The sequence below is a fragment of the Homo sapiens genome, chromosome 8, assembly GCF_000001405.40.
Source record: "Homo sapiens chromosome 8, GRCh38.p14 Primary Assembly".
NCBI classification, from domain to species: domain Eukaryota; kingdom Metazoa; phylum Chordata; class Mammalia; order Primates; family Hominidae; genus Homo; species Homo sapiens.
Genome location: NC_000008.11, coordinates 126,425,342 through 126,497,430, shown reverse-complemented (window position 1 = coordinate 126,497,430; position 72,089 = coordinate 126,425,342). Strand labels below are relative to the sequence as shown.

Genomic DNA, 72,089 nt, shown 5'->3' with positions numbered 1-72,089 from the left:
GGTAACTTGGCTCTAAGAAGTGGTGATGAGGCTTTTCTCTTCCCCCAGTCACTGCAGAGGACACGCTTCTCTACCCTTCTGTCTCAGAAACGAGATCTGTCTCCAACTCACTCAGTCGTTTGTTTTCTGGGATTTGGAGCAGAATTAATTAGCTTGGAAAAACACTAGGACAATGCTAAGTATTATTAATGACACAACAGTTCCTTCCTGCAGGGGATGGGTGGTTCCTGGTTCACTTGGCAGCTCTTAAAGATGGACCCAGTTTTTTCCATCTTTAATCTAACAAGCTCTGCTCCAGGCCGTGGGACACTCTGTCCCCAGCCACTTCCAGTCAGGGTTGTTGCCAGGAACTCAATTGTATCATAATGGGGTTGGGTTCCAGGCTCCTGCCCAGTCTGTGGCAGATGAAGTCGAAGGACTTAGGCATGTCTCCTTAACGTGAGAGAGAGCACCTAAAGGATGCAATATGGAAGTAAAAGTAATGGGAATTAAGCAAGTTGTGTTCCAGGAAATATGCTTGGCACTTTTACACGTAATCTCACTTAATTTAATCCTCATCATAGCCCCATAAGGTAGATATTGCCTTCCCTAGTATACAGATAAAGAAATGAGCTGGGCATGGTGGCTCACGCCTGTAATCCCCAGCACTTTGGGAGCCTGAGGCGGGCAGATCATGAGGTCAGGAGTTTGAGACCAGCCTGGCCAATGTAGTGAAACCCCATCTCTATTAAAAATACAAAAATTAGTCTGGCATGGTGGCTCGTGCCTGTAATCCCAGCTACTTGGGAGGCTGAGGCAGGAGAATCACTTGAACCTGGGAGATGGAGGCTGCAGTGAGCCGAGATCATGCCACTGCCCTCCAGCCTGGTCAACAGGGCGAAACTCTGTCTCAGAAAAAAAAAAAAAAGGACACTCATAAAGGATAAGTGCATTCTCCAAGGGCACATTACTAATAACTACCAGAGACAAGATTTATACCTAGCTTAGTTTGACTTTGAAATCATTACTGCTTCATTCCCTATAATGAGTTGGGGTACCAAAAAAAAAAAAAAAAAAGGCCGGGCGTGGTGGCTCACGCCTGTAATCCCATCAGTTTGGGAGGCCAAGGTGGGCAGATCACTTGAGGTCAGGAGTTCAAAACCAGCCTGGCCAACATGGCAAAACCCTGTCTCTGCTAAAAATAGAAAAATTAGTTGGGTGTGGTGGCGGGTGCCTGCAATCCCAGCTACTAGGGAGGCTGAGGCAGGAGAATTGCTTGAATGCAGGAGGCAGAGGTTGCAGTGAGCCGAGATCTCCGAGACCGTGCCACTGCACTCCAGCCTGGGTGACAGAGCAAGACTCCATCTCAAAAAAAAGAATAACAATAAACAAAATAAAAAATAAAAAGAAATCACAACTGCTCATCCAGCAGGTGACCTGTCATGTAGCACTGATATGCATACTCTGCATGGACTTGATGGCACAGACCTGCTTTACCACAGGTCCCAAATCACAATAGGGTTTGTCCCTATCCCTACCCCGAACTCTGTTCCCTCCGTAAGTCTTCTCTGGGCTTAGTACTTGGCCCCATCATGGATCTGACAGCCCATGCCAAACTCATTCAGTTTCTTCCTCTTTTTTGTCCAATCTCCACTGGGATCTCCTCCTCATTTGGATTTCTACAGCAAATGAAAGACCATTTGAGTTAATGATTAGAGTTAGCACGTGTTGGGATCAAATACCACTCTGTCATTTGATAACTTTGTGCATTGGGAAATATATTTAGCAATTCTGTGCCTCTGTTTCTTTATCTCTAAATTGGAAATAATGATATTTAACTCACATGGTTGCTGTTCCCTAGAACCTTTCCTCTTTACTCACCTCTCCAGCCACGGCAGGCATCAGCTCCTTCAAGGAGCCTTACATGACTTATTGCATTAAGTCAGGGGCTCTCCCTCTGTGCTCTGATAATGCCCTATGTATTTATTATTATTATTATTTTAATAAAGATGAGGTCTCAGTACTCGCTATGTTGTCCAGGCTGGTCTCAAATTCCTGGGCCTTAGTGATCCTCCCACCTCAGCCTCCCAGAATGCTGGGATTACTGGAGTCAACCACTGGCCTCTTGAATTAATTACTGACCTCTTGAATTGTACTCACCACATTATGATATAAGAACCTATTACACTTGACTAGACTGTAAGCTTTTAAAACAGAGACTATGTATGGTTGACCTGTGGTTTCCCCAATAACCAACATGGGTCTTGGCATATGGTGACCCTTCAATTAAAACTTGTTGGAAATTGAATGAATAAATGAAGTGATCCTTGAGCTGAGTTTTAAAAAATGAGTAGGTGCTCATCAAGCAGATAGAAGACCAAGGGGTGGAAGGACAGCCATCCAAATAGAAGGGGCTACACGAGCGAAGATTTGCAACCTGGAGCATTCAGGGATTGTTGGGGGAGCTGAGAGCCTCTGGCAATGGCTAAGACACAGGGTGCAAGTCAGGGAAGCAGAGCAGCTTGAGCAGACGGCCCTTCAGCTTCTAGGATCAGCATTTCAGAAGCCTTTAGTCTCAGGCTCCATTGAGGCTTGAAGGAAACAAAATATTGGTTCAGCTCTGAGAGTGTTTTGTTGTTTTGGTTTGTTCCAGTTGAATCACTTTAGATAATGCATTGATTTGGTCACACTTTGAAGCCATCCAGTATGGCATATTTGAAAAAAAGAAAAACAAAAATGAAAACAAAATACTTTTGATTCAAGTCACAGTTCAGGAAAAAGACTTTGGTTCCTTAATTCAAAAAAGCATTTAAAACCATTTTGGTATTTCTGAAATTGTCATCCATCATTAAAACTATTTTATCTGTGTCTCAGGGGCAGGGTCACACTATCTTTTTCTTCACATATTTCTGGGTCCCCTCGAATGTGAATCTCTTCCCCCTTGGAAGTATTAGGAAGGTGATGTCTAATTTTTCTCCCTCTCACTGCTTCTTAAGGAACCTTTATGAGTTCAGGGTTTTTTTTCAAATCTTGACCAATTGAAAACTTTGACCAGGGGTCATGAAATCAATAAAGGTTGAGATCTACATAAAATAAAATACAGACACTATTGTAACTATTGTTGCTAAAACAATTTTAATTTGATCATGTGTGTATACGTGTGTGTATGTGTCTTTGTGTTTGTGTGTCTGTGCATTGGGCCATGGATATAAAACACGTCTCCTGCCTTTCTGGCTGCTCTAGAGAATAAAATGACCAACCAAAAAACATATCTCTTCTTGTGGGTTGATATTGTTTGGCTCTGTGTCCCCACCCAAATCTCATCTCAGATTGTAATACTGGCCAGGCACAGTGGCTCATGCCTGTAATCTCGGCACTTTGGGAGGCTGAGGCAGGTGGAGCACCTGAGGTCAGGAGTTTGAGACCAGCCTGGGCAACATGGCGAAACCCCATCTCTACTAAAAATACAAAAATTAGCTGTGCATAGTGGCATATGCCTGTAATCCCAGCTACTCGGAAGGCTGAGGCACAAGAATCACTTGAACCCGGGAGATGAAGGTTGCAGTGAGCCAAGATCATGGCACTGTACTCCAGCCTGGGTGACAGACCGAGATGCCATCTCAAAAAAAAAAAAAAAAATTGTAATCTCCATAATCCCCACGTGTTGAGGACCTGCCTGGTGGGAGGTGATTAGATCATGACAGTGGTTTCCCCTGTGCTGTTCTCATGATAGTGAGTTAGTTCTCACGAGATTTGATGGTTTTATAAGTGTTTGAAATTTCCCCCAACACACACTCACTCTCTCCTGCCACCATGTAAAATGTGCCTGCTTCCCCTTCTGCCATGTTTGTAAGTTTCCAGAGGCCTCCCCAGCCATGCAGAACTGTGAGTCAATTAAACCTCTTCCCTTTATAAATTACCCAATCTCGGGTAGTATCTTTATAGCAGTGTGAAAATAGACTAATACAGGGGTCTTGGTCAAAACATTAAGAACTTCTGCACTAGTTGGTGTATATTAACTGGGTTGGACCTTCACTGGCCACTGCTCCTGCACTGTCTGCCTGTCTTCATTTCTTCAGGCCACTTGGCTGCTTAGTTAGTGTGATGTTTCTTCCATTTGCTTCATCTTAAACAAAGTAGGCACACCTGGATCCAGGACCTCTTCTAGGGGAAGATCCAGAGGCCTATGGTTTCTCAGCTCCTCTGTTAGGGTTGGACCACACTGAAGTTCTCTATGCTGCAGACTGAGGAGTGAGTTCCTGGCAGGACAGCTGCAAAGAATTGAGCAGTTTGTGTGCTGACAAAAGCACCCAGTCACTCATAAGGACGAGCAGGGGGTGAAAAGCAGCCCTTACTTGGTGTGCCAAGCCATGAGCCTATGTGGCTGCCTTCACCCAGAAATGACATCTTGTCTACTGCATCCAAAGGTTCCAGATAGGTTGGTCGTAAGCCTGTTGCTCTGCGGATTCCACTTAAGGTAGTAGGGAGATCTAGATCTGGAGGAAGTGTGTAAAGCTTTCTTTTTGGCAGCAGATCCCAGCCGTAGCTCTATAGCCCAACCTCATCCATGAGGTTGATTTTTTATTTCCTAGCTGACACTAGTAATTTTTCTCAATGGGCTTACTAACTAAGAAGAAGAAAGCAGGAAGGCTGTAATTATAACCTCTGAGAAACTACAACATCTGTGTGCACACTTAATGAAGGGTTAGTTCCCCACTCTCCCATCTCTTTCTGGAAGTCTTTTATTAAAGCAATGTGTGTCTTAACAGTGGTGATGTCTTGCAGTCAGACATGTAAGACATGGTATTTGGGCTTTGTTTAGTTCCACATATTGCTGTGGGTTTTTCCAGTTTGGACTTGCTTTTTCCTATTGTTCTCAACTGGTGCCTCAACTCAGAGCTGGAGCCTCTGTGTTTGTGAGAAACTTTTTTTCCATCTCTTCCTTTCTTTCCTTTAAACCTATTTTCTTCTTTTTCCTCCTCTTTCTCTTCTCTCCTCCCTTAGTCCCTTTCTTCCCTTCTCAAGTATTTATTGAGTATAAACTTTGTGTAATCCATATTCTTATTCCAGGAAGATTATAGTATACCCTGTAATAAACATATAGAAACAACAAAAAGTGAATGCAAAGAAAGGCATTTTTATAAATCTGGTCTCTTGAATCCAGCCCATGCCTTTTTCCATTTTACAGAGGGAGTTTGTTGTAATTATAATAGAAAGGAGACAAGCTGGGAATTGAATACACATGCATTGGGATGTATTTTCTACCATTATACATTGATTTACCTTTTGAGCCTCAGTTCTTTAATCAGTAAATGGAAATAAATTGGAAAGACTCACTGGGGATTGATTTATTTTTCCTCTTCCAAGTGAAAAGGACAAATGAAGCCATCGGAAGAAGTTATCTAGTACTTTCAGAAAAGGTGGAGGTGAAAGGTCACCCTTTGGCTGATCTGCAGGGTCTTTGGTAGGCATGCAGATGTATGTCAGATGGCTATACCCAAAGGAAAAGGTGAAAATGAAATTATATTTTCATTTAAATCACTCCACATGGACTGTGGCCAACTGCTCCTTGGGACAGGCAGAGTTCTGGGGAAGAGGTAGACCAATTTGTTCAAGGGGCCCAGGTGGTATGCTGAGGAAGAAGGACTAATGCCTTCCCCAATCCCTTCTACAAAAATTCCAAGTTAGAAAGAGTTTGTTGGTGAGCAAAGAGGCCACAGCCTTCTGTGAGGTAGGTGAAGGCAATGGGGCAACTAACAGTAAGTTTTGCTATTGGTTTTCTAGGGCTGTTGTAACAAATGACCACAAACTTGGTGGCTTAAAACAGCAGACATTTATTTCTCATAGTTCTAGAGGCTAGGAGCATGAAGTCAAGGTGTTAACAGGGCCACACTTTCTCTCAAGGATCTAGGAGAGCATCCCTCCCTGCCTCTTCCTAGCTTTTGGTGCATGCTGGCAGGCTTTGGCATTACTTGGATGCTGGAATCACACCCCACAGACTCAGAGCCCTCCTGGATCTGCCTTGTATCTGGGAATGTCTTCTGTTTGGTTGCTGAAAGCACTGGTAACCAAGCAATAATGCCCGAGGTTTGGGCCTGTTGGATATGGGTTTCTCATGTAATCCTGGGAAGTGGCCCATTGTCCTTGGGGCAAGAACTGTGGATGCTCTGGAAGCCAAGAGCTCCAACCCAACACTGCATTTTGAATTTGACCCATTCCAAACCTTCTATTTAGCTACCAACACTCTTTCCTCCTTTGCCCCCTATTTCCCATCACAGATATTGTGCCCAGATAGACATGGAAATAGTGACTGTAGGTCCTACTCCAACTTTCTCTGCTAGATAATATAAAAAACAATAGTGACCGGGGATGGTGGCTCATGCCTGTAATCCCAGCACTTTGGGAAGCTGAGACAGGTGGATCACAAGGTCAGGAGATCGAGACCATCCTGGCCAACATGCTGAAACCCTGTCTCTACTAAAAATACAAAAATTAGCCAGGTGTGGTGGTGTGCGCCTGTAGTCCCAGCTACTTGGGAGGCTGAGACAGGAGAATCGCTTGAACCCCGGAGGTGGAGGTCGCAGTGAACCAAGATTGCGCCACTGCACTCCAGCCTGGGGGCGACAGAGCTACACCAGTCTCAAAAAAAAAAGAAAAGAAAAGAAGAAAAGAAAAGAAACAGCTACGATATCAATAGCAAACACATTAGCAAACCTTACTGTGGGCCAAATATTGTTCAGAGTGTTTATGTGTACTAACTCATTTAATTCTCCTACAGCCACTTTGAGATAGGTGCTATTGAAATCCTCACTTTTCAGTTAAAAGAACTGTGATTAAAGGGTGTGGAGCTGGGCTCTGTGGAGCACAGATAGGGAAGGCAATGCAAACAACTAAGCTTCAGTCCCCACCATTCCCTGCCAGGGGCTGCTGCTCTTCAGTGCAAAATCCCCTCCAGGCAGGGCGGCCTGTGGTGTGGCAGGAGAAGCACTGTGGAGACATAAACATTTAGATTATTATGTACTCTGACTGTATCCAAGTCAGCAAAGGATATAGTCATCTGCAACACCGATGATCCTCCTCTTTCAGGGACCTCTGTACCTAACCCGATCCTTCTCCACCTGAAATTCTCCCAGACCTTCTCCCAGTGGGATCTTACTAGGTCACACGCTCATGGGATTTTTCTGGTTATAACATCATGATTCTGAGGAAGGGGTGATCAAGGTAACCAGAACTGGTGCATACTCAGTCTTCACGGAGACTGCTTCTCCAATGAATTAGATTCTGTGTTCTTGCCTTGCACCCTTCTTGTGATTGCATGAGTGGAATGTTTTCTTATGTTCTGTAGTTTTCTTCTCCCTGTTTTGTGTATTTCTCGCAGACTTTTTCTGGAACTCACTAAAAACTTAGTTTTTCTGTTATCTAAGCTTGAAAGCTTCCTAATTGCAATAAAATAGGCCCTTTTGAGTCACGCTTCCCCTCAATGTTAAGTACCTGGGACTCCTGCAAGCATGAAAAGGGGAAGAGTTAGTGCCTTGGAAGGAATAGACCAGATATTCCTCCTATTCCACTGCAGACTCAGAAGAGACTTGGGGATGTTATTTATAGTTCAAACAGCAAAGAGAGACACTCCAGTTAAAAAAGATAATCATCACCTCTTATTTTCCTAATGATTAAACAGACAGTGCTTTTAATGTTCCTGAGTTCTGTCATATCACCCTGTGCTTTAATATCTAAATAAACTATCTCAAGTCCCTATTCTACATAGTTGAGAGAAGTCCAGTGTTCCTCCCAAGATTTCTAATGAGGGAAGCACTTATAAAGTCTCCTGTCAACATTCTGACTTTATTATTTATTTATTTATTTATTTATTTATTTTATGGCTTTTTTTTTTTTTTTTTTTTTTTGGGGACACAGTTTTACTCTTGTCGCCCAGGCTGGAGTGCAGTGGTGTGATCCCGGCTCACTGCAACCTCTGCCTCCCGGGTTCAAGCGATTCTCCTGCCTCAGCCTCCTGAGTAGTCGGGATTACAGGTGCCTGCACCAGACCTGGCTAATTTTTTGTATTTTTAGTAGAGATGGGGTTTCATCATGTTGGCCAGGCTGGTCTCGAACTCCTGACCTCAGGTGATCCATGTGCCTCGGCCTCCCAAAGTGCTGGGACTACAGGCATGAGCCACTGTGCCTGATCGACATTCTGACTTTAAATCCTAGCTTTCCATCATCTTTTAATTTTTGCCTTTTCCATTCTTCAAATACCCCCACCATAAGGCTGTTCTTGTCTTTAATTGACTTATTTTTTTAAAAAAAATAAGATCCGGCAATTACAACAAAAAAGACATATCCATTAAAGTTTGTATCAGATACCATTCTTCATAAATTTCCTTGGCCATTCCCAAGGATGAGCTGTTTTACAGCCTCGTTCTCCTTAGGTCCCAGTCTGGTAGCAGTTCCTAGGAAGTGGTTCCTCCCTGCAGTGATTCTCTCCTGTTTCTTCTTCAATTCCAAAATCTCAACCAAAGACACTCAGACCCTGGGCTGTGGCTGAGGAGTTGGTGTGGGATAAAAAGTCCCTTTATATGAAGATGGTGGATAGGAGGCAGGACTAGCTCCCAGCTCCCGCATGGACAGACAACCAGCATGTGGAGACTTACATTATAAACTTTTGCTCTAAGAACTACCACAGCAACATACCAGGAAAGCTGAGAGAATCCACAGACCCTTTGAAGGAACTGAATCACTGCTGTAGGGTCCATGAGATGCCAAAACCTTTGAGTCCACTTGCTTTCTCAGTGGGGAGCCTGGTGGTCTGGAGCAAGTTCTCAGCCCTGGTCACCACCTGCCTGGAAATAGGCTTGGTGCTGCTGGGAGGGCATGGTGGGAGTGAGACCAGTTTTTAGGACTGTGAGCTACATGGAAGCTGGGTGAGGCCTGTGACTGCTGGCTTTCCCCCCACTTCCCTGGCATGCTGTGTGACTCAGCAGAGGTAGCCATAATCCCCCTGAGAACATAACTCCATTGACCTAAGAACAACACCCTCATCCCCACAGCAGCCACAGCAAGCCCCGCCCAAGGAGAGGCTGAGCTCAGCCATGCCCCCAGCTGGTAGTCTTTCTCGACTCATCCTGGTAGCTAAAGACACAGGACGTAATCTCTTGGAAGCTCTATAGCCCCACCCCCTGCATGATCCTCCCTATGCAACCACAGCTGATGTGCTCTTGAAAGCACCACCTCTGGCTGGAGGCCAATCAACACAAAACCAGCATGCTAAACAAAAATACAACCATCCCTAGGGGAAAGGGGAGAACACCATATCAAGGGAGCATCCCATGGGACAAAAGAATCTGAACAGCAGCCCTTGAGTCCTGAATCTTCCATCTGACATAGTCTACCCAAATGAGAAGGAACCAGAAAAACAATCCTGGTAATACAATTGTATTAGTCCATTTTCATGCTGCTGATAAAGACATAATTGAGGTCAGCGTGGTGGCTCACACCTGTAATCCCAGCACTTTGGGAGGCCGAGGTGGGAGGATCACCTGAGGTCAGGAGTTTGAGACCAGTCTGACCAACATGGAGAAACCCCATCTCTACTAAAAATACAAAATTAGCCAGATGTGGTGGTGCATGCCTATAATCCCAGCTACTCGGGAGGCTGAGGCAGGAGAATCGCTCGAACCTGGAAGGCAGAGGTTGCAGTGAGCCGAGATCGTGCCATTGCACTCCAGCCTGGGCAACAAGTGCAAAACTCAGTCTCAAAAAAAGAAAAAAAAGGCATAACTGAGACCGGGGAATTTACAAAAGAAAGGTTTAATTGGACTTACAGTTCCAGTTGTTCCAATTGGCTGTTCCACGTGGCTGGGGAAGCCTCACAATCATGGTGGAAGGCAAGGAGGAGAAAGTCCCATCTAACGTGGATGGCAGCAGGCAAAGAGAGGATGAGGAAGACGCAAAAGCAGAAACCTCTAATAAAACCATTAGATCTTGTGAGACTTATTCACTGCCACAAGAAAAGTATGGGGGAACCACCCCCATGATTCAATTATCTCCCACTGGGTCCCTCCCATAACACGTGGGAATTATGGGAGTACAATTCAAGAAGAGATTTGGTGGGGGACACAGCTGAACCATATCAATGACAAAACAAGGTCTTTTAACACCCCAAAAGATCACACTAGCTCACCAGCAATGGATTCAAACCAAGACGAAATCTCTGAATTGCCAGAAAAAGAATTTCAGTCGATTGTTAAGCTAATCAAGAAGGAACCAGAGAAAAGTAATGTTCAACTTAAAGAAATCAAAAACGTGATACAGGATATGAAAAGAAAATTCTTCAGTGAAATAGGTAGCATACATAAAAAACAATCACAACTTCTGGAAATCAAGGACACACTTAGAGAAACACAAAATGCACTGGAAAGTCTCAGCAATAGAATTAAACAAGCAGAAGAAAGAACATTAGAGCTCAAAGACAAGGCTTTCGATTTAACCCAATCCACCAAAGACAAAAGAATTTTAAAAAATGAACAAAACCTCCAAGAAGTTTGGGGCTATGCTGAATGTCCAAACCTATGAATAATCTGTGTTCCTGAGGAAGAAGAGAAATTTAAAAATTTGGAAAACATATTTGAGGGAATAATTGAGGAAAACTTCCCCAGCCTTGCTAGAGATCTAGACATCCAAATATAAGAAGCTCAAAGAACACCTGGGAAACTCATCACAGAAAGATCATCACCTAGGCACATAGTCATCAGACTATCTAAAGTCAAGACAAAGGAAAGAATCTTAAGAGCTGTGAGGCAAAAGCACCAGGTAACCTATAAAGGAAAACCTATCAGTTTCACAGCAGATTTCTCAGCAGAAACCCTACAAGCTAGAAGGGATTGAGTTTTTTTTTTTTTTTTTTTTTTTTAGCCTCCTTAAACAAAACAATTATCAGCAGAGAATTTTGTATCTGGTGAAACTAAACTTCATAAATGAAGCAAAGGTACAGTCTTTTCCAGACAAACAAATGCTGAGAGAATTCACCACTACCAAGCCAGCACTACAAGAACTGCTAAAGGAGCTCTAAATCTTGAAACAAATCCTTGAAATACACCAAAACAGAACCTCCTTAAAGTGTCAGTCCCACAGCACCTATATAATAATAACACAATGAAAAAAAGAAGGTATTCAGCCAACAAATAGCACGATGAATGGCCTAAATGCTCCACTTAAAAGATACAGAATGGCAGAATGGATAAGAATTCACCAACCAAGTTTCTGCTGTCTTCAGGAGACTCATCTAATACATGAAGACTCACATAAACTTAAGGTAAAGGGTTGGAAAAAGATATTCCATGTAAATGGATACCAAAAGCGAGCAGGAATAGCTATTCTTGTATCAGACAAAACAGACTTTAAAGCAAAAGCAGTTAAAAAAGACAAAGCAGGATATTTTATAATGATAAAAGGATTAGTCCAGCAGGAAAATATCACAATCCTAAATATATATGCACCTAACACTGGAGCTCCCAAATTTATAAAATAATTACTACTAGACCTCAGAAAGGAGATAGATGGCAACACTGTAATAGTGGGGGATTTTAATACTCTACTGACAGCACTAGACAGGTCGTCATGACAGAAAGTCAACAAAACAACAATGGACTTAAACTATACCCTACAGCAAATGGACTTAACAGATATTTAGAGAACATTCTACCCAACAACTGCAGAATATACATTCTATTCATCAGCACATGGAGCATTCTCCAAGACAGGTTATATGATAGGCCACAAAACCTCAGCACATTTAAGAAGATGGAGATTTTATCAAGTACTCTCTCAGATCATAGTGGAATAAAATTGGAAATCAACTCTAAAAGGAATCCTCAAAACCATGAAATTACATGGAAATTAAATAACCTGCTCCTGAATGATCACTGGGTCAACACTGAAATCAAGATAGAAATTTAAAAATACAGCCAAGCGCAGTGGCTTATGCCTGTAATCCCAGCACTTTGGGAGGCCAAGGCAGGTGGATCACAAGGTCAGCCATTCGAGACCAGCCTGGCCAACATAGTGAAACCCTGTCTCTACTAAAAATACAAAAAATTAGCTGGGCGTGGTGGCACATGCCTGTAATCCCAGCTACTAGGGAGGCTGAGGCAGGAGAATTGCTTGAACCTGGGAGGCGGAGGTTGCAGTGAGCTGAGATCATGCCACTGTACTCCAGCTCGGGCAAGAGTGCGAGACTCTGTCTCAAAAAAAAAAAAAACCAAAAAACTTTTAACTGAACAACAATAGTGACACCACCTATCAAAACCTCTGGGATATAGAAAATGCAGAGCTAGGAGGAAAGTTCATAGCCTCAAATGCCTACATCAAAAAGTCTGAAAGGGCACAGACAGACAATCTAAGGTCACACCTCACAGAACTGGAGAAACAAGAAGAATCCAAGCCCAAACTCCGCAGAAGAAAAGAAATACTGAAGATCAGAGCAGAACTAAATGAAATTGAAAGAAATACACAAAAATACAAAAGATAAATGAAACAAAAAGCTTGTGCTTTGAAACATAAATGAAATTGATAGGTCATTAGTGAGATTAACTAAGAAGAGAAGAGAGAAGACCCAAATAAGCTCAATTAGAAACAAAGCGGGAAATATTACTACTGATACCACACAAATACCAAAGATTATTCAAGGCTATTATGAACACCTTTATGGACACAAACTAGAAAAACTAGAGGAGTTGGATAAATTTCTGGAAATATACAATCCTCCTAGATTAAACCAGGAAGATGCAGAAACTCTGAACAGACCAATAACAGGCAGTGAGATTGAAATAGCAATAAAAAAATTGCCAACAAAAAAAGTACAGGACCAGACCAACTCACAGCTGAATTATATCAGACATTCAAAGAAGAATTGGTACCAATCTTATTGACACTATTCCACAGGATAGAGAAAAAGGGAATCCTCCCTAAATAATTCTATGAAGCCAGTATCACCCCAATACCAAAACCAGGGAAGGACATAACAAAAAAAGAGAACTACAGACCAATATCCCTGATGAACACGGTTTCATCCCTGGTATAAAACCAACTTGATCATGGTGGATTATCTTTTGGATATGCTGTTGGATTTGGTTAACTGGTATTTTGTTGAGGATTTTTGCATCACAGAACTGGGAAAAAAAAACAACCCTAAAATTCACATGGAACCAAAAAAAGAGAGCCTGCTTAGCCAAAGCAAGACTAAACAAAAAGAACAAATCTGGAGGCATCACATCACCTGATTTCAAACTATACTATAAGCCCATAGTCACCAAAACAGTATGGTACTGGTATAAAATTGGCACATAGACCAGTGGAACAGAATAGAAAACCCAGAAATAACCCAAATACTTAACAGCCAGCTAATCTTCAACAAAGCAAATAAAAACATAAAGTGGAGAAAGGCCACCCTATTCAACAAATGGTGCTGGGATAATTGGCTAGCCACATGTAGAAGAAGGGAACTGTAGCCTCATCTCTATCCTTATACAAAAATCGACTCAAGATGGATCAAAGACTTAATTCTAAGACCTGAAACCATAAAAATTCTAGACAACCCACAGAGTGGGAGAAAATCTTCACAGTATATACATCTGACAAGGGACTAATATCCAGAATCCACAAAGAACCCAAGCAAATCAGCAAGAACAACAACAATAAAAAAAAACAAAAAACAAAAAACAATCCCATTGAAAAGTGGGCTAAGGATATGAATAGATAATTCTGAAAAGAAGATATAAAATGGTGAACAAACATATGGAAAAATGCTCAACATCACTAATTATTGGGGAAATGCAAATTAAAATCACAATGCATACCTCCTCACTCCTGCAAGAATGCCCATAATCAAAACATCAAAAAATAATCGATGTTGGCATGGATGTAATGAAAAGGGAACACTTTTCCACTGTTGATATGAATGTAAACTAGTATAATCACTGTGGAAAACAGTGTGAAAATTCATTAAAAAACTAAAAGTAGATCTACCATTTGATCCAGCAATCCCACTACTAAGTACCCAGAGGAAAAGAAGTCATTATACAAAAATGATACTTGCACATGCTTATTCCTAGAAGCACAATTTACAATTTCAAAAATATGAAACGAGCCCACATGCCCATCAATTGAGTGGATAAAGAAAATGTGTGAGAGAGATATATATACACGTGGATGTACACATGTACATGTGTACATACACACGTGGATGTATATATGTACATGTGTACATACACACGTGGATGTATATATGTACATGTGTACATACACACGTGGATGTATATATGTACATGTGTATATATACACACACACACCACGGAATACTACTCAGCCATAAAAAGGAATTAAGTAATGGCATTCACAACAACCTGAATGGAATCGAAGACTATTATTTTATTTGAAGTAACTCAGGAATAGAAAACCAAGCATCATATTTTCTCATTCATAATTAGGAGCTAAGCTATGAGGACTCAAAGCCATAACAATGATACAATGGACTTTGGGAACTCAGGGGAAATGGTGGGATGCGGGTGAGAGATAAAAGACTATACATTGAGTACAGTGTACACTGCTTGGGTGACGAGTGCACCAAAAATCTCAGATATTACCACTAAAGAACTTACTCATGTAACCAAACACCACCTGTTCCCCAAAAACCTATGGAAAGAGAACATAAATAAAAAACCAACATTGTGATGGGTGCACCAAAATCTCACAAATCAACACTAAAGAACTTACTCATGTAACCAAACATCACCTGTTCCCCAAAAACCTATAGAAATAAAAAAAAAGAAATTTAAGTCAACATTTAAAAAAAGCCCCTTTATTTTTCAGGGCACTTTCTCTCCCCTCTGTTTCAACTTCCTCCCCCCACCCCGACCCCACTGCAGATCACCACTGAAGTTTGTCTTTTTTTTTTTTTTTTTTTTACTTTTATTATCATTATACTTTAAGTTTTAGGGTACATGTGCACAACGCGCAGGTTTGTTACATACGTATACATGTGCCATGTTGGTGTGCTGCACCCATTAACTTGTCATTTAGCATTAGGTATATCTCCTAATGCTATCCCTCCCCGCTCCCCCCAGTTTTGTCTTTTTTAACAAAAAGGGCATAGGAATGTTTTCCTAAATTTATGAACTATTCATCCTACATACTCACTTTTAGAAACGCAGAAACCTTGAAAAAATTTTTTTAATTCTCCTAGTCTTAAAAAAGATTCAAAATGGAATTCTCTCTATTTGCAGCATCTGCTAATAAAAGGGGTAGGAAGTTGATGAAAAGAATTTATTCTCTGCCGTCCAGAGAAAACTCTAGAGACCAAGGCCTTTTAGTGTTTCTATTTTTTTCTATTTCAGATAAAGAGCATGGTGCTGGATTGCTGGAGGTCAATAAATGCCGGCCTCCCTGTGTCCTACTTACCCCCTCCAGCTCCCTGCAAACATAAGGAGTGCGGAGTTAGGGGGCCCTGGTGTTAAGGCTCTGTTCAATCACGATACTCACCAAAGCTGATTCACTCCTAAGGATGGAGCCCACTGCCCTGCCAGAAAACTTCAGGAGAAACTTGGACATTTTTGCAACTGTCTGTGGTATCTGTCATCAGGCTGACACTTATTGCAAAAATCTCACCCATGGCCGTTAGCGTCAGCAATTCTGTGAAGCTTATGGTGGGGGTAATTTGTGCTTCTTTCTGGCTACCCTGCCTTCTAAATCCCCAGCACATCCTCTCCATTTTTTGAGACCATCATTTCACTGGAAGGACCTGCGTCATCGATCACCGTCCTCCAGATTCAGCAGGTTTTAAGGAGCCCAGCAGTCAAGTGCTCTGCCCGGGAGAGGAGACGTGGGAAGCCAACCCTAATTCACCTTAATGGGATGGTCACAGAAAGCAAAGTCTGGTTGGCTCCACTCTTTCTAAAATTTACTTCTTTTTCTTCTTATTATTTAGAGACAAGGGTATTGCCCTGTTACCCAGGCTGGAGTGCAGTGGCACAATCATAGTACACTGCAGCCTCAAACTCCCAGGCTCAAGCGATCCTCCTGCCTCAGCCTCCTAAGTAGCTGAGCCTTACAGGCATGTACCACCACACCCGGCCATTTTAATTTTTACATACTTTTGTAGAGATGGCATCTGGCTATGTTGCCCAGGCTGGTCTAGAACTCCTGGCCTCAAATGATCCTCCTGCCTCGGCCTCTCAAAGTGTTGGGATTACAGGCGAGAGCCATTAAGCCTGGTAGTTTTTATTTTTATTAAAGTGATCTGTGAACATGTTTTAAGGAGTCAAGTCGTTCTACAAGGCTTATTAAAACAAACTCAAAAAGCTGTCTTCCATTGTCTCATTCCCTAAGCCCCCGGAGACCATTTAAAGCTTTGCAGACATATACATATATATTCTTTCATGTTCCTAAATACTACTTTTTCATTTTTTAGTTACAGGTTTTATTTATTTGCTATCCACCATAGAAAATAAGGATTTATTTTCTCTCTCCTACAACAACACTACACACATACAGTTTTTCCATTCCTGTCGCCCTAACAGGTTTTATCTAATTATGGTGAGACAAATATTCAGTGTTTACATTATTCAAAATATGTGTTTATTCATATACATATATTTAAATATTTACAGGTAAATCATTTTAAATATGTGTATTTACAGGTAAATCATGTAGTTCATTAGTATTGCGCTTCCTTTCTTGCACAGATTTTCATTTTTGCTGAAGTTAATAATTGCCTTTCCTTGTTTATTTCCTTTGCTGTACATCTCACTAAGTAATCTCCAAAGTCTCTCTGCTTGTCCATATGTCTTCTCATCTTATTCTGACACATGAAGGGGCCTCTTAATTTCATCTTCTTTAAGAAGACCATCTCAGAGCCTTCTTTATCCCAGGACACAGTCATCCTTCTTCCTACTTTTCACCTTCTTCCTAGATCCTCACATTCTCTGATATTAGATCCCTTAGTCTATTGCAACTCTTAAATCTCTTTCTTGTTTTTTGCCTTTGTTGTTACAGAACTCATCCTCAATTAAATTTTAAAGAAAAGCATGCATGAGAGTTAACATTTTTGAAATACTGTGTGTCTGAAAACATCTTACTGCACATTGTTTTGGTCTAAGTGTTTGTGTTCCCCCCAAATTTGTATGTTAAAATAGAATCCCTAATGTGATGGGGTTAGCAGATGGGACCTTTGGGGGGTGATTAGGTCATGAGGATGCAGCCCTTATAAATGGGATTAGTGCCCTTAGAAAAGAGATCCCAGGCCTGGGCACCATGACTCAAGCCTGTAATCCCAGCAGTTTGAGAGCCTGAGGCAGACAGATCACTTGACCTCAGGAGTTCGAGACCAGTCTGGGCAACATGGTGAGACTCTGTCTCTACTAAAAATACAAAAAAATAGCTGGGAGTGGTGGTGCTTGCCCATAGTCCCAGCTACTCAGGAGGCTGAAGTGGGAGGATCGCTTGAGCCCAGGGGCAGAGGCTGTAGTGAGCCAAGATCACGCCACTACACTTCAGCCTGGGTCATGGAGTGAGATGGGGTCTCAAAAAAAAGAGACCCCCAGAAAGCTGCCTTGGGAGGACACAGCTAGAAGGTGCCATTTCTGGACCAGAAAATGGGTCTTCACCAGACACTGAATTTGCTAGTACCTTGATCTTGGACTTCCCAGCATCAGAACTGTGAGAAATAAATTTCTGTTGTTAATAAGATACCCAGTTTATGATATTTTGTTATAACCTAAGTAGACTAAGGCATACATCCATTCTAAATTAGACTTACACAGTGTAGAAAACACTAGGAATCATTTCATTTTCTCAGAATTTTGAGGGCATTTCCTTCTAGTCTGTCTTGTTAAATGGTCCAAAGCCATTTTGGTTCTTGATCTTTTATGGAGAAACTGCTCTTCACCCTCTCAGGAAATTTGTAGCATCTTTTTTCTTTGCTTTGCTTTTTCTTTATTTGGGTGGTTTGTGCATTTAAAAAAAAACCATTTACAAAATATTAATGAGTGATTAATTAAGTCCTGATTAGGCAGCCCTTTTACTCTGGAAACATATGCCTTCAATTCTGGGAAGATTTCTTGAATTATTTAATTGATATTGTTACCCTCATTTTCTGAATTCTCTCTTTATGCAGGTGCTATCATTAGCATGCTGGATCTTCAGGACTCAAATCAAAATGTTTTGGTTTGTTTGTTTTACTTTTTCTCATTTTATCTCTTTTTTTCCTTTTTTGCTCCACATACTAGGAAATTGACCCAACTTTATCTTCAAACTCTTTGGTTGAGATTCTTGATAATAACTATTACTGGTCTCATCATTTTGATTTCCAACAGCTTTTTATGTTTCTCTGACATTTTTCCTCTTTTGATACATGAATAAAATATCTTGATAAATATAATGTTTTGTGCAGCTTCTTTGTTTTACCTTCTATTTTTCACGTTAAAGACTTCCTTCTGATGCTAGGTGATACTTGGGTGTCTCATAATTAAGTGTGTGGTTCTCCAAAGATGATTGGAACCCTGAGTGCATGCATTGGGCCCCTTGACTGTGGGCTTCACTGTTGGAAGTGCTGCTTTGTCCATTTCGTTGGGAAACTGCTATACTGGCAGACCTATACTTACACCTATATTTAGGTCTTTTTTGCTTGGTGTCTCTGTGGATTGGTTTCCTTGAAAGCAGACACTGAAACAAAATTGGAGTGCAAGATGATTTTTAGGAATCAACACTGTACATTAAGGCCCAGGGGTAGGAAGAATTGGGCAAAGCAAGAAGTCAAACTGTAGACGGGGGCGGTGGCTCACGCCTGCAATCTGAGAACTTTGGGAGGAGGCAGAGGCAGGTGGATTACTTGAAGTCAGGAGTTCAAGACCAGCCTGGCCAACATGATGAAACCACATCTCTACTAAAATTATAAAAATCAGCTGGGCGTGTTGGTGGGCGCCTGTAATCCCAGCTACTTGGGAGGCTGAGGCAGGAGAATCGCTTGAACCCGGCAGGCAGAGGTTCCATGAGCTCAGATCGTGCCATTACACTCCAGCCTGGGCGACAGAGTGAGACTCCATCTCTAAATAAATAAATAAATAAATGTCCAACTGCAATGCAGGCCACCCCGGCAGGGACCTCTGGAGGGAGGTTTGTCCATCAGAGTGTTCCATCTTGAGCTGAACTGGCCTTGTCTATGCCCACCTCTATCAGTCGTTGGATGTGGGCCATCCCAGGGAGGGCATGACCTTGGGCAAGGGCGCTGTCTGCAGCTGAACCAGACATGTGAAGGAACTGATGGGGATCCCCTAAAATGTGCAATCAGTTGGTCCTAGAAGAGGGATCTGGGCAGTGCCTCTCTGTGTTTACCATAGAGCTAGTCAGATTCCCCAAGAAGGCTCTTCCAGACTCTTGCATTTCTGCAGGATATTAACTTGTTCTAAGGGTCAAACAGGGAGTGTTAGGAGGGAGGAGCAGTGGGGAGGGAGTTATCTCAAATTAGTTTATAAAGTTTCTCATTATATCATCTTTTTCAGTATGAATGTCCCATCTTTATCTGTGCCTGGTATTCCACAGGGCAAAGACCCTTTATTTTATCCCGTTCTAGGAACAAACCTCCAGGCTGTGATTTACAGAGAAAAAAATGTGGGGTTTAACTCCTTAATCCTACTTAAAAACAAACAAACAAACACAAATCCTCCTGTTGTTAGCTGCTCCCCGGCATCCTCCCCTACCACAATCTTCCTGTCCCCAGAGGTACATAGTTCTACCAATTTCTGACTCTTTTGGAATGTGTGTGGCCCAAGTCAGCTTGCCCAACTGGGTCTCCCACTGCAGGCTTGGGATCAGTGTGCGTGCAGTTACTATGTCATATCAATCATCTGCCTGCTTTGCAGCTTCAACGATTTTGCTGCTATTATGTCCTCTCCTGTTCTCATTGTCCTTGAGGGCTTATACTTAAAATAATCCCTTTACTCTCTTTTTCCTTAGTTTGGATCGTTGAAGAGATAAATGCATGTATATTGCCATCTTTAACTTGATTTTGTTTTTAAAGAGACACAGTATGTAATTTTTCTTCCCAACTAATTGTAGAACTTCCTCAGCACAAATTAGAAAAGCAGCATGGAAGTGTAAAATCAGCAAGGCTTCATAGCTTGCGGCTTTTTCACCTGACTAACAAGATCTTTATCCATCTGAGCTACACTTAATTGTCAAACGGGGATCTGAGTAGCTTTCAGAAAGTTATATGAGATCAAGTGTATAAATTACCGGGCTTGGAGTAAACAGATATTAAATTTAGTTCTTAGTTCTCTTTAAAGTCAGAGATGAATGTAGTTTCTAATTAAAACATGATGAGGTCGAATAAAACACTTGAAATTCGGCTGCGGGTGGGCTTGCTTACGATCTCCATGTGTGGTTCCACAGCCTCTTATTCCCTGGATAGAGCGGAGTGGCGGAACAGGCTGCCAGAATCATCGCAAAGCAAGAGACAGCAGAGCTCCCGTTTGCCAGCTCCCCACCTTTGGTTTACCAAGAGGGCTCTGATTTCTTGGCATTTTCTTTTTTTTTTTTTCCGTCTCACAGCTCATTTATTTTTATTCCCATTCTTGGCCTGCGTATCAGGCTAATAAGAGACATAGCATGCACAAAAATCCACAATTGTTATAAACCGCAGTAGCTTTACTTCCAAGGTTCAACGGTGGCTGTAAGAAGTGAAGACTAAATTACAGTTGGGTGGCTCCATGGTATGCATTACTTGTTTATGTCTTCACCTTTAAGTCTGAGAATGTGACATTCTTTGGGTTGTGCTGAACGAACTTTCTTGGGAAGATTTCTTGGGAAAATCAGGCCTGGCTGACTTTCCAGTCTCATTTTCACGCATTGTTGCTCCCCAGTGCCTCATTTTGCCCCTAATTTCCCCACAGTGGAAAAACACACACCCAAAGAAACAGAAACACATACCCTACACCAGGGTCTCTCAATGTTTGCTCCCTACTCTACCAGCATCAGAAATATCAGGCTTGCATATTAAAAATTCTGGCCGGGCAAGGTGGCTCACATCTGTAATCCCAGCACTTTGGGAGGCCAAGGCGGGTGGATCACCTAAGGTCAGGAGATCGAGACCAGCCTGACCAACATGGTGAAACTCTGTCTCTATCGAAAATACAAAAAAATTAGCTGGGCATGATGGTGGAAGCCTGTAATCCTGGCTACTTACTTGGGAGGCTGAGGCAGGAGAATCACTTGAACTTGGGAGGCGGAGGTTGCAGTGAGCCGAGCCGAGACCGCACCACTGCACTCCAGCCTGAGCAACAAGAACGAAACTCTGTCTCAAAATAAATAATTAGATTAATTAATTAATTAAATAAACTAAAATAATGCAGATTCCTGACATTTATTCAAGAAGAAGTAATTAAACTTTTTTAAATATTAAAAACATTTTATTAGGGAGTTAATTGTACTATATGTATTTCAGGAGTTATATCCAGGAAGTACATTTAATTAAAAAAATAGATTTAGGGGGTACAAGTGCAGTTTCATTACATGAATATATTGTGGAGTGGTGAAGTCTGGGCTATTAGTATAACCATCACCCAAATAGTGTACGTTGTATCCATTAGGTAAGAAGTAATCAAACACCTTGTGCCACAGACCCCATTGGCCTTTGAATCTCTTCTCACACCGTGTTTTTAGATGCATGAAATTAAATACATAGGATCACAAACAAAACTAATTATACAGTTTTCTATCTATAAAACTATATATTAATTTTCTGATGCAGCAATATATGTGCTTATTTACTAACACATAAGATTTAGTATCAAGTTGAATAGCTTCTATTATTTAGCATAAATGTTATTTTGAGAAATCTACAAGAGTAATGTGACATCAAAATACTTGTGCTTTCTATTAGTGACATCCCAGATACTACTGATGCTACCTAGTTTGTTACCTGTTTTCAAAATGCTAAATTTCAGTTACAGTTTAGTTAATGAAAATAAATATGTAAATTGTGTTCCATCCAGGTTCAGGCACCTGCTGAGTTCTAATTAAGTAAACTATTAAAGTCCACTGGAGGCCATGGTTTTGGATTAGTCTCCTGTACCAGGCCACAGCAGACCAGACCAAACCAAAATGGACTCCCTCATGCTAAGTGCCACATAATCCAACTGAAACTGAAAGGAAACAGGTAAATCCTCAAACAGGATATTCACAGCAATCAATCAGAAAGACCCTATTGTACCTGAGTCAGTGTAAAAAGAAAGTTCCCTCTGCTTTAATCCTTACAAAAAAAGTAGTTTGTAGTAACCTGATCTTAAACAATCTACTTTTTTATTAATCTCTTTCCTTGTTCCCACTTTACAGAAACCAACCATTCTGCATTGCCCAGTGAAATATTCATTCTATTTTATAGAATGAAGTGTTGCCTGATTCTAATATTGCAAATAAAAGCCAATTAAATCTTTAAACTAAATTGGTTGCAATTTTGTCTTTTGGTGACACCAAGTTAAAAAATGAAACAAAACAAAAAGTGTTCTAAATCTATTGAATTTGTCTCGGGGACAAGGCTAATAATCTGCATTTCGACAAGCTTCCAGAACAGAACCACCGATCAATGCTATGTTTCCAAAACAGGACACAGTGCCAACCCTCTGTGTACCTGTAAGCCCTGCCCTAGGCACCAACTGGCCTTCTCACAAACACTAGTGGATGCTATTCAGCTAGCTAAAGTCTTACAGTGTCTTCCCTGACAATTTTCTTTATCACTCCACCCTATCCTCTGGCAGATTTAGTTGCTTTTTTATCTGGGCTCCGTGGACTTCTGGAATGTACTCATTGCTATGTTTAAGTGTCACTCAGTTCTGTAAGAGAAGGGTGGAACAGTGTGTGATAAAATGTTAGTATCAGCAGGAAAAACTCAAAAAGCATGTGAAGTCCTGGATAATACATTTCACATTCCTGTTGTTATAACCCAACCAATAGAGAATCCTAAAAATGATCAGCATTTTGGAAGGGCTTTTTAAGATCATTTATCTTGTCTCTGAGCTCCATTTTATGAGCTTGAGTTTTTTGTCCTGGGATTCCCAAGCACACTCCCCACTCAGCTTCATCATCTGCAGAGTGGGCTCCTCGGCCCGTTCCCACTTACCTTTTGTTCTCTCAAATCCATACCCCGAGCCCGTGAAAGTTCTTACTCAAGTTGTCTTCAAGCAAAGGCCTCTCTTCATTGTTAATTATTCTCTTATCTGCAGCTGGTAGCAGCCTAGTTGGGGCTTTAGAGTTTGAGGATAGAGGGAAAGGAGAAGCAGCTGACTTCACAGTGCTCTGGTCTCCAACTGGATTATATTTTAAAAAATAAATAAATCAGATCTTTATTCCACAGACTTCTTCCTGCAAACAGTTCTGTACCTCATGCTAAAGAGGGTCTATTGCCCTCTCTAGTTTTGGTTACATTATCAAAGTCATCAGGCACCAGGAGAGGCAGGGAGTGGGCGGAATGGATGAGAGAGAAAACTTCATCAAATCACATATAATTACTTTTTCAGGTGCTTATCTATCCCTTGAGACCTGATTTTTCAACAGCAGAGCCCTCTGTTTAAAAGCAAGTGATTTTTTTCTGTTGGACAAGTTAACCCCTTTAAGTTAAAGTTCTGTCATTCAATTATAATACTAAGTATGTTGTAGGAGTATATTACATAGAGCAGTTCACTCAGTATTACGTGCATAGTAAATGCTCAATAAAGGAGAACTTTATTATTATTTCTGTCTTATGTCCAACACACAGCAGAGTGCTGGCATATAATAGGTGCTCAGTAAACTCTTAAGGGCTTTTAGTGCAAGAAAGAAAGAAAAAACGTTGTCACAGGTGATCAATGACTATCTGGGCTGGTGGTGTGGGGGTAAAATAATTTACCAAGACAGCTGTAGATAAAGAAAGGCAGATTTGGCCGGGCGCGGTGGCTCATGCCTGTAATCCCAGCACTTTGGGAGGCCAAGGCAGGTGGATCACTTGAGGTCAGGAGTTCGAGACCATCCTGGCCAGCGTGGCGAAACCCCATCTCTACTAAAAATACAAAAATTAGCTGGGCGTGGTGTTGCATGCCTGTAATCCCGGCTACTTAGGAGGCTGAGACAGGAGAATTGCTTGAACCTGGGAGGCGGAGGTTGCAGTGAGCCGAGATCACACCACCGCACTCCAGCCTGGGTGACAGAGCAAGACTTCATCTCAAAAACAATAAATAATAATAATAAGAAGAAGAAGAAAGGCAGATTTATTAGAGAAAGTAGGAAAACACGCTGTGAGGAGGCAACTGGAAGGCCAGCAGGCGCTGACTGCAAGGAAACAAAGGTTCGCTGCACATTTTTTAGAATAGTGCTCATGCTGTCTATTGAGGAGGGCTTTGTGCAGTATGGATAATGCCAAGGTTGCTGTGAGCTAGCTTGCAGGTGTTTGCTGATAGTTACGCCCAGGAAGATTGAGGGTTATTTACGCAGGAGGCGTATGTGTCCTGGACCATGAAGAAAGGCAGACTTGCATCTTATCAGCTCTCTCTTTTTGCTTCTCCCTGCTCCCACCAACCTGACTTCCTTTCCCTAATTAGGACTCCACAAACCTGAGAGTCAGAAAACCGTGGTCCAAGTCCTGCCTCTGCCACTAACTTGCTTTGTGACCTTGTGCGACATTCTCTATTTTCCAGAGTGAATGGTCTCCTATATCCACTAAACGGACTGGATTATCTAATTTCAAAAGCAGTGGTTCCAAAGTTTCAGAGTCAACCGGGGATGATAATAATAATGATGATGATGATGATGTGAAGCAATAGAATTTTAGATCTCCATTCTAAAATTTCACAAGGAAATTTATATTTTAATTTTTGACTGTGATTTTCACCATTAAATTAGGCTGAGAACTACTATCCTAGAGTTCTTGTATCTCTATCTCTCATAGATTATATTTTAGAAGAGTACAATGAGTTATGCAAATCGCTCTAATAGGAAAATAAAATATAAAATCTTCCCAATACACTGAATTTTTCTATCATGAAAGCAGCTTTCATTCCTGCAGGCTCTACACCCTCATTTCTTCAGTAAGTACTTGTTTTGTGCCCACTATGCCAGGACCTATGGAAGAACCAGGGATCCCAAAGGAAACAGAACAAGAAGCCTTTCCTTAGAGGGGCTTGGAAGCTGGGGAAGGAGGGAAGACAAGAAAACCAGTGATCTTAGTACAAACATCCCTGTCATGATGAGGGGAAATCCAGGATGCAGTGGTACCCAGGAGGAGCTAAGAACTCAGTCTTGGGTAAAAGACTTGAAAGCAGTAATATCTAGCTGTGCCTTCTCTGTTTTTTTGTTTTTTTGTTTTTTGTTTTTCCAGTACAAAGGGAAGCCCTCCTTGAAATATCAAGGCTTCTTAATAGCAAATACACTAAGCTGAGCCACAACCTGCAGATTGATTAAACATACAAAACTCCCCTCTGTGCAATAGTAAAATATAATTAAAGCCTCCATGCTATTAAATGAGAGAAAGAAACACCACTTTTCCTCCCGCTAAATAGCAGCTGAATCGAATTCTTAAGCATCTACCAAGTGTTCATTGTATACTCAAGCTAAACTTTCTTTTGGCTTCCAGAGGGGTGGGAGTTTGCGCTGCAGTTACCAGTTTCATCACTGGGCAGTTTGGAGGGAGTAGGGGTCTTTTGCTTGATGATATCATTAAGATTTCCCTAGTGTGGACAGAAAAGTTATTAACTTGCCAACGACAGATACTTAAATGCCATCAAAAAGTTTTGAATTTCTCATAATTTTCCTTAATGGTACAAAAATCGTCTCGGGACTCCAGTTCTGAGATTTCATTTTCAAAGAACCCTGTGCTGGAAGTTTCAAATTACCTAATTACCATATTTATTGCCAGAATCTGTTTTCTAATCCCTGATGACTTTGTCAGGTATATTTATGTGCTGTTTCTTTTCTTCTTTGGCGACGGGTACTGAGCTGGGTTTGTTGCAACATGAATTGGAGAGCCCCTTGGTTAGGGACAATAGAAGGAAGCCTGGGGCAGGAATGGCCCCTGAAGATCAGACAGAGAGGAAACCATGGCTGGCTTCCAAGTAATCATTACTGGCATCAGAGACACCATATTGCAATTGTAGTGGATATAAATTAAGCTACACGTTAACCTGACTCCTCTCCTGCTTAGACCACCCAAGCCAGGAGCCCACTTGAGTTCTGGTTGGATCCAGAAACGATTCCTCTTCATTCTTTCCTTAATTGATGCTCAGCCACAAAAAGTTCGTTGTCATGAGGAAGGAGAAGACAAATAAAATGTTAATCATATTTAAGGGTCATGTGGTTCTATCCAATGGAAAAAACAGCTTTGACCCTAAAGTCTTTGAAAGAACTGGGGCTTGCTTTACGGCTGCCAAAGGTCAGTTTTATACAGTTCAGTGGGCAGAGCAGTTTGGGTTTTTTTGTTTTTTTTTGGGGGGGGGGAGTTGGGCATTATTAAAAACAACAAAACCTCGTTTTAACTTATCTCAAACATCCTCTGTGACACCTGATTCTCTGAAAAAAATTCTCTGGTGGGAGAAAATGAACATGACTTAGTGGTTTCCTAGCCTATTTTCTTTTGCTTCTTCTCATTAAGATAAAAGAAATACCATATACACACAGAACTAAATAAAATAAAATAGAAAATTAATTCTTGAAAATGCTTTCTCTTTTAATGATCAAATGTAGTATCTGGAAGGGCTTTAGGTTTACAGACTAGTATGGCTGGATAGTTTTGCTATCTGTTTTTGAGTTAAGATGTTCTTAGCAATTTTTTTCTCTCAATTATTGCAATATTTTCATATATCCTTTTTTTGCTTCCTTCTAGGTTAAAAACTATCTTCCTGGCTGGGTGCGGTGGCTCACGCCTGTAATCCCAGCACTTTGGCAGGCCAAGGCGGGCAGATCACGAGGTCAGGAGATCGAGACCATCCTGACTAGCACAGTGAAACCCCGTCTCTACTAAAAATACAAAAAAAAAAAAGTTGCTGGGCATGGTGGTGCATGCCTGTAGTCCCAGCTACTCAGGAGGCTGAGGCAGGATAATTGCTTGAACCTGGGAGGCGGATGTTGCAGTGAGCTGAGATTGCACCACTGCACTCCAGAATGGGCGACAGAGCAAGATTCCTTCTCAAAAAAACAAACAAACAAAAAAAAACAACTATCTTCCATTAATGGCTGGGTGGTTCCTTTTGAATTAAGATACTATTGGCCACTTTCTCTCTAGATTCTTGCACTATGTTGCCAAACACACACACACACACACACACACACATTTCCCTTTCGAGGTTAAAGACTGTCTTCTTTCATATGTCTTCTTTTTTTTTGTTTTGTTTTTGAGACGGAGTTTCATTCTTGTCGCTCAGGTTGGAGTGCTACTGCGCAATCTTGGCTCACTGTAACCTCCGCCTCCCAGGTTCAAGTGCCTCAGCCTCCCAGGTAGCTGGGATTACAGGCACTTGCCACCACACCTGGCTAATTTTTTGTATTTTTAGTAGAGATGAGGTTTCACTATGTTGACCAGGCTGGTCTTGAACTCCTGACCTCAGGTGATCTGCCCTCCTTGACCTCCCAAAGTGCTGGGATTTCATATGTATTCTTTATTATTTCAAGAGACCCAGTTGTCATATTCCCAAATAGGAACTGCACTTAGTACTTAACTGTCCTCAACAAAGGGGCTCTTTCCTTGCAATATGTAAACAGAGATTTGCTTCAGGAAATATACTGCAATGCCAAGATAAAACAGCGTGCCTAGTAGGTACAAGTGCTGACAAAAATGGATCTGATGGCTTCTTAGATGTGCCCAAATACAACAGTAAACCAACATATAAATGATAATGATGTCATATGCCACAGAAACTAAATTGGACGTTTGTGATTAGAACATGAAGGAAGGAAATTTAACATTTACTGATCATACACAGAAGCAAGGAACTGAGCCCAGTGCTTTCCCAAAGTTTTTTAACATTTATTCCTCATAAGGGTCAGGTGCAGTGGTTCATGCCTGTAATTCCGAAACTTTGCGAGGCTGAGGCAGGAGGATCACCTGAGGTCAGGAGTTCAAGACCAGCCTGGCCAACATGGTGAAACCCCGTCTCTATTAAAAATACAAAAATTAGCTGGGCTTGGTTTCGCACACCTGTATTCCCAGCTGCTCGAGAGGCTGAGGCAGGAGAATCGCTTGAACTTGGGAGGCAGGGGTTAAAGTGAGCCAAAATCGTGCCACTGCACTCCAGCCTGGGTGATACACTGTCTCTAAAATAAAATAAAATAAAATAAAATTTATTCCTCACAAGAATCCTGCAAGATAGGCCTTTTTCTCCCAGTTAGATATTTAGTCACTTATCGATTCATTCCTTCTTCACACTCTGTGTTAGAATACAAAATATATTTGGTCTTTGTCCCTGGTTCTCTGTACAGAACTCCTGAAACCCTTGTAATTTCTTGAGTGATCAGGATAACAGGAGCACCTTTTGTTAAATTTGGTTTTTCTATAAAGATCCTAAAACCCTTGGAATTCTAAGTGATAAGAATGTCTTTTGTTATTTATAACAAGCCCTTTGGATCACACTTGAATTTATGCTAGTGAGGTGACTGGTGTGGGGCCCTTACATAGCCTCTGGATGGGGCCACCAGAAAGATCAAGTAAGTAATTAGAAGGTAGGAATTTTCAGCCCCACCCACCAACCTTCAGGGACAGAAGGAGGGCCCTCAAGATTAAAAAGTTCTATAAACACAACACAATTTGCTAAGCTTTTGCTTTGGTGAACGTAGCCAGGTAGTAGGAAGGTGGCACCCTCTGAGAGGGCATGGATGCTCCTGGAACCACCCATCCACCCCCACCATACCTTGCCCTGCTCAACAACATCTCTTTCATTTGGCTGTGAGCCCTTATAGCTAATTATCAAGCTTCAGAAGGGGGTTGAGGGATGTCAGCGAATTTGCGGCCAGTTGGTCAATAGTCCTGGTGGTCCAGAGACTTTCACTAACAACTAATGTGGAGTCAGTCTTGTGGGACTGAGCTGCTAATTTTTGGGATCTGATGCCGACTCCAAGGTAGTTAGTGTCAGAATTGAATTAAATTTTAGTGCAGCCAGCTGGTGTCTGGAGGATTGGAGAATTGATTGTTGGTGTTGGAAAACACCCCAGATAATCAAAGACACACATAAACTGACTCATGTATTTACTCCATACCCGCTATGGGCCAGGCAATCTGCTAGGCTCTATCGTGAGTCAACCCTATCTTTGAGGGGCTTATAGTTTAGTGAGTGGGCAGGGGTAATTGTAGAAGGTAGCAAAAGATAAATACTGAAATGTCAAGGGCATTACAGGAATATGAATAAAATGCTGATAAGACTAAGAGCTTCATCGACCTGGAGACATTGAGAGATCAAGGAATTTTCTCTCCCCTCCTTTCCTAGATAGAAACTAAAGAGAATGAGGGCTTTCGGCTACAAATTTAATTGAATTTTTGCTAGAGCAGCAATCTCACTGATTTTCTTCCAGTAATAAAGGAAGCTGCTCTTGCCATGGGCTCTGTTCTTTTTCCCTGCAAGCTCCAAAAGACCCAATTTGGAAGCAGGGGTGGTTGAACAAAAGGAGCAAGCTCTACGCTGCAGGATAATGTGATTTGCAGACACTATGGATAGTGAGCGACTTTTCAAATTGTGAAGCCCTTCCAAAATTAGTTTCTCCCTACTTATGGTTTGGGCTATTCTTTCCCCAAATTTGTCGTGGGACGTTGTGTGTTCAGAGTGTTTTGCTTCATAAGTATGGCTGCATTCTCACTAGTGGAGTTACTGGAAAGGGGTCCTGATCCACACCCCAAGAGAGGATTCTTGGGTCTCACGCAACAAAGAGTTCAGGACGAGTCCGTAGAATAGAATGAAAGCAAGTTTATTAAGAAAGTAAAGGAATAAAAGAATGGCTACTCCATAAGCAGAGCAGCCACATGAGCTGCTCAGTTGCTTATACTTATTGTTACTTCTTGATTACATGCTTAACAGAAGGTGGATTATTCATAATCTTCCAGGATAGGGGTGGGCAATATCCGGAACTGAGGTACCTTTTCAGATCACATAGGGTAACTTCCTGACATTGCCATGGCATCTGTAAACTGTCATGGCACAGGTGGGAGTGCTAACGCATTATAATCAGAGTATAATGAGCAATGAGGACAACCAGAGGTCACTCTCATCACCATCTCGGTTTTGGTGGCGTTTGGCCAGCTTCTTTACAGCAAACTATTTAATCAGTAATGTCTTTATGACCTGTATCTGGTGCCTGCTTCCTATCTCATCCTGTGACCTAGAATGCCTAACCTCCTGGGAATGCCCAGTAGGACTCAGCCTCATTTTATCTAGTTCCTCTTCAAGAGGAACTTGGAGTTGCTCGGGTTCAAATGCCTCTGACAGAGGGAAGTAAAGCAGAGTGGGATTTGGGGACCCTGAGAATGCTTGGACCACATGGGGCAATCTCCCCTATTCTGTGAACTATAAATGGCAGTCCACGATGGTGGTTGTGTGGCATTACCACTTCCGACACTAAATGTATGTTGTTTTTCCACTCTGCTTCTTCAATTCTCTGACAGTAAGTGCAACAATTCAATTGCCCCCATTGAAGATGCCACCTGCAAATGGGATTCCGAGGCTGCCCCAATTCTGCCTGGCCAATTATGAATTTGGGGGGTCCCCAAAACCCCACTCAGGTTTGATGATTTGCTAAAATCACTTAGAGAAATAGATCACTATACTTACATTTATCCAGGTATTATAACAGATACAACTCAAATGGCCAAATGGAAAAGATACACAGGGCAAAGGGGGAGTGCCACAGAGCTCCCGTACCCTCTGGGTGCACCACCTTACTGGCACACCAGTGGATTCACAAGCCCAGAAGCTGTTTGAGTCTCCTTGTCTCAGAGATTTTATAACCCAATATCCTGCTCTGCCTTTACCCCCCACCCTCACTCCTGCCACTGGCACCCCACAGGGGAATCAGGGGATGAGGCTGAGAGCTTTCACCTTCTAATCATGTGTTTTGTCTTTCCAGCCCTCATCCTGAAGTTGTTAGGGGCCTCCTCCACCAATCACCTCATTAGCGTAAACTCAGTGTGATTTACAGGAGCTCATTATGAATAACAAAAGACACTCCTATCACTCAGGAAATTTCAAGGATTTTACTATCTCTGTGCTAGAAACCCAGCGCAAAGACCAAACACAAGTTTTATTCTGTTGTGGTTGTATAACCATCAGTAGTGGAGAAGTATTTTAACCAAGGAGTTGGACTCCTGAGTTTTGCTTATGACTCCATATTATTCCCCCTGTTTATCAGCCTCTTGGCGTTAATACAACTATCATATCTTACAGAACTTTTTTTCAAAAAATTTTTTATAGAGACAGAGTCTTGCTATGCTGCTAAGGCCGGTCTTAAACTCCTGACCTTCAGTGATCCTCCCACCTAGGACTCACAGAGTGCTGGGATTACAGGTGTAACAACTATCATATCTGTATTTATTTATTTATTTATTTTGAAACAGAGTCTTGCTGTTGTCACCCAGGCTGGAGTGCAATGATGGGATCTCGGCTCACTGCAACCTCTGCCTCCTGGGTTCAAGCAATTCTCCTGCCTCAGCCTCCCAAGTAGCTGGGATTACAGGTGTGCGCCACCATGCCTGGCTAATTTTTTTCTTTGTATTTTTAACAGAGATGGGGTTTCACCATGTTGGCCAGGCTGGTCTCAGACCAGCCTGGTCCTGACCTCAGGTGATCCACCTGCCTCAGCCTCCCAAAGTGTTGGGATTAGAGGCGTGAGCCACAGCGCCTGGCCCAACTATCATATCTTTAGAGTAGTCCCAAACTCAGACGGCAGTGGAGATAGACAGGTGGAATGATGGTCCCAAGGGTCCACAGCTGGCATTTTGTGATTCATGGGCCAGGACTCCAGGATGGAAGTGGAGAACATGTATACATATGGCCAGGGCTACCATGTATAGTGTTTTAGGTTGTCACTGCACAAGGCCACCCAACTGTCAATCTGAAAGAATCCAGCTTTTAAGAGTTTATTCAAAGGCTGGACACAGTGGCTCACTCCTGTAATCCCAGCACTTTGGAAGGCAGAGGTGGGTGGATTGCTTGAGGCCAAGAGTTGAAGACCAACCTGGGCAACATGGTGAAATCCCATCTCTATTAAAAATACAAAAATTAGCCTGGCATGGTGGTGTGTGCCTGTAGTCTCAGCTACTTGGGAGGCTGAGGCATGAGAATTGCTTGAGCCTGGTAGGCGGAGGGTGCAGTGGGCTGAGATCCCAACCACTGCACTCCAGCCTGGGCGACAGAGTGAGACCCTGTCTCAAAACAAAACAAAAAAAAACAGTTTATTCAAGCAAAAAGCTGGGAATAGCCATTTGGGAAACACAGACTCCAGAAAAATGAGGTCAGTGCTCCAACGTTAAAAGTTATGCTACAGGCTGGGCGTGGTGGCTCATGCCTGTAATTCTAGCACTTTGGGAGGCCGAGGCGGCCAGATCACCTGAGGTCAGGAGTTTGAGACCAGCCTGGCCACCTCTACTACAAATACAAAAATTAGCCAGGTGTGGTGGCAGGAGCCTGTAATCCCAGCTACTCGGGAGACTGAGGCAGGAGAATTGCTTGAACCCGGGAGGCAGAGGTTGCAGTGAGCCGAGATCGCACCATTGCACTCCAGCCTCGGGGACAAGAGTGAGACTTCGTCTCAAAAAAAAAAAAATAAAAGTTATGCTATATAGGCAGAAAACAAAGAAGTGTAGTAGGATTATAACATTTTCTATACAAGCCTGGTTTATGAGTTACAACAGTTAGTTACAGTTAGTTAGTTTGTTTTTCCATACAGCTTGTTTTCATTTCCTCTCCAATTTAAAGGAGTGTGTTTAACATCCCACCTTAGGTGGTGATGTCATTGTGTGAGAGAGAAAGAGGGAAGTTCATCTATAATGAAGATCAACAGTTAAGGGGAAGGGGCCTTTCCTGGCACTCTTTAGTCATTTACAGCATTTTACAAAACCATGTAGGTAAGGAAAAAGGCTAACTTATAATCAGAGAAATAAAGGGTTTTTTTTTTGTTTTGTTTTGTTTTGTTTTTGAGACAGAGTCTTGCTCTGTCACCCAGGCTGGAGTGCAGTGGTGTGATCACAGCTTACTGCAACCTGAACTCCCCAGCTCAAGCGATCCTCTTGCCTCAGCCTTCTGAGTAGCTGGGACTGCAGGTGCACATCACTACGCCCAGCCAATTTTTTTAATTTTAATTTTTTTTAGAGATAGGTTCTTGCTATGTTGCACGGGGTAGTTTCTAACTCCTGGCCCCAAGCGATTCTCCCACCTCAGCCTCCCAAAGTGTTGGGACTATAGGTATGAGCAGCCCAGCCAAAAATAAAAATTTTAAAACAAAATGAAGTAATGCTGTTTTTATGTAGATAGCTTTCTCAAAGACAACTTAAAGTATGTGTGTTTGTAATTTAAATGTGCATTGGCCAGAGGAGACAGAGGCAGGTTTGCTGAAGAATCCCAAATAGGAATTTGAGAAGTATCTGAGCTAGAAATGGCAAGAATTAAGGGAAGACTGCTTTGTATGCAAAAATGTGAGAGATATATATTCATTTTCTGTGATCACTGACCAATTTCTCATTTCCATTATATACTTATTTCAACATCTGAAGACTTCTCCATGAGGGCTAAGCCTTATGGACACCACAATGTGCATAACTTCATTAGATCCTACATGCAGCTTCCCTGTTACCAGAGCTTCTTTGAGGATGCTAGGGGAGAGGAGGGGAATTTTGTGCACTTTCCTATTATTAGCCTTCTCCTAGTAACCAGTTTCTGCAGCGGGCTTGCTTAAGAAAGATTTGGGAGTTTCAGAACTGAGCTTCAAAATAATTGCTCTATTGGGCCAGGTGTGGTGGCTCATGCTTGCTTTTTTTTTTTAATTTAAGTTCTGGGGTACATGTGCAGAATGTGCAGTTTTGTTACTTAGGTATACACGTGCCATGGTGGTTTGCTGCACCCATCAACCCATCACCTACATTAAGTATTTCTCCTAATGTTATCCCTCCCCTAGTTCCCCACCCCACAACAGGCCCCGGTGTGTGATGGTCCCCTCCCTATGTCCATGTGTTCTCACTGTTCAATTCCCAGTTATGAATGAGAACATGCAGTGTGTGGTTTTCTGTTTTTGTGATAGTTTGCTGAGAATGATGGTTTCCAGCTTCATCCATGTCCCTGCAAAGGACGTGAACTCATCCTTTTTTCTGGCTGGATAGTATTCCATAGTGTACATGAGCCAGGTTTTCTTTATCCATTCTATTATTAATGGACATTTGGATTGGTTACAAGTCTTTGCTATTGTGAATAGTGCCACAATAAACATACGTGTGCATGTGTCTTTACAGTAGAATGATTTATAATCCTTTATATATAGTAGAATGATTTATAATCCTTTGGTTATATACCCAGTAATGGGATTGCTGGATCAAGTGGTATTTCTAGTTCTAGATCTTTGAGGAATCGCCACACTGTCTTCCACAAGGGTTGAAATAATTTACATTCCCACGAACGGTGTAAAAGCGTTCCTATTTCTCCACAGCCTCACCAGCATCTGTTGTTTCCTGACTTTTTAATGATCGCCATTCTAACTGGCATAAGATGGTATCTCATTGTTGTTTTGATTTGCATTTCTCCAATGACCAGTGACGATGAGCATTTTTTCATGTTTGTTGGCTGCACAAATGTCTTCTTTTGAGAAGTGTCTCTTCATATCCTTTGCCCTCTTTTCAATGAGGTTGTTTTTTTCTTGTAAATTTGTTTAAGTTCTTTGTAGATTCTGGATATTAGCCCTATGTCAGGTGGATAGATTGCAAAAATTTTCTCCCATTCTGTAGGTTGCCTGTTCACTCTGATGATAGTTTCTTTTGCTGTACATAAGCTCTTTGATTTAGTTAGATCCCATTTGTCAATTTTGGCTTTTGTTGCCATTGCTTTTGGTGTTTTAGACAAGAAGTCTTTGCCCATTCCTACTTCCTGAATGGTGTTGCCCAGGTTTTCTTCTAGGATTTTTATGGTTCTAGGTCTTACGTTTAAGTCTTTGATCCATCTTGAGTTGATTTTTGTATAACGTGTGAGGAAGGGGTCCAGTTTCAGTTTTCTGCATATGGCTAGCCAGTTTTCCCAACAGCATTTATTAAATAGGGAATCATTTCCCCATTGCTTGTTTGTGTCAGGTTTGTCAAAGATCAGATAGATGGTTGTAGATGTGTGGTGTTATTTCTGAGGGCTCTGTTCTGTTCCATTGGTCTATATATCTGTTTTGGTACCCCGTACCATGTTGTTTTGGTTACTGTAGCCTTGTAGTACAGTTTGAAGTCAGGTAGCATGATGCCTCCAGCTTTATTCTTCTTGCCCAGGATTGTCTTGGCTATGCGGGCTTTTTCTTGGTTCCATATGAAGTTTAAAATAGTTTTTTCCAATTCTGTGAAGAAAGCCAGTGGTAGCTTGATGGGGATGGCATTGAACCTATAAATTACTTCAGGCAGTGCGGCCATTTTCATGATATTGATTCTTCCTATCCATAAGCATGGAATGTTTTTCCATTTGTTTATGTCCTCTCTTACTTCCTTGAGCAATGGTTTGTATTTCTCCTTGGAGAGGTTTTTCACATACCTTGTAAGTTGTATTCCTAGGTATTTTATTCTCTTTGTAGCAATTGTGAATGGGAGTTCACTCAAGATTTGGCTCTCTGTTATTGGTGTATAGGAATGCTTGTGATTTTTGCACATTGATTTTATATCCTGAGACTTTGCTGAAGTTGCTTATCAGCTTAAGGAGATTCTGGGCTGAGATGATGGGGTTTTCTAGATATATAATCATGTCATCTGCAAACAGAGACAATTTGACTTCCTCTCTTCCTATTTGAATACCTTTATTTCTTTCTCTTGCCTGATTGTCCTGGCCAGAACTTCCAATACTATATTGAATAGGAATGGTGAGAGAGGGCATCCTAGTCTTGTGCCGGTTTTCAAAGGGAATGCTTCCAGTTTTTGCCGATGCAGTATGATATTGGCTGTGGGTTTGTCATAAATAGCTCTTATTATTTTGAGATACATTCCATTGATACCCAGTTTTTTAAGAGATTTTAGCATAAAGGGGTGTTGAATTTTGTTTTAAGGCCTTTTCTGCATCTATTGAGATAATCATGTGGTTTTTGTGATTGGTTCTGTTTATGTGATGGATTATGTTCATTGATTTGTGTATGTTGAAACAGCCTTGCATCCTAGGGATGAAGCCAGCTTGATCATGGTGGATAAGATTTTGATGTGCTGCTGGATTCGGTTTGCCAGTATTTTGTTGAGGAGTTTCGCATCAAAGTTCATCAGAGATATTGGCCTGAAATTTTGTTGTTGTTGTTGTTGTGTCTCTGCCAGATTTTGGTATCAGGATGATGCTGGCCTCATAAAATGAGTTAGGGAGGATTCTCTCTCTTCTATTATGTGGAATAGTTTCAAAAGAAATGGTACCAGCTCCTCTTTGTAACTCTGGTAGAATTTGGCTGTGAATCTGTCTGGTCCTGGACTTTTTTTGGTTGGTAGGCTATTAATTACTGCCTCAATTTTAGAACTTGTTATTGGTTTATTCAGAGATTTGACTTCTTCCTGGTTTAGACTTGGGAGGGTGTATGTGTCCAGGAATTTATCCATTTCTTCTAGATTTTCTAGTTTATTTGTGTAGAGGTGTTTATAGTATTCTCTGATGGTAATTTGTGTTTGTTGGATTAATGGTGATATCCCCTATATCATTTTTTATTGTATCCATTTGATTCTTCTCTTTTCTTCTTTATTAGTCTGGCTAGCAGTCTATTTTGTTGATCTTTTCAAAAAACCAGCTCCTGGATTCATTGATTTTTTGAAGGGTTTTTCGTGTCTTTATCTCCTTCAGTTCTGCTCTGATCTTAGTTATTTCTTGTCTTCTGCTAGATTTTGAATTTGTTTGCTGATGCTTCTCTAGTTCTTTTAATTTTGATGTTAGGTTATCAATTTTAGATCTTTCCTGCTTTCTCTTGTGGGCATTTAGTACTATAAATTTTCCTCTACACACTGCTTTAAATATGTCCCAGAGATTCTGGTACATTGTGTCCTCGTTCTCATTGGTTTCAAAGAACATCTTTATTTCTGCCTTCATTTCATTATTTACCCAGTAGTCATTTAGGAGTAGGTTGTTCTGTTTCCATGTTGTTGTGCAGTTTTGAGTGAATTTCTTAATCCTGAGTTCTAATTTGATTGCACTGTGGTCTGAGAGACTGTTTGTTATGATTTCCATTCTTTTGCATTTGCTGAGGAGTGTTTTACTTCCAATTATGTGGTCAATTTTAGAATAAGTGCGATGTGGTGCTGAGAAGAATGTATATTCTGTTGATTTGGGGTGGAGAGTTCTGTAGATGTCTATTAGGTCTGCTTGGTCCAGAGCTGAGTTCAAGTGCTGAATATCTTTGTTAATTTTCTGCCTCATTGATCTGTCTAATATTGACAGTGAGGTGTTAAAGTCTCCCAGTATTATTGTGTGGGAGTCTAATTCTCTTTGTAGGTCTCTAAGATCTTTCTTTATGAAGCTGGGTGCTCCTGTATTGGGTGCATATATATTTAGGATGGTTAGCTCTTCTTGTTGCATTGATTTCTTTACCATATGTAAATGAATCTTTGTCTCTTTTGCCCTTCATTGTCTCTTTTGATCTTTGTCGGTTTAAAGTCTGTTTTATCAGAGATTAGGATTGCAACTCCTGCTTTTTTTTGCTTTCCATTTGCTTGGTAAATAGTCCTCCTTCCCTTTATTTTGAGCCTATGTGTGTCATTGCACATGAGATGGGTCTCCTGAATACAGCACATTGGTGGGTCTTGATTCTTTATCCAATTTGCCAGTCTGTGTCTTTTAACTGGGGAATTTAGCCCATTTACATTTAAGGTTAATATTGTTATGTGTGAATTTAATCCTGTCATTATTATGCTAGCTGGTTGTTTTGCCTGTTAGTTGATGCAGTTTCTTCATAGTGTCGATGTTCTTTACAATTTGGTAAGTTTTTGCAGTGGCTGGTACCAGTTGTTCCTTTCCATATTTAGTGCTTCCTTCAGGAGCTCTTGTAAGGCGGGCCTGGTGGTGACAAAATCTCTCAGCATTTGCTTATCTGTAAAGGATTTTTGTTTCTCCTTCACTTATGAAGCTTAGTTTGGCTGGATATGAGATTCTGGGTTGAAAATTCTTTTCTTTAAGAATGTTGAATATTGGCCCCCACTTTCTTCTGGCTTATAGGGTTTCTGCAGAGAGGTTTGCTGTTAGTCTGATGGGCTTCCCTTTGTGGGTAACCTGACCTTTCTCTCTGGCTGCCCTTAACATTTTTTTCCTTCATTTCAACCTTGGTGAATCTGACTATTATGTGTCTTCGGGTTGCTCTTCTCGAGAAGTATCTTTGTGGTGTTCTTTGTATTTCCCGAATTTGAATATTGGCCTGTCTTGCTAGGTTGGGGAAGTTCTCCTGGATAATATCCTGAAGAGTGTTTTCCAACTTGGTTCCATTCTCCCTGTCACTTTCAGGTACACAAATCCAACGTAGATTTGGTCTTTTCACATAGTTCCATATTTCTTGGAGGCTTTGTTTATTCCTTTTTATTTTTTTTTTTTCTAATCTTGTCTTGTCTCTTTATTTCATTAAGTTGATCTTCAATCACTGATATACTTTTTTCCACTTGATCGATTTGGCTGTTGAAACTTGTGTAAGCTTCATGAAGTTCTCGTGCTGTGTTTTTCAGCTCCATCAGGTCATTTATGTTCTTCTCTACACTGGTTATTCTAGTTAGCAATTCATCTAACTTTTTTCAAGGTTCTTAGCTTCCTTGCTTTGGGTTAGAACATGCTGCTTTAGCTCAGAGGAGTTTGTTATTACCCACCTTCTGAAGACTACTTCTGTCAATTTGTCAAACTCATTCTCCGTTCAGTTTTGTTCCCTTGCTGGCGAGGTGTTGTGATCCTTTGGAGGAGAAGAGGCATTCTGGTTTTTGGAATTTTCAGCCTTTTTGCGCTGGTTTCTCCCCATCTTTGTGGATTTATCTACCTTTGGTCTTTGATGTTGGTGACCTTCAGATGGGGTCTTTTAGGGGATGTGCTATTCCTTTCTGTTTGTTAGTTTTCCTTCTGACAGTCAGGCCCCTCTGCTGCTGGTCTGCTGGAGTTTGCTGGAGGTCCACTCCCAACCCTGTTTGCCTGGGTATCACCAGCAGAGGCTCAGTTGGAAATGCAGAAATCACCAGCCTTCTGCATCTATCTTGCTGGGAGCTGCAGACTGAGGCTGTTTCTATTTGACCATCTTGCCAGTAATCCCTCCAACCCCCCCCCCTTTTTTTTTTTTTTTGATGGAGTTTCACTCTTGTCACCCAGGCTGGAGTGCAATGGGCATGATCTTGGCTCACTGCAACTTCCACCTCCCGGGTTCAAGTGATTCTCCTGTTTCACCCTCCTGAGTAGCTGGGATTACACGTTCTCGACACCAGGCATAGCTAATTTTTGTATTTTTAGTAGAGATGGAGTTTCACCATGTTCGTCAGGCTGGTCTTGAACTCCTGACCTCAGGTGATCCACCCACATTGGCATCTCAAAGGGTTGGGATTACAGGCGTGAGCCACTGTGCCTGGCTGGCTCATGCTTTTAAACCCAGCACTTTGGGAGGCTGAGACTGAGAGGATTGCTTGAGCCCAGGAGTTTAAGACCAGCCAAGGCAACATAGGGAGACCCTGTCTTTACAAAAAATTAAAACATTAACCAGGCATGGTTGTATATGCCTGTAGTCCCAGCTACTGGGGAAGCTAAAGCGGGAGGATCAAGGCTGCAGTGAGCCATCATTGTGCCACTGCACTCCAGCCTGGGCAACAGAGTGAGACCCTGTCTCAAAAAAAAAAAAAAAAGCTCTATTAATAATGACAGAGATCACAGGAGTGCTAATGCAGGCACGGATAATAGCTCACACTTACTGTTTACTATGTGTCAGGGACATGTAAGGCCTGACATGAGTTATACCATTTAATCCTCATAATGTTCTCACAAAGCAGGTGCACTATTTCCCCACTTAGATAAGCAAACTTGTGAGGGGTATGAAACTTGTTCAAAGACACCCATTTACTAAGTACTACCACTGGGCTTCCCACCCAAGACTGCTCAATTCTAAGATCTGAGCTTTGAACCACGACATTAAAATCTGTCTCTGTAACAGGGGAGGTAACCTTTTCATGTAAAAAGCCAGACAGTAAATATTTTAGGCTTTGTGGACCAAAATACAAAATTGAGGATACAATATAGGTTCTTACATAAAAAAAGAGAAAACCAATTTCTACCAATTTTTGAACAAAATCCAAACTTTTATTTATAAACACTGAAATTTGAATTTCATATATATTATAGTTTTCACATGTCACAAAAATACCATCATTCTTTTTATTTATCTTCAACCATTTAAAGATGCAAAAACCATTCTTAGCTTGGAGTTTAACCACACACACACAAAAGAAAGCAGAGTGTGGGAGTGTAGTAGTTTTATGACTACTGTTGGACATGGAGTGTTAACAGTGAGATTGATTGCCTGGGACTATGAATGAGAAAACAAAACGAAACAAAAAATACAGAATTCCAAGAAGGAAAACTCCAGCTACGTTGCCATTTAGCTGAACCTTTTCTGGCATAGCCAGAAGTACTATCTACTTTTTCCTTCAGTGGTGAGGTTCCCATTTTGAATTTAGCATTGTAAAAATTTCTTAAGGGAGAATGAACAGAATCCCTGAAATTAGAACTGGTCTAGAAAATCCGGCATATGTTTCTTTAGCTATGGGTGAAGTTTAGATGTTATAATTGGTCTGGAACTCTGCCCACATCTTTCTTTCTTACTGTAACCCACTTGCTCAAGTAGAAGGAAGAGGAGGAAAAGTAAGAAGCAAAATGAGGACAAAGAAGAGATGAGAGAAGAGCTATATTTATGGTCCATATTTCCTTCATTCTTTTTTTAGGAACTCCAAGATTTCATTATATCCCTTGACAAATTCATATACTTACATAGTATTCTGGAATTCAGCCAACTCTAGTAGAGGCTGAGAGACAGTTGGAGGATGCTGAGAGGAGATTCAGGACATGGCACTCATCCCCATTGGGATGGGTGACCATCAGTGGTGATTAACCTTCCTGAAGTTCTGTGTCATCCTCTATAAAACAAGGGAAGAGCCCAAAATTTGATAATTCTTATGAACTAGGACCCTCGGTTACATCCAATTTAGAACTAACAATTGCTTCTCTAAAATTAGGAGCAGAGAGTGCAAAGAATGTAGATGATCACGTTTTGTCTCCCAACATCAAGAACACTCTAAAGCAAACTTTCCTTTAAAGAGGCAAGCCTTTGGAGTCCCTTGAGACCCTGTATCATAGTTTATACTTTTGAATCCTTTTTATTTTTTATTTACTTTTTTTTTTTTTCTGACACAGACTCTTGCTCTGATGCCCAGGTTGGAGTGCAGTGGTGCAATCTCAGCTCACTGCAAACTCTGCCTCCCAGGTTCAAGTGATTCTTGTGCCTCAGCCTCCTGAGTAGCTGGGATTACAGGTGTGCACCACCACGCCCAGTTAATTTTTGTATTTTTAGTAGAGATGGGGTTTCACCATGTTGGCCACGTTGGTCTTGAACTCCTGGCCTCAAGTGATCCACCCACCTCGGCCGCCCAAAGTGCTAGGATGACAGGTGTGAGCCACTGTACCTGATGAATTTTGACTCATAATTAAGTTTCAATACCAAGTACATTATTAAATCAGAACACAGGGTGTTGACACACAAATGGGAGCAAATGACCCAAGGGAAAGAAGTAACACAGCATGATACCTAAGAAGGTGTAATTACTAAGGGATTTTCACACATCAGTAGTTAGCAGATGGACTCTTGTGGTTTCAGATTCCTAGAATATCAGCACCTAAATTGACATGAGGGACATAGTCAGGAAACCCAGGACTGAGTCCTGGCTCTCTTGTTGTTTCTAGCTGTGTGGCTTTAGAAAAGTTATCAAATACCTTCAAACCTCAGTCTCTCCATTTTTAAAATGAAGATAAGATCTTTTTGAGTGTCATGAGGCACAAATTCATTCAATCATCTATTCAATGAGCATTTATTAATTTTCTTCTGTGTTCTAGATCCTAGGGATAAAAATATATAATATATAGTCATCTTCTTAAAGAAGTTAGCCAGGTGTGGTGGCTCACACCTGTAATCCTAGCACTTTGGGAGGCCGAGGCAGCAGGATCACTTGAGGTCAGGAGTTGCAAACCAATGTGGCCAACATGGAGAAACCCCATCTCTACTAAAAATACGAAAATTAGCTGGGCCTATTGGTGCACGCCTGTAATCCCAGTTACTCGGGAGGCTAAGGCAAGAGAATCGCTTGAACACAGGAGATGGAGGTTGCAGTGAGTGGAGATCACGCAACTGCACTCCAGCCTGGGTGACAGAGTGAGACTCTGTCTCACAAAAACAAAAACAAAACAAAAAATAAACAAAAAAAAGAAACTCACAAACCAGAAAGGTGTGGTAGACAATAAACACATATGAAACAGCATGCAAATGGTATGAACTGGATGCCGTTGAGCCAAGATTAAGAATACTCTACCCTGCCTAAATAAGTAACAAGGGTCTCAGGAGAAGTAGTCAGAACTGAATACTGGCTGGGCATGGTAGCTTACGCCTGTAATCCCAGCACTTTGGGAGGCTAAGGTGGGAGGAGTGCTTAAGCCCAGGAGTTCAAAACCAGCTCTGGGCAACATAGCAAGATGCCATCTTTATTAAAGAAAGAAAAACAATTTTGATGGATTGACGGATGAGTGGAGATGAGGCAAGTCACGGCAGCATGAAAAAAAATAAAGGGAAGAAAAATGTGTTATATTTTGCAATCTGCATGTCCTTTGTACTCCTGAAAAGTATAGTGTGATGAGTATTGGCAAATGAAGTGACATGGTTAAAAAATGTGTCAATTCTGACTTAGTCCAGTTCTCTTAAGTTCAGTTTCAGGTCACTGACTCATATATAATCATACTCAATTCTTTGGAAGTGAGTCACTAAGCACAGTTCATACTCAGGGATTGTGTGTTTGTGTATGTGTATATATATATACATGCATGCATGTATATATTTGTGTGTACACACACACGTGTGTACGCACAAATGTGTATATATATACACAAATATATACATGCATGCATGTATGTATATACACATACACACATATATATACAAATATATACATGCATGCAGGTGTGTGTGTGTATATATATATATGTATGTATATACACATGTATACACACATATGCATACCCCATCGCTTGAGTGCAGGCTTTATTTAGTTACTTAGTGACTCACTTCCAAAGAATTGAGCATAGGAAGGGAAAAAGAACTACCTTACCACTGGAGAAACCTGGCAAACACTGTCTCAACCAGGTGATCAAAGTTAACATCATGAGTGACAAGGCATGTTGTACCCATTTTTTTTTTTTTTTTTTGAGATGCAGTCTTACTCTGTCGCTTAGGCTGGAATGCAGTGATGCACTCTCAACTCACTTCAGCCTTCACCTCCTGAGTTCAAGTGATTCTCCTGCCTCAGCCTCCTGAGTAGCTGGGATTACAGGCACACGCCACCACACCCAGCTGATTTTTTTATTTTTAGTAGAGATGGGGTTTTGCCATGTTGGCCGGCCTGGTCTCGAACTCCTGACCTCAGGTGATCCGCCCATCTCCGCCTCCCAAAGCGCTAGGATTACAGGCATGAGCCACCATGCCTGGCCATGTTGTACCCTTCATATGATGTGATGATAATGGCACTTCAACTCTGTGGTCTTCTCCCAAAACAATGAATAACTCCAGTCTAGCTGTGAGAAAGATATGAGACAAACCCTAATTGAAAGACAGTATATGAACTCTGACCAGTAGCCCTCAAAATTATCAAGGTCATCAAAAACAAAGCTTTAGGAAATTGTCACAGCCTAGAGGAGGCTAAGGAGACCTGATGGCTAAATGCAATGTAGTTGTCTGCATGTGATCCTAGAAGAACAACAACATAAAAGGACACTGGAGGAAAATTAGTGAAATCCAAATAAAGTATGGAGTTTAATAAATAATAATTAGCAATCTTGGTTGTTTAGCTGTGACAAGTATACCATGGTAATGTAAGATGTAAACAACAGGGGAAACTGGGCGAAGGGTATAAGGGAACTCTCTGTATTATCTTTGAAACAAAAAGCTAAAATTATTATACAATATTAAATGAATAAAAACATACAATACTCTATCTCTTTAATACTGGTTAAGAATTGTAAAAGGCTAAGAGCTTTTTAAGCCATATTACCCTCCCTGAGCACATTTTAAGGCTTTGTCATGATCTGGGAGGGAACTCCCATCTCCCAATATAAACTGTGCTGAGAAAAACGGATATTTCTGAAATCAGTTCCCAATAAGATTTATTTGAAGTGCAGGAATTCAAAGAGAAACAGAGCAAGATAGAAAAGGGTCTTTGGAGGCCGGGTGCGGTGGCTCACGCCTGTAATCCAAGCACTTTGGGAGGCTGAGGCGGGTGGATCACGAGGTCAGAAGATCGAGACCATCCTGGCTAACACGGTGCAAACCCCGTCTCTACTAAAGATACAAAAAAAATTAGCCGGGCGTGGTGGCGGGCGCCTGTTGTCCCAGCTAGTCGGGGGTGCTGAGGCAGGAGAATGGCGTGAATCCAGGAGGCGGAGCTTGCAGTGAGCCGAGATCGCGCCACTGCACTCCGGCCTGGGTGACAGAGCGAGACTCGAGTCTCAAACAAACAAAAAAAAGAAATGGGTCTTTGGAGTTAAGATTCCTGCGAGCTCTTTTCATCTGACGCTTAATTTGATGTGATTGTGTTAGAATTTCCTCCCACATCTTGGAGTCTGGGAGAAGGCCAATAGAATCCAACACTTTTCAACTGTCTTCATAAATCCCAATCCTATAATTGGAAAAAATGTTCTCTCACAAAATTGAAGATGAGAAATCCTATTCAATGAGCAAACTAAAGGCAGTAATATGGGTTGCAAAGACCTTGACATGAGAGGAAACAGGCCTGGGCACATCCTGGGCAAGCAACTGCTCTGCCTCTCTATCTATATCATAAGATGAGAATTTTGGAGCAGTTTATTTCTCCTTCTAATGCTAATATGCTAGGACTCATTTCCTAGACAGTTGAAAACATGTTTATGGGCATAATATCTCTCCACAAGACTATTTGAGGAACCAAGAGAATTTCTAAATACTGATTTAATACAAGTATATTTTGAAAGGCAACTTACTTTTCAAACTAATGAGTTTGGATGGATCAGCCTACAGGGGCATATATTTTTCATAGAATTAACCAATCTGCTCATCTCTTCTTTTGGTTTTACTTATACCAACTGCGTTAGTTTTAGGGAAAGTGTGTTTCTTTTTTTTCTTTCCAGAGTTTCCCTCTAGTGTTTGTTGCTCAAAGTCTTCCTGTTGCTCGAACATGTCCACAGACAGCTAGGCCTCTCTCTGTGTCTTTCTTCCAAAAACGGAAGGAAATTACTTCCTTCATTTATTAATTTGGACAATTACTTTCTTAATCATTGATTTATTTCTTTCTTCACACACTTAGATTATGTAGAGGGAACTACATTTGGTTAGTTACTAGATGCTACCAAAAAGCTCATACTTAAGTAGAAAAAGAAACAAAGAAAAAAATACAATGTAGTGTAATAAAGGTATACAGAGGGTGCTCAGGAACCTGTAGGAAGAATAACAAATGAAACTTGGGAATGTCAACCCTGTTCCTGCTTCTAGGCCTTTGTACCTGCATTCCCTAAGTCTGAAACACTTCCTCAAACATAGTCATGGCTTGCTCTGAAGCTTAATTTAGGTTTTTTTTTTGCTTTTGGTTTTGCTTTTTCTCGAGATGGAGCCTTGCTCTGTCACCCAGGCTGGAGTGCAGTGGTGTGATCTGGGCTCACTGCAGCCTCTGCCTCCCAGGTTCCAGTGGTTCTCCTGCCTTAGCCCTGTGAGTACTGGGATTACAGGCACCTGCCACCACACCTGCTTAATATTTGTATTTTTAGTAGAGACAGGGTTTCATGATGTTGGCCAGGCTGATCTCGAACTCCTGACCTCAAGTGATCTGCCCGCATCAGCCTCCCAAAGTACTGGGATTACTTTAACATGAGAGGAACTAGGTGTGAGCCACCATGCCCAACCTTAATTCAGTTTTCTGCTCAAAATTCCCCCTTGAGTGAAGCCTTTCTTTGCTATCTGATCTTTCCCTTACTGTGCTTTATTTTTTTTTCAGTGATATTATATTATATATTTGGTTGTTTATTTATCTGTCTGCCCATTAGATGAGCAGGAGGGCAGAATCTTCTATCCTGTTGACCATGATATCTCAAGTACCAAGGTCTCTGTTTTGTGAATATTTGTTAAATGCTGAATGAATGAACAAGTAAATGAATGGATGAACACTGAGTGACACATGAAAGCTTCCTGGAGAATGTGGCAATTTAACTGAATAATTGGAGGTATGAATGGGAGTCACCCAGGCAAAGACACAATGAGAACAGGAATTCTAGGTAGAGAAAGCACATCAGCAGAAGCCTGTAAAGATGAGAGAGCTTGGAATGTTCTTCAAATTGCAAACAGTTTGGTGTTACTGAATCCTGGGATGAGATGGGATAGGAGCGGGGAGCCATGAGGCTGGAGAAGACAGCAGGGAAGAAGGCTTCAATGAGCAGGCTGGAGAAGTCACATGGCAGTGAGTGCCAAGCAAGGAAGAGGGCGGCCTTAGGGTGTGGCTGAAGAGCCATTGAAAGAACCCAGTTGGTAGCTGGAGGCCACAGAATGCCCTCATCTTCCCAAACCTTATTCTGGCTTTTTCTTCAAATCCCCAACAACTCCAAATCTCTTCCACAGGCTTTCTTTTAAATAGGGGTCTTTCAAAGTTTTTCGACTATCATCACAGTGAGAAACACATTGAACATGGTGTCCAGTTCATAAATAGGGTGATAGGTGATTGATAGATACTTAATCCTTACTACATCGAATGTACTGTATATTCTATTCTCTATTCTATTCTATTTTCTTTTTCTTTTTTTTTTTTTTTTTTTTTGAGACCGTGTCTTGCTCTGTCATCCAGGTTGGAGTGCAGTGGCGCAATCTCAGCTCACTGTGACCTCTGCCTCCCAGGATCAAGCGATTCTTGTGCCTCAGCCTCCCGAGTAGCTGATATTATAGGCATGGGCCACCATGCCCAGCTGATTTTTTTGTAGTTTTAGCAAAGACCGGGTTTCAGGCCATTCTCAAACTCCTGACCTCAAATGATCCACCCACCTCGGCCTCCCAAAGTGCTGGGATTACAGGCATGAGCCACCGTACCCTATCCCCATTCCAGTCGATTCTTAAGACTGCTGGTTGTTCCCACTAAACTGATTTCTCTACCCACTGTTTTCAAATACACCTGTAACTGGATCATGATGTAAATAGCTTTTTATTTTCTTTTACTGAGGATTACCTTTTAAAAAGTCTGAGCAACACTTGTCTACAGCCCAAGGCCCAGGCCCAGACAATTCTGCATCAGAGAGCACACCCCAGGCAAATGGCCCTCAACCCTAAGATGACTCAGATCCCATGCTGGGAGAATTCTGTGATGAAAAACAGGCCAGTTAGTGGCCCTTGCCTTCAGCAGCCAATGCTTAAGGAGTGGTCGGCTTTCTGACAGTGTGCTTCTGTGCATGCCAATAGTAGTTACCTTTCAAAGCATAGTTGTATTTAAATGAGTTCTTAAAGTGACCTGGATTCCAGGCAGGGAGCCCCAGGGGATGTGTTTGCATTTCTTGTGAAGATCATCATTGCTTATATCAGTCATCTTAGCAAAGGCATTTAGCAGACTTGCATGTGTCTGGCATAGTTGAAGTCTGCCTGGTTTATGGGTCGTTGATGTTAACTTGCAGGAGGGAAGATGATTTTTGAAATAAATCTTTGCCCAGAGCAATCAGAAGTTCTCCAGATCATGTTGAGTGAGGGAGAAGGCAGTGTGCTGATGAGAAAGAGCTCGGAATTGTGAGTTAGAGGAGACAGAATTGAGTCTAAGACTCTCTTCGTGTGACCACGGTCAAGTTATTTAACTTCTTTAAACTCAGTTTCCTTATGAATGAAACAGATGTAATAATTCTCTCCCTTGACTTCACAGAGACATTTTAGGACTAAAAATAATGTACGTGAAAGTGCTTTGGCATGCCCAAAACTTACACAAATGATAACAGTTTGTTCTGAACATGAATGATGATAATTAATAAATGCGTTCTAAACAATTATAAAACTACCATCTTACAGGTAAGAAAACAGACTCCAGAGAGATTAAAAACTGACAAACAAAGAGGAGTAATACATGATAAAGCTAGAATGCAAACCCAGGCCATTGTGGTTGTAAAGTCCTGCTGTGAACCACTATGCTGCATAGGAGACATCCTAGGGAATGCAGGAGCGCCATGCTGAGTGCTCCTTGATGGGACAGATTCTTGCCTGTCTCGTAGCATTCCCAACGGCTGGTACACAGAACATACTCAATCTGTGTGCATTGCACATAAATATTCTCACTTGTCCTTCTCTTCCTCTTTCTGTCTTGGATTCTTAAATTATTGTTGATATATATATATATATATATATATATATATATATATATATATATATGCTTTCTTAAAATTACTCTGTTGTGCAGGCTAGCTTCCTATAGCACTTGGAGTAGCAATAAATAAGCAAAGAAGCAAAGCCTGCTTTGGATTCAGGAATAGAATTTGTTCAGGCTGAAAAACATATCTAATGAAATACCTGTTTTTGTTCATTTTCAAATATGGGCACCTACAAGGCACAAATGCCACCCAGAAGGCACACAGAAAGGCTCACACTACAACTGCACTTGCGCTGTTGAAATAGATTTGAAGCCTGAGATTGGTGTCCTGCTTGGCTGAGTTGTATCTGGCTCATTTTGGGACAAGCACATTTGGAGTTTCTTGCCTTGGCCTGGCCCCAGCAAACCAGAAATTATAGATTCCTAATCCAGAGTTCTGCTTGTATTTCTTACTTTCTGTAAAAAAAGTAAGTAAAAAAAGGTAAAAAATTATACATTTCTTTCTGTAAAGAAATGTCTAATTTCTTTACAGAAATTATAGATTCCTAATCCAGAGTTCTGCTTGTATTTCCCTGGAGTGACACTCCAGGAAAAGTCACTGTATTAGTCTGCTAGGGCTTCCATAATGAAATGCCACAGACTAGGTGCCTTAAACAACAGAAAGTTGTTTCCTTATGATTCTGGACCAAGGTCAAGGTGTCTGCAGAGCTGGTTTTTTTCGGAGGGTCTCTCCCTTGGCCATCTTCTCTTGACATGTCTTCCCTCTGTGTATGTCTGTGTCCTAATCTCCTCTTCTAATTAGGATCCTAGTCATATTGGACTAGGGACTACCCTAGTGACTGCATTTAACCTTAATTACTTTGATATAGTTTGGATGTTTGTCCTTTCCAAATCTCATGTTGAAATGTGACCCCCAGTGTTGGAGGTGGGGCCTGATGGAGAGTGTTTGGGTCATGGGGATGGATCCCTTATGAATGGCTTGGTGCTCACCCTGCAGTGATTAGTGAGTTCTAGCTTTATTCGTTCATGTGAGAGATGGTTATTTAGGAGTTAGATGTCTCCCTCTCCTTTCTCTTGCTTTCTCTCTTGCCATATGATTTGCCTACTCCCCGCTTTGCCTTCTGCCAGTGAGTAAATGTTTCCCAAGGCCTTACCAGAAGCTCACAGACCCTGCTGCTATGCTTGTATTGCTGCAGAACTGTGAGCCAAATAAACCTCTTTTTTTAATAAATCACCTAGCCTCAGGTATTCCTTTATAGCAATGCACACTACACTAATACACCCTTTAAAAACTCTATCTCCAAATTGAGTCACATTCTGAGGCACTGGGTGTTGGGACTTCAATATATGAATTTGGGGGAGGACACACAATTCAATCCATAACAATTGCACAGTGGAATCAGATTAAAATGATGACAATGGGATCTACAAGAGACATAGTTTTCATAAAATTTTGGGACCTGGAGGTGAAAGAGAAGCAGAAGCAACATTCTTTAAGTTTGTGTATTATTTTATTTTCAGAAAAGAAATTTATTTCAATTCCTTTTCATGCTTCTGTTGTTATACTAAAATGTCTCTTTCCATGTGGGAAATAGTACATTATTTCCAAAGGAAAAAGGCTATTTGAGGACATTAAGGTGCTCCATTTATTCTGTGAAAAAAGACTCATTTTACATATACATGCATTTCTTGCAGTCACCCTGGAGGAGGAAGATAAATATTTCTCCATAACAACAACAACTACCAGAAATCAGATTTATTTTGTGTTCTTCTAGAACCAATACGGTGGTAGAATTGAAGGCAGGCCCACGAGGCACACAGAGGCCCATGAGGTGGCCTTTGATGAACTCATGCTTCTGTGTAGGGCCTGTACCCAAACTAATGTGAGACTCACCACTCTGTCTAGACTTTATTGTCTGAAAATGCTCTTTAGATGTTATCGGACTATGCTCTATACTAATTTTTGCTATTTTGGACTCTGCCTGGATTTTTTGTTCCCAAAGAGTTACTTTTTTCCTTTTTTAAAATTCAACTTTATTGAGGTATAATTTATATATCATAAAATTCACCCTTGTTTTAGGTATAAAGTTTGAAGACTTTCAAAAAAAAATATATACATTCATGTAACTAACACCACAATCAAGTTACGGATTATTTCCACCCACCCCACAAAGATCTCTCCTGATCCTTTATAATCAACATTGTCCCTATTCTCAGTCCCTGACAATCATTGACCTTATTTCTGTACCTATAGCTTTCCTTTACCAGAGTGTCATATAAATGGAATAATACATGGAATCATATAAACGAATCTCCCGATGCTTTTGGGAGTCATTCCTTTTTATTTCAGGTATCAGTCATTTGTTTCTTTTCATTGCTGAGTAGTATTCCATAATATGGATCCCCAATTTGTTTATACAGTTACCAACTCATGGACATTCAGGTTGTTTCCAGTGTTTTGATATTATGTTTAAAGCTTCCATTAACTTTTGCATGCAGGGCTTTGTGTAGACAAGTTTACATTTTGAGGGTAAGTGCTTATGAAATAGTTTTTGAGTTTTCTGAGAAGTAGAAGCGAAGACTGGGTTAGACATTCAAGAGATTTAGGGAAATGCTCATGAAATAAAAAGTGGAGGGAACAGTGAGAAGGCAGGGAGAGGTTTCCGTTCATGATGCAAATCTGATCCCTGTGAAGGATAAGAAGAGGGAAGACAAACTGAACAGGAAAAAAAAATGTAGATCGGTGCCGTTCTACTCTAGCTTCGGCTAGGGCTATGGGGAGTCTTTGAGCTAAACTTAGATTTGGGGGAGTGCTTTGTCTTACAGGAATGGGCTTGATTAATATGTTCACTGGGTTCTGAGCAGGAGCTGGGAGCAGACCACAGGAAATGTGCCATTGGTGTGACTGTATTTATTTATTGGGTTTAGAGAAGCAGCCACTGGACTATAAGTCATTTATGTTCCTGCAACAGAGATCTGAGTGGCTTACCTTCAGGAGTGCTGCAACCTAAAAGTGCCATCCCTGGGTCCTGTGGCAAGCATATGTTTAACTACAAGAAACTGCCTAACTTATCTTAAATGACTGCATGATTTTGCATTCTTACTGGCAATATATGAGAGTTCCAGTTGCTCTGCATCTTCACCAGCACTGTGTGTTTTCTGTTTTGTTTTAATTTCAGCAATTCTGGTAAATGTGTACTAATAACTCATGGCATATTAATTTGCATTCCCCAATGAATAAACATATTGAGTGTCTTTTCATGTATTTATTTACCTTCTGTATTTCAGCTTTGGTGAAGTGACTATGCAAATCTTTCACTCATTTTAAAAATAGGATTGTTATGTTGTTAAGTTATAATGGTTCTTTATATATTCTGGATGCACGTTATTTAGTAGAAATGTATTTTCTAAATATGTCACCTAATTTGTGGCTTTTCTTTTTATGCTTTTAAGAGTATCTTTCAGAGAGCAGAAATTTAAAAATTTTGATTAAGTTCAATCTATCAATTTTATTTTATGGTTCACGTGTCTTAATTAAGAAGTCTTTGCTTAGACAGATCTTACAAATTTTTCTCCTAGTTTTTTTCTTTCTTTTTTTTTGAGACAGAGTCTCAAGGCATTTCACCACGTTGGCCAGGCTGATCTCAAACTCCTGACCTCAGGTAATCTGCCTGCCTTCACCTCCCAAAGTGTTAGGATTACATGCATGAACCACCACACCTGGCCTCTCCTAGGTTTTTATCTAGAAGTTTTATAGTTTAAGTTTTGCATTTGTCCATCTATCATTGACATTTGTATATGGTATGAAATAGCAGTAGAGATTCAATTTTAGCACATGGATGTATGTCCAATTGTTCCAGCACCATTTATTGAAAAGAATGCCCTTCCTCCATTAATTTCCTTAGCATTTTTTGTCAAAAATTAATTGACAATATATTGTATTTACCATCTGTTTCTGGACTTTCTATTCTGTTCCATTGATTTATATTTCTATCATTATGCCAATGTCACATTGTTTTGATGACTAGGGCCGTAGAGTGTATTTGTTTAAATGATATTATTTTCTTCTGATTTTGATTTTTAAAATTTAACTTAAGTTTAGTTTAATAATAAAACCACTTTTAGGCCGGGTGCAGTGGCTCATGCCTGTAATCCCTGCACTTTGGGAAGCTGAGGTGGGCAGATCACCTGAGGTCGGGAGTTCAAGGCCAGCCTGACCAACATGGAGAAACCCTGTCTCCACTAAAAACACAAAATTAGCTGGGGATGCTGGCACATGCCTGTAATCCCAGCTACTCCAGAAGGAGGCTGAGGCAGGAGAATCACCTGAACCTGGGAGGTGGAGGTTGCAGTAAGACGAGATTGCGCCACTGCACTCCTGCCTGGGCAACAAGAGCAAAACTCCATCTAAAAAAAAACAAAAAACAAAAAACAAAAAAAAATTTTATTGTCCAATTGTTCATTGTGAGTACATAAGAAAGTCATTGGCTTTTGTGTATTTGTATCCTATGACCTTTCTAAACTCATTTTTTTCTTAGTTCTAGTAAGTTTTTGAGGCTTCTTTAGAATTTTTTTACACAGGCAATTGTAGGATTATCTTTAAATAAAGAGATTTTTACTTCTTTCTTTCTACTATGTGTGCTTTTTATTTCTTTTTCTTGCTATATTTTATTGGCTAGGAATTCTAGTATAATGATATATTCAAATATAATAGCTGACATCCTACCCTTCTTCTTGATCTGAGGGGAAAATCACTCAGTCATTCACCATTTCATATATTGACTGTAGGTTTTTCTCAGATGTCCTTTATGAAATCAAGGAATTTATCTTCTATTCCTAGTTTGCTGAAAGCTTTTTTTTTTTTTTTTTTAAATCATAAAAACTATTTCGTGAGGGCCAGGAGCAGTGGCTCACACGTGTAATCCCAGCACTTTGGGAGGCCAAGGCAGGCAGATGGCTTGAGTCTAGCCTGGGCAACATGGAGAAACCCCGTCTCGCCAAAAAAATAAATAAAATAAAATAAAATAAAATAAAATAAAATAAAATAAAATTAGCCAGATATAGTGGCAGATGCTTGTAGTCCCAGCTACTTGAGAGGATGAGGCAGGAGGATTGTTTGAGCCTGGGATGTGGAGGTTGCATTGAACCAAGATTGCACCAACACACTTCATCCTGGGTGACAGAGCAAGATCTTGTCTCAAAAGAAAAAAAAAAAAAGAATTTTAGCAATATTTTTTCTTCATCTATTGAGATGATCACATGGTTATGCTTTTTTATATTTGTTAATATACTGAACTACATTGATTTTTTAAAACACCTCTATGGATATGTAATTCACATACAATACAATTTACCCATTTAGTGTGTGCAATTCAACGATTTTTTAGTATATTTACTTCTATAGCATTTATCGCTACAGTCAACTTTAGGATATTTTCATCACCTCAAAAAGAAACTTCATAAATTCTCTAGCTTTCGCCATCCCCAGACTCTCATATTCCCCCAGCCCTAAGCAACCACTAACCTAGTTTCTGTCTCTACAGTTTTGCTTATTCTGAACATCTATATAAATGGAATGATGTAGTACGTGGAATTTTGTGACTGGCATCTTTCAATTAGCATCATGTTTTCAAGATTTATTTATATTGTAGTATGTATCAGTACTGTATTCTTTTTTATAGCCAAATAATATTTTATTGCATGGATATACTACAATTTTTATTCATTCTTCAGATTATTCATCCACTGGTTCAAAGACTTTTAAATTGTTTTCTATCTCTTGGCTCTTGTGAATAATGTGGCTGGAAATATTTGTGTCTTTTTTTTGTGTGGACATATATCTTCATTTCTCTTGATTATATACCTAGAGTGAAATTGCTGAATCATGTGGTAACGCTGGTTTTTTTTTTTTTTTTTTCCAACAGGGTCTCACTCTCTCACCCAGGCTAGAGTACAGTGGCATGATCTCGGCTCGCTGCAACCTCTGCCTCCCGGGTTCAAGCGATTCTAGTGCCTCAGCCTCCCAAGTAGCTGGGATTACAGGTGCCTGCCACCATGCCTGGCTAATTTTTAAATTTTTAGTAGAGATGGGGTTTCACCACGTTGGCCAGGCTGGTCTCCAACTCTTGACCTCAAGCGATCCACCCACCTCAACCTCTCAAAGTGCTGGGATTACAGGTGTGAGCCACCACGCCTGGCCTAATATGATAACTCTATGTTTAACCATTTGAGAAACTTCCAGACTGTTGTGCAAAGTGTCCGTACTATTTTACATTCCCATCACTAGTATATGATGATTCTGATTTCTCTGCCTTCTTTGCCAGCGCGTTTTATTATTTGACTTTTTGGTCCCAGCCATCCTGGCAGTGTGAAGTGCTGTCTTGCTGTGTTTGTTTGTTTGTTTGTTTGTTTTGTTTTGAGACGGAGTCTTGCTTTGTCCCCCAAGGCTGGAGTGCAGTGGCCTGATCTCTGCCCACTGCAACCTCTGCCTCCCGGATTCAAGTGATTCTCATGCCTCAGCCTCCTGACGAGCTGGGCCTACAGATGCACGCCACCATGACTGGCTAATTTTTTTGTATTTTTAGTAGAGACAGGGTTTTGCCATGTTGCCCAGGCTGGTCTCGAACTCCTGAACTCAGGCAATCCACCTGCCTCGGCCTCCCAAAGTGCTAGGATTACACGTGTGAGCCATCATGCTCGGCCTTACTGTGGTTTTGATTTGCTTTTTCCTGATAACTAATAACATTGAGCATCTTTTAATGCACTCACTGGCCATTTGTATATCTTCATTGAATAAATATCTGTTCAGATCCTTTGTCCATTTTAAAAATTAGGTGATTCGCCTTTTTATTATTTAGTTGTTAAGAGGTTTGTTTTGTATATTTGCATACAAGTCCTTTATTAGATTCATGATTTGCAAATATTTTCTCCCATTCTGTGGGTTGTCGTTTTACTTTCTTGATGGTATCCTTTGAAACACAAATGTTGTTTGTATTTTTATGAAATCTAATTCATATATTTTTGTTTTATTGCTTATGATTTTGGTTTTATATCTAAGAATATTTTGCCAAATCTGAGGTCATGTAGATTTAACCCTATGCTTTCTTCTTTTGTAGTTTTAATTCTTACCTTTAGGTCTTAGATGTATTTCAAGTTAATTTTTGTATATGGTGTGAGGTAAGGTCCAGCTTCACTCTTGCATGCAGCTATCTGCTTGTCCCAGTACCATTCATTGAAGATCATTCCCCTTTAAATGGTCTTGACAGCCTTGTCAAAAATCAGTTGGACATAAACACATGGTTTTATTTCTCTCTCTTTTTTTTTTTTTTTCAGGCTGGAGTGCAGTGGTGCGATTTTGGCTCACTGCAAGCTCCGCCTCCTGGGTTCACACCATTCTCTCACCTCAGCCTCCTGAGTAGCTGGGACTATAGGCACCCACCACCACGCCCAGCTAATTTTTTGTATTTTTTAGTAGAGACAGGGTTTCACTGTGCTAGCCAGGATGGTCTCGATCTCCTGACCTTGTGATCCACTTGCCTCGGCCTCCCAAAGTGCTGGGATTACAGGTGTGAGTCACTGTGCCCGGCCTTTCTGGACTCTTAATTCTATTCCATTGATCTATATGGCTATCCTTAATGTAGTATCACACACTGTCTTGATTATTGTTGCCTTATAATAAGTTTTGAAATTGGGAAGTGTGAGCTCTTGTACTTTGTTCTTCTTTTTCAAAATTATTTTGACTATTCTAAATCCCTTGCAAATTCATGTAAATTTTAGAATGAGCATCAATTTCTATTAAAAAGTCAGCTGGGATTCTGATAGAGGTTGTGATGAATCTGTAAACTAATTTAGATAGTATTGTCATCTTAACAATATTAAGTCTTCTGGTGCATGAGCGTGGGATATTTTGTTCTGCTTTGGTCTCCTAAACTGCTGGGATTACCGGCATGAGACACTGTGCCTGGTCATGTGACAACTTTTAACACTTTGCCTTATAATCCCAGGATTATTTTTAAATAAACTACTGCTGAAGTGTGATGGAAGAAGAGTAATATTTGGTTTCAAATATTAACCACCAGGCATGACAATGATGATGATGATCATAATAATAATAAAAGTAACACTTAGGGCTGGGCGCCGTGGCTAATGCCTGTAATCCCAGCACTTTGGGAGCCTGAGGCTGGCCAATCACTTGAGGCCAGGAGTTCAACACCAGCCTGACCAACATGGTAAAACCCTGTCTCTACTAAAAAAAAAATACCAAAATGAAAAAAATTTTAGTCAAGCATGGTGGTGCACCTGTAGTCCCAGCTACTCAGGAGGCAGAGGCAGGAGAATCACTTGGACCTGGGAGGCGGAGGTTGTAGTGAGCAAAGATCGTGCCACTGCATTCCTGCCTGGGCGACAGAGTTAAGACTCTGTCTCAAAAAAAAGTAACACAGTATTTAGTACATTCATTCTTCATGCTTATTAGTTTATACGGATTATATCACAACTAATTTTATTTGATATTGTAAATATGAAGTGAGATAAGTACCCCAAATTTATATTCAGCATTATAACTACCTCCATATATTATTACATGCTACATATATTTTCTATTCACTGTCAGTCTTTTGACATGAGGGATACAGGTAGGGAGCATTTTTTGAGTGGGTGCTGAATAGTGGTTTGGCAACATTATTAAGTAACTTCTTACTCAAGGGTAAGGGTCGAAAACCAGAAAGGGATTTAAAAACCAGTTACCAATCCATAATTCATCTTCTAAAACTGTGTGGTCAGATGTGTTTGGAAACTCGGAATTGTCGTATTTTATAAAGTTAATAAGATGCATGTGTTTTCTCCTAGTTAACACCTTCAGTGAGGTCTGGGGCAGCGTTTCATGACATCTCATTGTTTTAGGGAAAACAACGACCGTAAATAACCTCACAGTATTTGCTATCAAAGGAGTTGCTTCAAATGCTGTTCTCAAATAACTTTTGGATGTTGAGATTATATATAATAAAGGACTATAAACATATATGATCAAAATTGCCCACAAAAAAATATTCTAAATCGCCCATAAAATATGATATATTAGTTTTGTGTAGTAGCCCAAATTCACGCTAAGTCTAATATGGACAATTGTTCCTCCAGGGTAGAACAGATTGCTGTTGCCTTAGTTGAGCACCAGATGAAGTAATTGGCTTGCATTAGGGGCTCATGTTCAATGAAAATTATGATTTTCTCTCTTTATTTTTTGGCCAAGCATGGATAGTTGAATATGGGCAGATTAAATCAATGTATGTTTGATACTACTCTACCATAGAATACTTGCTTGAACAGTTTCACATGAGCCAACAGGCATAGACAGGGATAAAAATAAATACCGGTGCCAAACTACAGCCTCCTGATCAGCAACACATTTAAAATGTGTGCACAGAGATGGCAGAAGATGGTGTATTCTGAGGTCTGCACAAAAATAAGTTAATGTGGCAACACAAGTTAATGAATTGGTGGCATCCAATGTGTTAACATTTCTAATTATGAGTTTTGTATGGCAGTTTTTAAAATAATTCAAATATATTTTTAAAAAGTGAAATTTGCATCAAATCCTAAGACTCCACAAAACAGTTGTCTCTATGGTTTATTCTAGACGTAGATAGCAACACAGCAACAATAACAAAAACGACACTTTCCTCTTAATGGACATAATTAACATTTCTTGAGTACTTACTATGTGCCAAGCACTGTTCTATATGCTTTAGACATAGTAATACATTTACTTTTCATTTATTTATTCAACACATACTTACCAAGCATTTGCTTTGTGTTAGGCTTTGTTTTAGACCAGTGATACTGAACAGGGACAGAGTTTGCTTCCTGGCGGACATGTGGCAATATTTGGAGTTATTTAGCATACTTTAACTGGGAGGGTGCTATTGGCATCTGGTGGGTAGAAGACAGGGTGGCTGCTAAACATCCTACAACACACGGAAGAGTCTCCGGCAACAAAGACTCCTCTTGCCCACAATGTGAATAGCACCAAAGTTGAGAGAAATGCAACAGTGAACAAAATAGACAAAATTTATGTCTTCATGGAACGTATATTTTAGTAGACAGAAACAAATGATTTAAAAAGTAAGCATCGGCCTGGTGCTGTGACTAACACCTGTAATCCTAGCACTTCGGGAGGCCGAGGACGGTGGATCACGAGGTTAGGAGTTAGAGACCAGCCTGGCCAAGATGGCGAAACACGGTGTCTACTAAAAATACAAAAATTATCTGGGCCCAGTGGCGGGCATCTATAATCCCAGCTACTAGGGAGGCTGAGGCAGGAGAATCGCTTGAACTCGGGAGGTGGCAGTTGCAGAGAGCCGAGATTGCGCCACTGCACTCTAGCCTGGGCAACAGAGCAAGACTCCATCTCAAATAAATAAATAAATAAATAAATAAATAAATAAATAACAGTAAGTATCAATCGTATTACAACTTGATGAGGTTTAAATTTTACTTTTATTTTTATTTTTTTGAGACAGGGTTTTCTCTCTGTTGCCCAGGCTAGAGTGCAGTGATGGAATCTCGGCTCACTGCAACCTCTGCCTTCCCGGGTTCAAGTGATTCTGCTGCCTCAGCCTCCCTGTAGCTGGGACTACACAGCACCACGCCTGGCTAATTTTTGTATTTTTTGTAGAGACCGGGTTTCACCATGTTGACCAGGCTGGTCTTGAACTCCCAACCTCAAGTGATTCACATGCCTTGGCCTCCAAAAGTGCTGGGATTACAGACGTGAACCATGGTGCCTGGCCCGATGAAGGTTTTATACTACCAAAAAAAAAAAAAAAAATGGGGAAGAAGAATAGGAAGTCTGTGGATGTGGTTGGTGGAGGTTTGGGATTAGAAATTTAAATCAAGCATTTAGGGAAGGCCTTGCCTAAGAGACGATTTTGGAGGAAAACCTTGAAGGAGGTGAAGAGGCAGGTATGTGGATATCTGGGGGAAAAGTAACTTTCAGGTAGAGGCAACAGCACAAGGACAGGCCCTAGCCAACAACATGCATGACTTTTTTCAAGAGACAGCAAGGAGACCATTGTGACCTGAGGAGCTTATAGGAGGGGAGATTAGAAGGATGGCTGAGAGGAGAAATTGTGTAGAATTTGTAGACCAATGTAATGGTTTGCGCTTACTCTGAGTGAGTGGAGTGCCATTGGAGGGTTTTGCACAAAGAAGTGTCATGAGCTCATTTGCTTTCAAAGCATCCTGCTGGCCACTGCTTTGAAAAGTGACCATAGAAGGCCAAAGGTGGAAGCAAAGAGACCATTAGAAAGTCACTGTGAAAGACTGCGGTGACTCAAACAAGGTTTCCAATGGTTAAAGGTGAGAAGTGGCTGGATTCTGGGAATATTTTTCAAGATTGGGGTGTTCGAATTTTGCGAATGCATATGGGATGTGAAGGAAGAATAAAGAAACTTTCCTTTTATATATGCGTGTATTTGAGCTGAGCCACTTGAAGAATGGAATTCCCAATTATTGAAATGGAGAAAGTTAAGGTAGGAATAGTTTGGGGAAGGAAATCAGAATCACCATGTTTAATTTGAACTGTTTGGATCTGTTTAATTTGAAGTATCTATCTGAACATTCAAATGGAGACTTTGAAACATTCTCAACCACTCTATGAAGCAGGTACTATTATTATCCCCATTTTGCTGGTGAGAACCATTCATAAAGAGGTTAAGCAACTTGTCCATGATCATCCAGCCATTAAGTAGTGTAACTTAGACTCCAATGATACAAACAGATGTCTTGCTAAAAAGTCTCATCAGCCCTCTCTCCTGGGATAGCATCTCTTGATCTCCTTTTCTATGGATTGCCTTGACACTAGCTCTGGGAGGGAAAAATTTTCTGCATTGAAATGAGATCTTCAGATAGAGCCTCTTTATGCAGTTGATATCTGAAAGTTAAACTGTTACCTCTGTCAAATTTTTATTTGATTTGGTCATGCTAAAAGTCAACCACAAAATAAAAGTTAAGGAAGAGAGAATTCCTCAGTTGCAGGTAGCTTAGAAAATAATCATTTATTGGGCATCTACACAAGATACGCACAGTATGATCACCCATTGAGCATCCTTATTAGAAAGATTATAGACTTTGGAGTCCCACAGACAGACCTGCATTAAAATACAGTCTCCATCACCCATTGGCTGTGGTATTCTGGAAATAAAACTTAACTTTGCAAGTCTGCGATGAGCAATTGAGATAATGCATGTAAAAGCATTCTCTCTGTGATATGTTCAAGCAAACCAATGACTTTTTCATGCAAGGATTAATCTATTTCTTTTCACGGGTAGCTATAAATTAACGGATACCAGTTTCAGTCTGAGCTGATGATAAGCTTGGGAGATTAATTGTGGTGATGGTTTCACAACATGAATGTACTTAGTGCCACTGAACTATACACTTCAAAATGGTTAAAATAGTACATTTTATGTTATGTGTATTTTATGCATTTTTTTAAAAGGCAGAACAACAAACAACAAAAAAAGAAGACTTCATGTGACTTTCCTTGAGGTGAGTCAGAGTTGTGAGTGAGGACGGAGATGAGGCAGACAGTTAGAAATGAACGGGCACAGTGGCTCACACGTGTAATCCCAGCACTTTGGGAGGCCAAGGCTGACAGTTCACTTGAGCTCAGGAGTTCAAGATCAGCCTGGGCAACATGGCGAGACCCTGTTTCTACAAAAAATAAAAAACTTAGTCCGGCGTGGGTAGTGTGTGCCTGTAGTCTCAACTGCTTGGGAGGCTAAGGTGGGAGGATTACTTTAGCCCAGGAGGCAGAGGTTGCAGTGCGCCGAGATCACGCTATGGTACTTCAGCCTGGGTGACACAGTGAGACCCTCTAAAAAAACAAAAACAAAAACAAAAACAAAAAAAAAGCAAAACAAAACCTGGGCGCAGTGGCTCATGCCTGTAATCCCAGCACTCTAGGAGGCTGAGGCAGGTGGATCACCTGAGGTCAGGAGTTCAAGACTAGCCTGGCCAATATTGTAAAACACCATCTCTACTAAAAATACAAAAATTAGCCAGGCATGGTGGCACATGCCTGTAGTTCCAGCTACTCAACAGGCTAAGGCAGGAGAATCACTAGAACCCAGGAGACGGAGGTTGCCGTGAGCCAAGATCATGCCACTGCACTCCAGCCTGAGCATCAGAGTGAGACTCTGATTTTTTTTAAAAAAAAAAAGAGAGAGAGAGAGAATAGAGGGCTACTGCTGATTAGCCCAGTGAAGAGGTCTGTTCTCCACTGCTTCAACTGCCCTATAGTCTGGCTGCCTACTAGTACTTCTCCAAATATAGGTTGAGGGGGAAGAAGATAAAGACTGTGAGTCCACTTCACACAGACATCCTCCATCACAGAACAACTGGTTAAGGCACTTTGATCTTTGTACTTAACACATACGACATACCACACAAATACACACACAGAACCACTTTCCCTAATATGTGTCTGAAAGGTTGGCATGTTAATTTCTTACTGCTGCCATAACAAATTATCACAAACTTAGTGATTTAAAGTAACACAAATTGATGATCTAATTGTCCTACATATCGGAGGTCTGGGTTGGCACAGCTGGTTTCTCTGTCCCATTACCCAAGGCCAAAATCAAGGTCTCAGAAAGTCTGCATTTCTTTCTGAAGGGCCTGGAGATTAATCTTTTTCCAAGCTCATTTAGCAGTTCTTTGAAGTTGCAGGGCTGAGGTCACAGTTTCCTTCCTGGCTGCCAGCCAGGGCTGGACTTTTGTTCCTGGAGCCTTTCTCACACTTTCCTTGTGAACTTTCCTTCCTTCTCATACTTTCCTGGTGGACTTTCTCCAGCAACAGGGGGTGGAGTTTCTCTTATGTTTTGAATCTCTCTAACTGGCTCCTCCTCCTTCCTCTTCCTCTTTTAACTGCTCATTTGATTAGATTGGGCCCACTCAGAATAATCCAGGATAATCTCTCTATTTTAAGGACAACTGATTAGTGACCTTCATTACACTTGTAAAGTCCCTTCACAACAGTATACAGTTTAGTGTTTGATTGGATAACCAGAAGACAAGCGTCAGGGGACATCTTCAGAATAATTTTGGTTCTCTGAGTCAGATTGACTGCTAGAAAGCATTGCATACTTAGCAAGACTTAATTGTTGTCAACAGGACTGCATGGGTCCCATTGCTTCCAGAGAGAACACTCAGGCTTTGGTGATGAGCTCTGAATGCCAGCTTCCCCTTTCTTTATGCTGGATTTTCTTAGCAGACATACATCTTTTTTCTTCATTGCTGGCTGTTTTCTATTAGGGCCACTACAATACACTGGACATTCATAAAATAATTTGGAGACTCAAAGGGTGTTCTTCCTGCCTGCTGCCCAGAAAAGAAAAATGCACTGAAAACAGCAGGTTTTTCAGCAAAGAAGAGTTTAATAATCGCAGGGCCAGCTAAGCAGAACGATGGGAGACATTTCTCAAATCCACCTCCCTGAGAGCTCAGAGGGTAGACTTTTTTGTTTGTTTTTTTTGTTTTGTTTTCTTTTGATACAGAGTCTCACTCTGTCACCTAGGCTGGAGTGCACTGGCGCAATCCCAGCTCACTGCAACTTCTGCCTCTGAGAGGGTAGAGTTTTTAAAAATGATGTGGCAGGCAGGTGGCTAGGGAATGGGTGCTGCTGACTGGTTGATGATGAAATCATAGGAGTGTCGAAAAACATTCTTCATGTGCTGAGTCAGTTCCTGGGTGAGAGTTACAGGACCAGTTGAGTTAGTTCCTTGACATGAGTCATGGGGGTTCCAAGTGGAGTTGGTCATCAGAATGCAAAAATCTGAAAAATATCTCAAAGACCAATCTTAGCTTTAGATAATAGTGACATTATCTATAAAAGCAATTGGGGAAATTACACTTCTTGTTACCGCCAGCTACATGACTCTTGAGCAGTAAGTGATTATAGAAAGGCAAGCTAGGGAACAATAGCTGGGTATCGTTTAACTACATCGACATATCAGCAGAATTCAGGTTCCTCCCGGAATCCTAACCTTGTGGTCTTACAAAGGCAGTTTTAGTCCCTGAATAAGGAGGAGGTTGGTTTCAGGAAGGAACTGTTATCATCTGTGTTTTAAAGTTAACGAAGGCAGTTAGCTTGTGATGTTAGAGGCAAGATAGAGTCAGCTATGTCAGATTTCTCTCACGGTCATAATTTTTGCAAAGACAATTTCAAGGGTAGGGTTGGAGGGCTGGATTGCTGCTCTACTAGAAGATCCTTTATTCCCTCTATAAATTTGGTCATCAGTGCCCATCAACATTACAGCTCAAGGTTGCAAGGGACACGAGGAAGGAGCTGCATCACTCTGCCTTCCCACAAAAGGGAACCCTAATCATTCGATACCCCAAAGGAAACAGCAAACACACACACAACACTACATAACTAAACCCACAAAGCTACAAAAGAAAAACCTCCACAACAGCCAAATGAAAAAAAACTCTACTATTAACTTTCTTCTCCCAAAAAAAAATGTCTGTGTGAGTGTGGGGAATGCCCACTTACTTTTAACATGTGCCTAACTAAAAAGGGTCTTTTCAGTGGTCTTTCCGTCAGAAACAAGGTCTCTTCCAGAGAAATTTTCTATCTCCACTACTAGAAAGAAGAGTAACTACTTTTTTTTTTTTTTTTTTTTTTGAGACGGAGTCAAGCTCTGTCGCCCAGGCGGGAGTGCAGTGGCGCGATCTCGGCTCACTGCAAGCTCCGCCTCCCAGGTTTACACCATTCTCCTGCCTCAGCCTCCCGAGTAGCTGGGACCACAGGCGCCCACCACCATGACCGGCTAATTTTTTGTATTTTTTAGTAGAGACGAGGTTTCACCGTGTTAGCCAGGATGGTCTCAATCTTCTGACCTCGTGATCCGCCCACCTGGGCCTCCCAAAGTGCTGGGATTACAGGCGTGAGCCACCGCACCCAGCCTACTATTGTTTTTAAGTAAAAATTTAAAAAATAATTATTTTGCCTTACTGGGCAGGTAACTACATATTTGTTGAGTACCCATGTTGTATCAGGCACTAAGCTAAGTGATTTTTATGTTTTACTTTACCTAAATTGCAAATTAAATACAGGAGACCCTTTGAAACGTGGTGTTGCCCAAATGTCACATCCTCACTGAGGACTTTCCTGGCCCCTCTCCCCGATTTGAATTTTGTTTGTTCGTTTGTTTTTGAGACAGAGTCTCACTCTGTGGCCCATGCTGGAGTGCAGTGGTGAGATCTCGACTCACTGCAACCTCTGCCTTCAGAGTTCAAACAATTCTCCTCCCTCAGACTCCCGAGTAGCTGGGACTACAGGCGTGTGCCACCGTATCCGGTGAATTTTTGTATTTTTAGTAGAGACAGAGTTTCACATGTTGGCCAGGCTGATCTTGAACTCCTGACCTCAGGTGATCCACCCACGTTGGCCTCCCAAAGTGCTAGGGTTACAGGCATTAGCCACTGCACCCCGGCCCCTATTTGAAATTCCAACAGCCCTCCAACCCAGCACACCCATTCTTTTTTATACTTTATATTTCTTTAAATAGTTTATATTAGCTTCCAATGTAGTATAATAGTTTTGCTACAATTGTGTTTATTGCCTCTTCCCCACTCTATCTTGTTTATTATATGCTCCCTGAAGGAAGAAGTCTTGTCAATTCTGTTAGTTGTTCAGGACAGTGCTTGGCACACAGTAGGTGCGCAGTGAATAGCTTTTGAATGAAGCAGTGAATAATCCTCATTGCGATTATCCCTTTGGGCTTGGCTCTATTTTTATCTCTGTTGTACAAATGTGGAAATTGAGGCTTAGTGAAATAGAGAAAGGTACCTGGAGCCCACTGGTAGCAAGGGTCAAAACCTAGGCACATGATAGTAAAATGGTTATTGAGTTTGGAAAACCCACCACGGAGTAGATTAGCAGTATTGGTGTAACTGTAACAAATCTGTTGCCCAATGTAGCAAGTTGATATGCCTAGAAGAGACCCTGGTTTGCAATAGAGAAAGAGATAAAACTGTAGGGCCGCTGAATGAGGAGATGCTAGGAAACCTCAAATCCATCTCCCCAAAGAATTTGGGGCTAGGGTTTTTAAGAGTATTGAAATGGGCCAAAGTGTGAAGATTGTTGATTGGTCAAAAAGTGCGGGGTAAAATCATAGACAGGGAGATGAAGAAACTGTACTCTCAGGTCGATGCCGTGCCTCTGTGCGGGTCTTCACATTAGTTGACATCAGCTGTTTTTCTGGAATTCAGGATCTGAAAAACATCTTAGGCAATTCTTAAGTGAAAGTCTTACAATTCTCACATTAGAAATCTTGTCTATAGGAACAATGGGAATGCAAATGGTCAGTATCCAGTGCTACATGACTTTTGGTTACCAGAAAATGGGTCCAAGCACAGCCTGATAAATGCTTAATTATAACTATATTTCTGTCGAGAATTCTTGTCAGTCCTCTGAGGATGACTTCAGTAGTCTAATAGTTATGCACATGGACTCTGGAGCCAGTCTTCCTGGCTTCAGTGCCCAGTTCTGCTTTTGGGCAAAGTACTGACCCTCTCTATATCATCATTCCCCATCTGTCAGTGGGAGATGAAAATAACAGTACAATTACACCATACAGTATCTGGGAGGATTAAATGAATTAATACAAGAGCAGTGCTTAGAAGAGTGTAGCAAGTGCTATTACAAATATTATATATATGTATATTACATATGTATTACATATATGTAATATTTGTAATATGTATCTAATATTTATAATATATATATGTATATATATTTTTGGTTTTCCTTAATTTGGAACGTGTATGTACCTGGCTCCAATCCTCCACCTCTCCCATAGTCTAGATGTTTTGCATTCTCCAAATGTGTCCAAACTTTAGCAACGTATTTGTTTACACCTATATTTAGCTAATGTGTGTGTGAAATTACCCATTATGTAAATGGCTTTGGTTTAGTAAGCAGAATATGCGAGGATATGGTTAATGGGAAATTGTTTTGTGCAACTTGGAAAATGGAAGAATCATAAAAGAATCCTTTGGAGACACAGTCTGATCAAGGGATAACCAATACATTTGCAGGTTTTTGTTTTTAAATAATAACCAGCCACTAATGGCCTGGAGCAGAATATTGATTTATCTGCAGCAAGGTAGGCTCTGTTTCCCTGCTACATTGCCAGCTGTCCTCTTCAGCATTAAGCTGCCTCACTTCAATCCAGTATCTGTCAATCCAGTTTTCAAGGAGGAAGCTTTCAAACAGTGAGGAGGGCTGGGCGCAGTGGCTTACACCTGTAATTCCGGCACTTTGGGAAGCCGAGGTTGGGAGGATCACTCGAAGTCAGGATTTCAAGACCAGCCTGGCCGACGTGGTGAAATCCCATCTCTACTAAACATACAAAAAATTAGCAGGGTGTGGTAGTGGGCGCCTGTAATCCCGGCTATTCTGGAGGCTAAGGCAGGAGAATCGCTTGAATGCGGGAGGTGGAGGTTGCAGTGAGCCAAGATTGCACCACTGCACTCCAGCCTGGGCGACAGAATGAGACTCCATCTCAAAAATAAAAATAAAAATAGGCCAGACACGGTGGCTGAGTCTGTAATCCCAGCACTTTGGGAGTCCAAGGCAGGTGGATCACTTGAGGTCAGGAGTTTAAATCCAGCCTGGCCAACATGGTGAAACCCCATCTCTACTAAAACTACAAAAATTTGCTGGGCATGGTGGCAGGCGTCTGTAATCCTGGCTACTCGGGAGGCTGAGGCAGGAGAATCATTTGAACCCGGGAGGTGGAGGTGAGCTGAGATCACGCTATTGCCCTCCAGCCTGAGCAACGAGAGTGAAACCCCGTCTCAAATAAATAAATAAATAAAAATAAACAAACAAGAAACAGTGAAAAGGCTTTGTCATTTTTGTGGATGGTTGCTGGAAGATTTTTCTGTGCTTTATTTGGTAGGAGTCTTTTACTTTTTGCTGAGCTAGAATCTAGCCTGTTATGCACTGTGCACTCAAATTCCTTGGCAGACTGATGAGGCTCTTAAATTCTTTCAAAAAGAAGGCTCTTGAAATTGGCCCTCCCTCAGGTGCCCACTGTTGCCTCGGGCAGAACTCCCCTTCTATCTACGCAAATCTCCCTCTAGACTGGGAGGGCCTGGCCCCGCTATGATGGGTGAGAATAGCATTAATCCGTGTGAGTTGATCATATGGAACAAATCCCTGAAGGAAAGCTTAAAAAAAGAAAAAAAACAAGTGCCTAAAAGGCAAAACCAAAACCAAAATCTTAACACTGAGCTTTCTTCAACATTTTTTTTTCAAAACAAACAAACAAACAAACCCAACAACAACTAAGCTAGGTATGCAGATATCAGCGGAGACCCTTAGTTAAGCCTAAGTGAAAAATTCCTCCATTCATTCATTCATTCATTCATTAACGTATTCACTCAACCTTATTTATTTTGCCCCTCTATGTGCTAGGTATCTTGCTAGACAGCGGGGTGCAGGGAAAGTATACAATTAACTAAGACAAAGATACTTTCAATATTATTTTCTTTATGGAACCTGAGATTGAAAAGCAGATGTCCCAAAGGAAGCCTTGTATCCCTATTCAGTGTGAACCCACATTTTGCTAGAAGTTGTGTTAGACATGGGGAGTATATGGAGGTTATCCCCAAATCTTTTTTTAAATATATTTTTCTCCTCCCTCCTTTCTATCCCCAACTCTTAATGAGGGGGGAGATTTATCATAAAATAGACACAGTGTACATATTTAGGGCCATCTTCTTATGAGGTCACCTATTTCCCCCTCCCTAAGATATCCAGCCTTAACCCTCAGGCCTGTGAATGAGATGTGATATCACACTCAAAATTATGTTGCATTTCATGGCAAAAGGGATTTTGCAGCTGTAGTAAAGGTTATCAATCAGTGGTCTTTGAGTTAAAAGAGCAATTATTCTGGTGGACCTAAGTCTAATCACTTTCAAAGTAGAGATCAGTGACTAAAGAGGCAGTGAGAAAAATAATAAAAAATAATGATTAAAAAAAAAAGACAAAGCTGAGAGTTTCTCCATATGGGAGCAGAAGAAGAAGTCAGAGGGGGAGGCTTTGATGTAAGTGGGGTTTTTCATTGCTGAGATGGGGAGGATCATGGGACAAGCACCACAGGGCAGCCCCTGTGTGCTGAGAGTGGTATACAGCTGTCAGCCAGGGAGAAGACAAGGACCTCAGGCCTACAGTCCAAGGAGTTAAATTCTGCCAGTAAATTCTGGTCAAAGGAGCTTTGAAGCAAATTCTTCCCCAGAGTCACTAGAGAAGAACCCAGCACCAATGACACTTTGATGTCAGCCTTATGAATCCCTAAGTAAAGAACCCAGTTGAGTCTGCCTGGATTTCCAGCCTTCAGACTGTGAGATTATAAATGGGAGTTGTTTTAAGCTGCTAAATTTTTTGGTCATGTGTTATGCAGCAATGAAAAAATGAATAGCTTATCCTTGGTTATTCTGCATTTTTATAGATAGTTTGTAGTTAAGATATCTTAAAACTTAAATGGATCCTGAGAGGCCTATGTGGTTCTTAGCAATTGATAATGAAATTACCTTCTTATATTTGTATGACCCCATTTACAAAGTACTTTTGCATACAATTTTCTTATTTGATTTTCACAGCTTGTGAGGAATCTTTATTTCTAGTTAAAGACAAAGAAAGTGAGAATGGGTCATACTGTGCCTTGTTGATGCTTCCTGCTAAGTGGTAGAAGAGGGATTTGAATTAAGACCCCGGCACTCTCATTTGACCTAGGCATGCTCATTAGAAAATTGACAGGTTACCCTACATACAGGTTCTTTTTCTATCTTGTTTCCTCTTCATTACTAACATCATCATCATCGTTGTCATCAGTGTTGAGGGGATCCTTCTCCTCCTGCTTGTTTACTAAATGCTCATGAACTAAATCATGACAGTGAAAGCAAACTTTTTAAAAAGTCAAAACATGTATTGAACACCTATGATGTACCATGAAACTTACCATTAACAGGGCAAATAGAATGACAAGTGTCCTCTTTGTTGCATGCCACAACATCGGGTTTTGGAAATCCACCAAGAGGATGCTCTGCTAATGCATGTGGAATAGATAAAAAATATAAATAGACTTCTTTTTTGTAGCTAGCTCACAAAATGAAATAATGCATCAATCTTTTTTGTCTCTGTAACTTTTTTAAAAATTCTGTATAAACATTTTTTCTGTGAAATAGTTGGGAAAGAAATATGAATAGTTCATATTTCCAGATCATTCTAGAAAAATGGTTAGGGCAATTTAATTTGTGTTGGAGAGATTGGAATCTAGGAGAATATGAGGTAAGATTCCCAGTGTGTATTCTTTACCAGTCTCATAACCTAGTAAATCTCCCTCAGCCCTCTTCCCACCACACCAATCCCTATAGAGTGGTGGGACTGTGAACCGGACTTGGGAGGGCCATTGAAACTTGTGCTCCCTCTTCCACACAACTCTGCCTTTCATCCCTTTGAATCAATCCAACTGCCCTAGAAGAAGCCTGCCGGATTGAAAACAAAAGCTAAGCCACTCTCGACATAGAGCAGAACATCCCACTACCCTGAGCCATGATTCTTTGCTGCGTTTCTCTTTCCCTCTCTTTAAATTTCACCTCCTGCCCAGGAGTCTTGTAGGATAGAAGGAAATAAAGTATAAGAGTAAGGTGTAATGTGGCTTGAGCCACTGACTGTCAGGCACGCCTATCATCATCTAGTCAGACAATTTAGGGTTAACGTAGAGGGCCTAAATCCGTCTGTCAGTGTCTGTTGCATTCTGCCCCTGTAACAACTGTTGTTATGGGAATGGAATCATGTGAGGGGTGACTCCCTCCCTGCAAGAACACCCTGTGCACAGACGATGCTCTGAGGAGTTATGGAGGGCTTGGAAAGGGCTTGTTTTGTGACCGGGGGCAGCTCTAAAGGCGTGTTTAGGAGGGGTTTACGGGCTGCAATCTGTTGGGGCTTGTATTCAGGCTGAGTTGGCATGGCAGGTCCATTCTGCATTTAGATTACGATTGCATGTGGGGTAGGTGAGGGATAACTTCCCCCTCCCCTTACTGTACCCCCTGCTCAGCAGTCACTCAGTACATCGTTGTTGATAAGCCATTGTCTTGTTGCCTCTAAGTCTGAGGACACCCTTGGTGTGTGGCTCCCATGACTGATTTTTTTTTTTCCCCAGATAAAAGGGACATGGGGCTAGTAATCTGCATCCTGTTTGGTTAATGAGAAAAGCAAGACTTGGTCAACCAGAGACTCTTACTTACAGAAATAACCTATGACAGAAACAAAGAGAGAGAATGGAAAGATTCTGTGTTCGGTATGCATGTGATAAGAAAAAAATAGAAGTCCAAATCCAAAAAAAAAAGGGAAAAATCCATTATGCCTATTTCACTTCTATCAAGAACAGATTTTTAAAAAATCAAAGTCCCATCTGTTCTGTGTCAACATTAGAGATTGTACATTGTGTTTTATCAAAGGCAGGTTTGCCATGGCAGTGGGGGTTATATTTTTGGAACGTGCTTGGAAACCCAGAGCCGCTGAAAGCAGAGCCTGGCACCTTGAGGCCTCTCCTGCTGCCTGTGTTTGTGTTCCTCCAGCACTTGATGTTTTAAATTGATTTGTTTGACCAGAGGTCCCTGGAAAAAGAGAGCAGGTAAGGGCAGCTGCCTGGGGCTCCAGAACAAACACAGGTGAGGGCCCAAGGCTTTCAGAAAAACAAGGCAGTTTTTTTTTTGTTTGTTTGTTTTTGGTTTTGTTTTTGTTTTGAGACGGAGCCTGGCTCTGTCACCCAGGCTGGAGTGCAGTGGTGCAATCTCTGCTCACTGCAACCTCTGCCTCCCCGGTTCAAGCGACTCTCCCGCCTCAGCCTCCAAAGTAGCTGGGATTACAGGCACCTACCATCGTGCCTGGGTAATTTTTGTCTTTTTGTAGAGACGAAGTTTCACCATGTTGGGCAGGCTGGTCTCGAACTCCTGACCTCAGGTGATACACCCACCTCAGCCTCCTGAAGTGCTGGGATTACAGGCTTGAGCCACCACACCTGGCCAGGGCAGTTTTCTTGAACGAATTTGTACTCTGCACTGCAGCAATCACAGTCGCTCCGTAGTCTCAAGAGTTCACATTCAAGGGGTGCTGGCTTAATCCATTCAAGAGTTATGCTGGGGTAGAAATCCAGTCCTGGAATCTTCTTTCTGTTCTTCTTCATCTGTTCCCCAGGGTCACCCTCAGTTGGTCAGCTAATAAGGACAGGTAGAC

General features: G+C 41.1%; 4 annotated features.

Moving 5' to 3' along the window:
• Nucleotides 46,452–47,261: an enhancer, noted in NCBI's record as "H3K27ac-H3K4me1 hESC enhancer chr8:127462415-127463224 (GRCh37/hg19 assembly coordinates)". NCBI's record gives its function as "activates a minimal SCP1, AML or CMV promoter by ChIP-STARR-seq in naive H9 embryonic stem cells {active_cell/tissue: H9 hESC(naive)}" and the evidence as "EXISTENCE:reporter gene assay evidence [ECO:0000049][PMID:30033119]".
• Nucleotides 47,262–48,071: an enhancer, noted in NCBI's record as "OCT4-NANOG-H3K27ac-H3K4me1 hESC enhancer chr8:127461605-127462414 (GRCh37/hg19 assembly coordinates)". NCBI's record gives its function as "activates a minimal SCP1, AML or CMV promoter by ChIP-STARR-seq in naive H9 embryonic stem cells {active_cell/tissue: H9 hESC(naive)}" and the evidence as "EXISTENCE:reporter gene assay evidence [ECO:0000049][PMID:30033119]".
• Nucleotides 48,072–48,881: an enhancer, noted in NCBI's record as "OCT4-NANOG-H3K27ac-H3K4me1 hESC enhancer chr8:127460795-127461604 (GRCh37/hg19 assembly coordinates)". NCBI's record gives its function as "activates a minimal SCP1, AML or CMV promoter by ChIP-STARR-seq in naive H9 embryonic stem cells {active_cell/tissue: H9 hESC(naive)}" and the evidence as "EXISTENCE:reporter gene assay evidence [ECO:0000049][PMID:30033119]".
• Nucleotides 62,787–63,986: an enhancer, noted in NCBI's record as "BRD4-independent group 4 enhancer chr8:127445690-127446889 (GRCh37/hg19 assembly coordinates)". NCBI's record gives its function as "activates an origin of replication core promoter dependent on BRD2, P300/CBP, MED14 and CDK7 cofactors, and independent of BRD4, by STARR-seq in HCT116 cells {active_cell/tissue: HCT116}" and the evidence as "EXISTENCE:reporter gene assay evidence [ECO:0000049][PMID:35650434]".